At 39.8% G+C, this 72,089-nt stretch overlaps 3 protein-coding genes across 3 annotated transcripts in view; 2 read left to right on the forward strand and 1 right to left on the reverse strand.

Moving 5' to 3' along the window:
- Positions 1–5,158, reverse strand: part of vwa11 (von Willebrand factor A domain containing 11) — a 22,669-nt gene extending 17,511 nt beyond the window's left edge. The window contains exon 1 of the mRNA XM_028601819.1: positions 5,138–5,158. The gene's annotated coding sequence lies outside the window, so the exon portion shown is untranslated. The remainder of the gene's footprint in view (positions 1–5,137) is intronic.
- Positions 5,159–10,183: 5,025 nt separating this feature from the next.
- On the forward strand, positions 10,184–11,587 carry LOC114562935 (prostaglandin D2 receptor 2). The gene has a single exon (XM_028589648.1). The coding sequence runs from the start codon at positions 10,184–10,186 to the stop codon at positions 11,585–11,587; it is 1,404 nt and encodes a 467-aa protein (XP_028445449.1).
- An 18,676-nt stretch (positions 11,588–30,263) lies between these two features.
- Positions 30,264–58,604, forward strand: cabp2a (calcium binding protein 2a). The gene is made up of 8 exons (XM_028589660.1): positions 30,264–30,323; positions 30,692–30,874; positions 50,849–51,070; positions 55,169–55,199; positions 56,990–57,124; positions 57,369–57,478; positions 58,022–58,169; positions 58,416–58,604. The coding sequence occupies exons 1-8, from the start codon at positions 30,264–30,266 to the stop codon at positions 58,439–58,441; spliced, it is 915 nt and encodes a 304-aa protein (XP_028445461.1). The 3' UTR covers positions 58,442–58,604.
- The last annotated feature ends 13,485 nt before the right edge of the window (positions 58,605–72,089 follow it).

Raw genomic sequence — 72,089 nt, forward strand, 5'->3', positions numbered from 1 at the left:
GACGAGCGTCAATTTGGGAGCTTGCATGCTACCACTCCATCCTTCTCAAATGCCTTGAAAAGGCTGTCGTTTGCATAATTTCATAAATAATCACCGGGACTGAGAGTCGGGTACGGCTGCAACCTGGAGACCTCCTGTCTCATGCCATCCCGGCTTGGTGCTGTCCGCGAGCTTCGACTTTTCAAAATAAAAGCTTGGGTCTGGTCCGCTATGTTTTCGTATGGTGTTTTGGATGTTTTTGAACTAACAGTACGGCAATCGTGCTAATGAATAAAATATTTTTTTCAGCAGATGTCTTAGTTACTAACACGATGGAGCTAGTGATGGGAAAAACCGACTCTTTTAAGCGAGTCGGTTCAACCGGACGGTCGTTGGTTGGCCTACCGAGTTAATAGATTTGGTCACCGGTTTGCGTGCCCTCGGCGACAGCGGAGCGACACATGAGAGAGAGAGAAAGAAAAAGAGACGAGCGAGACATAGCGATTGCTTTGTTGTTGCAGGAAACATTCAGCTGTTACACAAACTCCCGTGCAGTTCAGTGCTTGTGTTTTGTTTTTTACCTTCATAGTGTATTAAAACTTTCTTGTGGCAGCGATAAAGGCAGTGCTGTTTACTGTTTCCTGTACTGGACTCTCACACCGCCTCAAACCAGAGCTCAAAACACAACGACAAGTCTGATCGCCAGTTACATGTTTGGCCACCGCAGCAGCGTGACGTAGGGTTGCCTTTCTCCAAAAGTTGAGTCGGGCGGCGCAGGCGTTCTGAATGCAGCCAAGGCAGGAACATAGTATGGGCCCAAACAGTCACATTGAAAGGTGTTTTGAGTCATGTTCACCACCAGATGACGACAAAGGCGTTTTTTAACCCCTGAGCAAAACACAGTTTTGTCCACTTCTCTCTTTCCTCTGATAGATACTGTGAGCTGCCACATAAGTCATGTTTGAATGTTGTTGTTCAAGTTGAAAGTAGATTAAGACTGTTGTGTTAACTGCACGGAGGATGTCAGGCTGAAGATGCGTTAGTAGGCTACCTATATAGATTTTAGATAGACTTGTTTGTTGACGCAACGTGTATCATGGTGGAAGCTGCAGACCAGTATGTGAAATGTGTGGGAAACTAGTTCACACATGTCCAGCTTTGGCAGGATGATCTGTCATTTAAGATCACACGTTCAGGGGAGGGGTGTGGGTGTGTGTGTGTGTGTGTGTGTGTGTGTGTGTGTGTGTGTGTGTGTGTGCGTGTGTTTGTGTTTGACAGCAGCGATTTAGTGGGTGTCTCCATAAAAGGAGAGCTGTAGAAAGTGACAGAACTGGAGGGATGAGTGTCAGTGACAGTAAGACAAAGAGGAACAGGAATTTTTAGTAAAAGACTAACGTACGTTGCAGACCTACTTTTTTTCCCATGCTGCCCTAATACTCCCAGAGTAGGTATGTTTTTTTCCTACTATATTTCATTCATCTTATGTCTTTTAAACATGGGGACATTGTAGCCAAATTTCAATGCTCATTTACTTCCAAAAGGTGCTAGCAGGGTTAGTGATTTATTTCATAATACTGTACTGTTACACTTCAACAGCTCTATGTTTTTTAAATGTACAAAGAATGGAAGATACTGTCTCTTATCACCAGCTTTCACCGGTCAGTGGTGGAAGAAGTATTCTGATCCTTTACTTAAGTAAAAGTACTAATACCACCCTGTAAAAGTAGTCTTAAGTATTAAAAGTAAAACCCTCACAATTTAGAAACCGGAAACGATCCAAACTGTTTTGTCAATCAGCTTAGTGTTTAATCGGCTAATCATTTCAGCTGGACTTGTTGGCCGTTATATAGTTGGGTAGTTTAATTTATAATTAAACATTGTATATTATAAACTACAAATGTTTTGTGAAAAAAAATGTATATGTAATTAGTAACTAAAGCCTTCAGGTTAATGTAGTAGAGTAAAAAGTCATGTAGTCACCTAAAGAGTCACATAAAGTTCAAGTACAGTACTTGAGTAAATGTACTTAGTTACATTCTACTGAATTCAAGACATGTTACCTAACCCACAATATCATAGTTGTTTGATGCGTATATACAATCTGTGGCCAGTTTATTATCAGGTATATCTGCCTGAACATATATGCAATCTAATAAAAAAAAAGCCCTACAATAAAAAGTGATTTTGTGATTTTGTTGAAACTGATTAAAAGAGATTCAACTTCATGGTCATTGTAGAAGCTGTTTTATGGTGCAGTTACATTGTATTGCTTAATACTAATTTATGTCAATAGGGATAGAGTGAATATGAGCAAGGTGCGCCAGCTGATTGTCTGTATAAAATGCTTAGCGGTTACAGTGTCAACGTAGAAATGTGGAGCCAGTTACATCAATTTTAATATCAACTCAAACATGAAAGTGCACTGTACATTGACAGTTTGCCAGGAAGTTATAGTTTGCCAGGCACACTGAGCTATAATACACAACTCTTTATTCATGGAAATTTAATCACAAAATGAAAGCCTGAATACACCGAACAGAGCGTGTCAGTCTGCTTCAGGGTTCAACTGTTTGTTTCTATGCTGCTGAGTGGCTTATTTTGACTTGTCTTCCTCTGTACTGTGTGTTCAGCGTTTCTAAGAAGCATCTGCTTCTCTTAACCTGGTTATTTAAGTGCTCAATTTATCAATAATGGCAGCAGTCAGACAAAGATATAATCTAAAAATAATCTTTGAGCAAAAACACCCTCTGATATATCCAATGTACAGTTGAGGGGAATACAGTCACGTCAACATTATGTCATGGATACATTTACTCACATGTCTGCATTCCTGTGCAGACATGGTGCCGTGTTTACCTAATCAAGGCACCGGTATGAGGTGAGGTGACTAAGTATGTAACCATGGCTGGATGTAAGAATACAATGGCAACACTCAATTTGAATAGTTTTAATCAAAGTGTTTTTTAGGCCAATGACCCCTTAGCTAAAAGAGAGAAGAAGCAGGGACCTCACAAATGACATTGTATAGCATTTAATTGCATATTAAACTGGGCCGGGTTGATATTCATACATTATTTATGTTTTATTGTCTTACCTTTAGTAAGCCTATCATCAATAGTGTGTAAATGAAATGTTCTTTTTAGCAAAAAAGGCTTTGCTAATAATGTGTTAGATTCATGTTAATGTCCTGTATGTTTTCAGACATATTTTAATTTTTGAAAAAAAAAACTTATCAAACAATAATCAGGCGGCCCCACTGCAGTAATTCTGAGGACCCCCTGTTGAAGATCTCTGATCTAAAGTATTTAGTCATAACTAGATGTTCCGCATGTCAGCTATTTCTTGTGTGTAACTCCAAAGTATAGCCCGTAACCATTACTTAACTAAGCTGCTGAAATATAAACTGTTTGAATACTACTGTAGCACCTGAGAATATGTTCTGCATTGGAGAAATATTTGATATTTTACAACTGAGAAGAACACTGGGAGAGGGTAGTGAAAATCAAACTAAGTCAGGTATCTGACAGCTCAGGCAATATAGCATAATGAGCAGAACAGTGGGGCTCAGTTCAGTTGTTCACAGAATGTTTTACTCTTTAAATATCTTCCTTCTTGGTTTAGATGTTCAGTTTGAGCTGATTAAAGTATTATGTGCTTATTAGTTATCCATTGCACATTTTTCAGGGGATTTCCATAGGCTGGTTTGCTGGCAAAACAATGTTTTTTTGTGCAGTTGGGTTAGGCCAGATGACACATCCATATTATCTCTGCTGTTAGATCACATTAGCACAGCTATCAAGCTACTGTAAGCAGATAGGTACACTTGCATCTTTTATCAACCTAGTGTTAATTTTGTCACCTATTTAGTCTTAGTCTTGTGCCAAATGTCCTTGTTAGTTTTAGTCTAGTTTTAGTCATTCACATATTGTTTTTTGTTAGTCAAGTTTTAGTCAAAAGAAAACTCAATATATCTTAGTCAAGTTTTAGTCAAAACATTTTCGTCTTTTGTAAAATAACAAATTATTTCTGAGATTATTTCTGATAACCATTTCAGTCAAATAGTGTTTCACAAATCTCAAATATAATTACTTGACAAAATACACTTGTTGAATGATTTTTGTTGAATGCAACTTTGTTAAACGCATCTGTTTTTCTGATGTAAGAGACACATTCACAAACTTGTTCTGAAGAGTATTTTATTTTGAACCAACACAATTCAAAAGCTGGGGCCCAACAGACTCCGACTGACAAGTTACAAAGGTTTTTGAAACTGTTTTTGGTTGCCTTGTTTCTAATTTTTCTGTTCAGAGCAGAAATAAAATAAGTTGACTTAAATGATCACTTGCCGTTACACTTGCCTTGCAAGTATGCAAAAGCATCAGTGTCAGCACTGATAAGGGTAAGCTAACATTAGCCTTTGAGATTATGTGTTTTACATGTAAATCCTGTTTCATTGCTACACTATCTACACAAATTCTGACATGAGCTACTTAACTAGCAGCCTTTATAGCATGTCTACTTTTTGATACGATAGCCTTCTAACTAGGGGTGTGATGAGACGCTTACTCCACGAGACGAGACACATCACGAGATTGGGTTCACGAGAACGAGACGAGACTTTACATTTTTTTTTAAAGAAATCCTCAATGATGAAATATATGAATGGAAAATAGTTTTTTTATTCAACTGAAAAATCACAAAATGCAAAACAATTTAGGTGCCTTTTGAAATCAACTATTAATGATGAATGTTATTTAACTTTTTTTTTACTATTTTAATGAATCATATGCAGTAAAGGACATGCAAACACTGCAAAATGTTTTGTATAAAATCTACCAACTGGCTTCTGCCCTGTGAAATCTAACTCCTTTCCACAAATCGAACATAAAAAAATAAACAGTATAAATAAAATAAATGTATAAACAACAGAAAATGTTTAAATGCAAACAGTAAGTGTATCAATAACCAAAGTACTGCTCTCTCAAAACTACAAGTGCAAACAGAAACAATTTTTTTCTATAAGATAAACTACACAGAACAGCCTAAGATATGGTCATGTTATTTTTCAAGAATATAAGCATGTCGACTATTTCTGGCAGCAGTTGAGACCTTTGGGCAGTAACTATGTCTCCTGCAGTAGAAAAAAAAACACACTCACTTGGAACTGAGGTAGCAGGGATGGAAAGGTATGCTTTGGCAAGTGGAGACAGCAAAGGATATTTAGGAGTTGCCGAAATCCGACATTTTCCACCACAGAAAATGGCCTCATATCAGCTGCAATGAAAACGCCTATGTCCCTCGTTATTGCCGTGGCTCTTGCACTTACCGGTGGCAGAGATGCAAAGGCCTTTAGAGTTGTTTGGCCTTTTAATGTTTTCGTCGCGGGTGCTGTAGTTAGTAGAGAGCTGTGGTGGTGCTGTAAGTGTTTTTGCATAGTGCTCGTGTTAGCCGCGGTATACGGCATTTTTTTCTTACAATATTTACATATTGTGTTCGTCTTGTCTGTCACTCTTTCGCCGTTTATTATTTCCGCAGGAAAACCAAAATGTTTGCACACAAATGATTTAAAAGTGGCAGGGGGATCTTCAATAGTAATTTCACGCTCCATCACGCTGACATCACATCGCCTCACGAGACAACTTTTCACCTCGACGAGAAGTCTCGTCACGTTTTAATCTCGCGAGATCTCGTAAAACGAGATCTCGTCACACCCTTACTTCTAACAGATAATGTTAAACTAAAAGTGTTACATGCATAGCTAGATGCTAGGAGCTCAATCTAACATCTAACTTCAAACCACAGTTAGTTTTGCCATTCGTCTTTATCCCCTTCACAACTTGATAGCCAACTAGCAAGTCTGGTATAATGGCTATAAAATATTACCTGCATTATGTATGTGCCACAACACCATAGCTAACTGGTTGATTTACAGTGTAGATGCCTAAAATCAGCATTAGCTTATGAGACGTTCATTTAAGTTAACTTACCTGAATGTGTTAGCCTTTAAATGTGGTTTAATGTTGATGGTGTTTTTCCCCGATATTTTTGGTCCGCAGTGCTTCCCGAAAGTTATAATGACCCATTCTGACTTTTTGTCAATATCATTGTAAGTAAAATGCGAGCAAATATCGAGCCACAGGCTGGCAGCAACAGCATGAACTCATTCGGGATATTTTGAAGGCGTAACAGCTGAATATTCTATCTCATGATGAAAAAGATTATTGTAGACAAAAATGAAGAGAGATTTTATCTTAGTTTTTATTTTATGCAAAACATTTTAGTCTCATATTTTTCCTTCAACAATAATGCATGTTAATTTAGTCTTAGTCAGCGTTTTTGGACATTGGTGCAGTCTCGTCATCCTCTCGTCTGAGTCATGGAAAAAAAAGTTGTTGAACACATTTAGTCTCGTCTGACGAAATTAACACTATATCAACCAAACTATTTCTGTTGTGCAAAGTCTACACTGCCACGTTACACTCCCTAGCACGAGTAGCAGAGTACGAGAAACCAACAAAAAGTGACTGGTTTTCTGCTTCCTGTCAGTGGGTAAACTAAGATAAGCTAAGCATTATTTTGCTAAGTACTGAGTAGTTTCATTCTTTAGAGCTGTGTGTAGGGTTGGGCATCGTTTTGATTTTTACAATTCTGATTTCAATTCCGATTCTTCCTTTCGATTCCCGTTCTTATCGATTCTCAATTCCGATTTTTTGAGGGGTGGGGTTGCAACAGGCCACATGTTAATTTCACGGATAAGAGTATAAGAGGAAAATTGCATTTTTATTCAATAGTGATTTACAGTTTTACTGGGCTTTTTCATCATAAAATAAAGCCACACTTCACGCGCCGCTTACTGTGCTCCATGGCTGCAACACAACAAGCACCTGGAAGTTCGGTGGCCGCTACGGAAACCAAACTTTAAGTTAGTTAATAGCTGTGTTCGAAACTGTTCCCTGTCATGGAAATAGGGCAATATACAGCGTGTTCGCCATTTTGTATTGGTGCTCGAATTCTCCGCAGTTCATTTCATTCACTCTATAGTCCACTATAAAATAACCACTAATTTGAGTGTACATACGATGTACCCTACATTTTTACTCCCGTATCCCACAATGCAATGTGGTCGTGTTTTCCGTGAATAAGCAGAAGTAAACTGCAGAAACTGAAAAGAAAAAATGGAGCGGGCTTTTGTTTTTTAAACAGTGGAATTGTAACATGCAACATATATACAATATTGTACTGTTCCCCGGGCACTCCATTTGTTTCAGGGACATAGTAGAAGTATTTCTGTTTCAGTTTGTTTACATGATGCTGGGCGCGCCCGCCTCCATCACACAAATAACCGGCGCATCTACTGACGCAAAGATATCTTCAGTGAGTGTCCGAAATCTCGTTTGGTCGTTCCCTAAATAGGTCACCATTTAATAAACACTATATAGGGAATAGTGAGGGAGTGAATGGGGAACGGTTTCGAACACAGCTAGAGATGTGTTAAATTATGTGTTAAATTTGGAACCGATAATCAGATTCTAAACCTGATTTTTTTTTTTCATGAATCAATTGGAACCAATTGACCACCAACCATGCAGCTCGGGAAGTGCTAGCCAGTGCTGCAAGCGCCCGGCTTACATCCTTTCCTCAGTGACAAGCAGACTGATATCCATTAAAAGGAGACTGTCCTCCCCCCGAAAAATGCTCACAGAGGTTGTTTATTCAGACAGCCTATATTTTCAGTTCACAACGTTAACGGCGTGCTTTGCGTATTATTTCCACCACCACTAGTAGCGGTATTTAATGAAATGCTTTGGCGCAACGCTGGTCGTATTGGAGGGCAGGGAACAAACGAGCCACATGGTCATATGGTTCGGAGGACTTGTTGTTTAAAGGTGTGGAATTGAGGTTGAAAACCAACATCTCAGCAAATATCAGTCACTCATCAACTTATGTGTCCTGGTAGTTTCATTGCTTATCTCAATGAGAAAGATATTATAGATAAACAGCAAGCTGGTATCTCCTTGGGTTCTAATGCATTCCCAGACTGTATTGCTTAACTAAGGAGCTGTAGTTGCTCAAGAGCTGGTATGTGCTTAGACAGGTTTTGACATGTTGTCCGCATAAGGGACAAAGTAGAGTATTATGTTGCTCTTTTAGGTTTCAAAAGAATGTGGGATAGGAAAAAAAAACATTATTGTGTGTTTTTTTTATTTTGTATTGTGTGAGATTAGAGTGCACACCTAACTGATGGTATGTCAAGTAGATTTCCCTCTCAACTGCATGTGGGTGGTTGACGTGACATTTTGCCTTTTTGTGGTTCCGGGCGTCAAACGCAAATAAATATTTGGTGTGACAAAAAAAGGCTTTGTTTGTGATAAATAATACAAATCTCAATGGAACATATGGAAAATAGCATCAGTAACAGTCACAAGCATTTTCTTAGATTTAAAACAGGGTTATTCAGAAATAATCTAAAATATATTGACAGATTGAGGACAATCTTACTTTACACGACGATTGAGAAAAATAATACAAAATGTAATAAATTTGCAATTTGAGGAAATGCTGGATCTCAATATAGTTATGATAATGAGTTATGATAAAATGAGTTACTTAAGAAAAGTACACTCTAATTTCATTTTATATACAATAACTTCTATGTCACACCATATGACAATTTTAGACACTAATACAACAAATTGGTGAATACATTCAGAATTCTATACAAAATCTAAAAGACCACATATATTTTTGGAAAGCTAAGAGTTGGTACAACACAACTACATACTTTTGATGGACAATATTTTAAGTTTATTAAAAAAAAGTTTATATATGTCAACAATAGTATGTCATCATTCAACTTGAAAGGCGGTAGCGCAGGACGTACATATTCGACGATACATGAAATGTCCTGGCACTAGGTCTTTCTTGCTCTTGTTATTAAAAATCCAAAAATTGAACCCTATGAAACTGTACCAAATATTGAGCCACAACAGAGTACTTCTACTGCCAAAAATAAAACTCTTCAAGAAGATTTGTAACCTGTAATCATCATGTCAGTCATGATGTTGAGTTACTTCCTACAATTTTCAACGTAATTGCCTTTGATAAGGTTTTGTTTCCCCAGCAGCAATATAGAGTTCTAATTGATCAATTAGGAATAAACTTTAGTGCGTAACTTTTTGATATTAATGAACGTCCGTTACATTTAAGCCGTTGCCAAATGAGTTGCCAAATCAGCTCCACACAACTCTCTCTGTGTTTCTCAGTATGGCTGAAGAGTCCATCATGTTTTTTTAATCCTCCGTGTCTACCTTGGCTACTAGCAACTGCGTGGAGGGGGTGGATGGTCATGGAAGGCCTGTGTCATGTGGATGCGCCATCAGTTTTGCTGTCATTACTTAGAATTCCCCATTGGGGAGACAGAAACTACGCATTATGGCTTTAACAAGCGAGTTGATGTTGGTGCTCGTTTGATTTAGTCACTGTATGACGAAACAGAGTGCTGATATGTCAGCTGTCTACAGACAGAGACACGTTTATTATTCATATCAACATTCGTCATCATCATCATCATTAGCAGAGACACTGTTTTTGTAAATCTTTTCTACTGTGGACCACCCTGAATGTGCACAGACAAGCATCAGCTACTGCAGAAGATAATAGGTATTTAGCTTTCAAACAAGAACAATCATGTGTGCAATAGGGCTGCCCAATATATCCTTTTATTTAATCATCATTGCGATATTAACTGGTGCAATATACACATTGCGAAAGGCTGCGACGTATCCTGAAAGACACTCAGAGATCTTTTGTGTTATTCGAAAGAGAGTATCTGTAGAAATCTGCACTTTAAAATGTAATTTGTATGCTGTCCACTAAAAGTGGTGCCTTTTATATTCAATTTGATGTTCAATTTGTTCCATAAAAGAATGTTGGAAATTATTTCCTTTCGTTTGTTTTAAATTCAACAATCATTTGTTGTATTTTAGCTAAATACTAAAAGCAGCAGAAATGCAGAACTGTGTACACTTTAATATATGTTTATTTATCACAAGTAATATCGTTATTGCGATATTCATTTTCCACATATTGTGCAGCCATAGTGTGCACCAATACCTCCTAACCCTAAACCTGACTCTGATTTTAATTTTAATCCACTTGCTTCTTCTTTCTGTTTTTTTTTTCTTTCAGAGCACTGATGTCAAACATGTCAAATGCCTCGGGGGAACAGCTGATCTGCCCCCTGCTTCAGCTGATGACGACGCACAGCCCCAACAACAACACCCAGGTCAATATGGTGGTGGTTTGCATCCACGGTCTGGTCTCCTGCCTGGGGATTTTGGAGAACGCGCTCATCCTCTGGGTGGTGGGCTTCCGCCTGCGGCGACGCACAGTCACCTCGGTCTGGGTGCTCAACCTAGCTGCGTCCGACTTTCTGGCAACTCTGACCCTGCCCCTTTTCACCTTCTACCTTTACTCGTCACATAGCTGGAAGCTCGGCAACGTACTTTGCAAAACCCAGGCTTCCATCTTCTTCTTGAACATGTTTGTGTCGGCCTTCCTGCTGGCAGCCATTTCAGTGGACCGCTGCCTTCTGGCGGCCAAGCCAGTGTGGAGCCAGAATCATCGCTCAGTGGCGGGAGCATGGAAGGTGTGTGCGTTGGGCTGGCTGTGGGCAGCGATTAATACATTACCTTACTTACTGTTCCGCTCTGTGACTGAGAAACAGGATGGCAGGAAACTGTGCTATCATAATTTTGCCTTGTATTCATCCTCCCAAGACACTCTGGGGACAGATTGCAAAGTGAGGCAGGCAGCGACGGCCATCTCCAAGTTGCTGCTGGCATTCCTCTTCCCCCTGGTGGTGATAGCAGGGAGCTACATCCAAATTGTCCTCAGCCTGAGGTACAGGAGCCGGAAGAGGAAGCAAAGTGCTGGCAGGCACAATGATGCTCTGATTGTGTCAAACAAAGATGGGGCATCAGGAACTACAAGTACCCCTACAAGCACGAAAATCATTAATATCTTTCTCAAGCCTCCGACCACCGGTCCATCTTTATCCTTCACACCTACTAACTTGTCCCCTTCTACCACTAATCCGACCAGTCAGCTGTCCCAGAGCTTCACCAAGATGGTGACGTTTGTGATCGCAGCATTTGTACTGTGCTGGGCTCCCTATCACATCGTCTGCATGATCGAAGTGTCAGCCGAGTACTGGAACAAGAATCTCCGCCTGGTGGAGGTAGGGCTGCCCCTGGCCACAACCTTGGCTTTCTTGAATGCCGTGTTGAACCCCATTCTGTATGCGTTCAGTTGCCCGAAGTTCAGCGTGAGAATACGACAGAGTCTGGGAGCAGTGTTTGACGGTCTGGTAGAGGAAGGAGGAGGGTTGCTGTTGGTGCCAGGGAAAAGTTTAAGAGATCACATTCGGCGGAAGAGCAGTCGAGATGTGAGCATTGCAACCCCAGGGTCACAAAAGGGTTCGCAGTCACCCTGTCAATCACCTGACATCCAGCACCTCTTCCCACTGCCTTCGCCCTCTGAAGGTCTCACAAGCAACACTCACATGGAGCATACCAGACAAGAATCAAAAGATGAGGAACAAAGCTGAGATGCTGTTGTTTTGGCTTTATGTGTGGTATAGTGTAATGATTTCAGATATGTCTTAATGTACATGTTGGCCTTATTCAATGGACTGTGGAAACGGAATAAGTATTACAGTTGGATACAGTATTTTTAGCCATGCTAGCTGCTGGTTTAAGGGACAGCAATGTCGATCTGTAGCTTTATTCATCCACTACGTTGTTCCCGACTGAAAATTGGAAATTTTATACAGACATATATGGTCCCCAGAGGGAAAATTTTATGGACTTTGGTGATCCCCTGACTTTCCCTTTAACGCCACTATGAGGTTGACATTTTTGTTTTTTATTGAAATACCTAAAAACTATTGGCTGGATTGCCATCACATTTGGTACAGACATTTATGTTCCCCAGAGGATGAATTGTAATCACTTTGGTGATCCCATGACTTTTCTTCTCTTAAAATTGTGTGTGTGTGTGTGTGTGTGTGTGTGTGTGTGTGTGTGTGTGAGAGAGAGAAAGAGAGAGAGAGACTCCACATTTAATATCCTAATAAACAAATACATGTGGCAGAATAAGCGCTCAGATCTTTTACTCAAGTAAAAGTAAGTCAGGTTTATTTCTAGAGTCATTTGAACACAGCTTAATCAGACCAAAGTGCTGTACAAAAAGCCCTAAGGTGCTGTATAAAAGAACATAAAAAATGTAGAAAGACAACACAAAAGAGAACCTACTAACACCAACAACAAGCAGCACTTCAAATACTGAATCATAGACACAAAAAAAACTGATTGAGGGATTAGTGGACTACAAAGGCCAATGAATACAAATGTGTCTTTAGCCTGGATTTAAAAACAGAAATGTGGGTGTAAACAGTCAGTCACATGCGGAGGAATGTATTGCATGCTGCATGTTAGCTGCTAGCATCTGACTTCCCTGCTTCTTGGGGGGGATGAAACCGTCAAAGCTGAATAAGGAGGAACGATCTCAAAACAGATACAAAATTGCCAATAAAACCTATATTTGTCAATTATGTACCTATAAAACAAGCAATACTACAGTAAATGTCCTGCATTCAGATTCCCATTTCAGAATAATATAGCCTATTTTATATTTGTATTATGATAATTGATGCATTTATGTGTTTATCACTTCAATGTTGCAGCTGGTAAAGGCGGAGCTCATTTTAATTACTATATATAATGCTGGGTAGTTTAACCTTTAACAGTACATCGTCATTTATGACATTGTTTTTGTGTGTGTAAATAACCTCAATCTGCAAAGTATTATAAAAGTAAAGCTGTCAAATAAATCTAATGGAGTAAAAAGTACAATAGTTCCCTCTGAGTATGAAGTAGCATAATTGTGAAATACTCAAGTACATCAAAATTGTATTTAAGTACAGTGCCTGAGTAAATGTATTCTATTCCACCACTGTTAACATGAATACATTTAACTGTGTTTCTAACTCTAGTCAACAAATGTTTAATGATAATGTTTCTATTCAAAGTGTCTATATACATACTTTTAAATGTTTCTGAAACTATGTAATTTTTCATCTGATGATCATAAATGACCTGTAACAGCGAACGAGACTAACGGTGAAAAGAACGGAAAAGATTAGCAGGAGATGTCTTTATACAGGCCTGATTGTATTTTAATTGTATATATGTTGTAGTTATGGCTGATACTGGGGCAGGACCATCACACAAAAGAAGGAGGAAATTAAACGAAGAACAACTAACGGTAAAAGCTAAAAGTGAAAGCAATATCGGTCGGGTTTTTAACAGATGGAGACAATTATGGGATTGTAAATGATTCAAAACCCACCCTGAATTGGCTCTCAGGTATGTAATATGTCTTTTTCATTCATAAAATAACTTGACAATGGGCGATGTGGTTGTACGTCAGTAGCCTACATTAAATTACATCCCCCTTTCATTTAGTGCCCGGTTTTTATTTATTTTCAGTCTGTTTCTGTTGGCCTATTCTTTTCATTTCCCTTGTCCCTCTGTACTTGTGTAAAGCGTCCTCTGGTTTCATTTACAAACTGAATGTTACAAATAGTCACTTTAATACTAATTACTTAGAACTACTAATATTATAACATCACAATTCTCTCTTAGTCACTTAGTCATTGCTGTAGGAACCTACTCCAATATTTGCATTTTGCACAACATTGAATGGCCTCAGTCAGTGCCATTTATACAAATTATTTTTGTTTGCCTTTATCACTTTGGTATTAAATTGAAATGCATTTTGTATGGACATAAATTATTAGTATGGTTTGGTTTTCTTTTCCTATACTTTTTATTGATTGGCAAAATTACAATTTACACTAGAAATACACACACACGCTCAGGACCTATTCATGCACAAATGGAGAGATATCAGAGTGAGGGCTGGTAAGTGCCCTGAGCGGTTGGGGGAGTACCATGCCTTGCTCAAGAGCACCTTGACAGTGCCCAGGAGTTGAACTGGCATCTTTGCAGCTCCAGCTACCATTCCACACTCCATACTTTAGTCCTACTTGAACCAGCAACCTTCTGGTTCCCAACCCAACTCCCTACAGACTGAGCTACTGCTACCCCTAAGTCAATTCAGGCAATTCAGTCAATTCAGTCCCTTTTCTCAGTAAAAGAGTTAACGTGAATACCTTAGTGAATTCTATTACCATTTTATCATTTGTACATATACTGTACATACTGTACATATAGACAGAGAAAGAAGTGACAAAATGTGAGGGGTCATGAGATGAATAAAGGCATGGTAAAGAAATTATAATAATTCTACGACACCAAATTATGTTTATTATTTCAAATTGTATTCATAGGAGACAAGAGAAAGGAGAATTGTAAGCAAACGCCAAAAGCCTTTTAAGGGCTCACAAGCCAAAAACTGCTGGAGATTGGATCTTCATGCTCTACAGATTTGGCCAGCAGATAGCAGTATAGCACTGAATACATAAACAGATGTTAAATGATAAAGTAGGATTATGCTTTTCAGGTCTTTAATCCAGGTGCACTTTAATGAATGAACTCTTGAACGTCTGACCACCTTTTCTAAGTGATTGGATTTTTATTATATCTGATATCCATCTTTGATTGACTCTCTCATCACCACCGTTGCAATTGTCTGGTTCCATCCAACTCAATCGGACACACCCACCCATGTACACACACACACACACACACACACACACACACACACATACACACACTGACAGGCTGAGGTGTAATGTAGGCCACAGCAGCGTGGGATTACCATGGAGGTAGTTGTAATTTTGTAGAGAATATTAGAGCGTGAAGATACAGAATATATAAAGACAGAGCAGGATTAAATCTAACATACCAAACAGGCATACAAAACTCCACTTTCCTTTTAGCAATTTCTGTTCCATCAGATTATCTCTCTCTCTCTCTCTCTCTCTCTCTCTCTCTCTCTCTCTCTCTCTCTCTCTCTCTCTCTCTCTTCCTTCGTTAGGAGCTATCTTTAACCCCCCGCCCTCATCTCATTCATCTATTTCATATGGCTGTGCAGCAATACCTTTTCTATTTGAAGTTATGGAGCAAACACTTACAGTGAACTCCAGTGAAAGTCAAAAAGAAGCAGAGATTAAAAAGATAAGAGGAAGGAAATGTGTCACAGCATTCATCCTGTGCAGTTAGAAATGTTTTTTTTTTTTTTTGGGCTGCTCATGATGGTCAAGCCGTTGGGGGTTCGGTGCCTTGCTAAAAAAAACACCTTGGGAGTGCAAGTGATTGAATATTATATCTTCTAATAGTCATTCCCCTTTTAACAATACAAGGACAAAAAGTGAAAACACAGCAGACAGCATGACACATTGGCCCAGTTCACTTATTCGGTTATTTAGTAGGTCTTATATAATATAATAATATGATTTAAATGTGGGAACATAGTCGTTTAGTCGTTTTCCGAGAAAACACGTTGTTAAACCCGGAAAACAAAGCAAAACGGTGCACACTGTTTTGGGACTGAACGTGCCCCAGGTGTGTTAGTTATTAGTTATTTATTAGTTATATAGTTTAGACTATTCTATTTACAAAAATTAATATCATAATACACAGTTGTGTGTGCACACATGCTTATATGTTTGATCTCTTTGGTTGCATTTGCACACACAGTACATACAGTATATATACTATATATATAGTATATATACATATACATATATACACATATATATACTGTATATATATATATATATATATATATATATATATATATATATATATATATATATATATATATATACACAGTATAGGCCAAAAGTTTGGACACACCTTCTCATTCAATGTGTTTCTTTATTTTCATGACTATTTACATTGTAGATTCTCACTGAAGGCATCAAAACTATGAATGAACACATATGGAATTGTGTACTTAACAAAAAAGTGTGAAATAACTGAAAACATGTCTTATATTTTAGATTCCTCAAAGTAGCCACCCTTTGCTTTTTTTGATAACTCTGCAAACCCTTGGTGTTCTCTCAATGAGCTTCATGAGGTAGTCACCTGAAATGGTTTTCACTTCACAGGTGTGCTTTGTCAGGGTTAATTAGTGGATTTTTTTCCCTTATTAATAAAAAAGCAAAGGGTGGCTACTTTGAAGAATCTAAATATATGACATGTTTTCAGTTATTTCACACTTTTTTGTTAAGTACATAATTCCACGTGTTCATTCATAGTTTTGATGCCTTCAGTGAGAATATACAATGTAAATAGTCATGAAAATAAAAAGGAAACGCATTTGAAGGAGAAGGTGTGTCCAAACTTTTGGCCTGTACTGTTTGTGTATATATATATATATATATATATATATATATATATATATATATATATATATATATATATATATATATATACTGTATATATAACTATACTAAAAACTGTATATATAAATATATATATACTGTAAGTACATTATATATATATATGTGTGTGTATATATGTATATATACTATATATATATATATATATATATATATATATAGTATATATACATAGACTGTATGTATGTACTGTGCGTGTTATATTTATATAGCATGCAAATGCAACCAAAGAGATCAAACATAGCAGCATGTATTACTGTGTATTATGATATTATTTTTTGTAAATAGAATAGTCTAAACTATATAACTAATAAATAAGTAATAACTAATACATTTAGTTAATGATCTGTTTTTGTCAGAGGTGGGTAGTAACGAGTTACATTTACTCCGTTGCATTTACTTGAGTAAGTTTTTGAAAAAAACGATACTTCTAGGAGTAGTTTTAAATCTCTATACTTTTTACTTTTACTTGAGTAGATTTGTGATGAAGAAACTGTACTCTTACTCCGCTACATTAGGCTACAATGAGCTCGTTAATTTTCTTTTTACCTCTTTGGTATTCTACGCGTCATTGTTTTTATCCCCCCGCGTACACCTCAGTTTAGTGTTTTATTTTGACAGAGAGAGAGAGAGACTTCCGCTAAATGCTCTACCACGTGACTATGTTTCACCAATCGTAGTTGTGCAGTCTCGTCACCGTACTCAATCTCAGCGGCGAGACCGGACCATGGATGTATTAAGAGAACGGACGGGTCAGCTTTAGAGTCGTAGCAAAACAAAAATGTCAGAATCAACCGCCGGCAGACACAGAGGAGGAGGAACACCCAGAGGTCTGTACTACAAATCCAGATCAACATGACCTGGATTTCTTTCAGTTACCCGGCTTCACCTAACCTAACAGCCGCGGTCCAGCATCAGCTGTGTCACGACGGTGGTTATCAACTAGTTCAACCAACCCAGGGTTTCCCAATCCAGCCACGCTTGTTCACATAAAAGAGGCAATGTTTGCACAACATGACCAATAGCCACATATTTTACATAAGAAGAGCAAACTATAATTCTACATAAATATGAAGAACACAGACAGGGTTTTACAGGCAAAACGCAATCCGGTCGCTGCTTCCTAAAACAGGAAGGAAAGCTGGCAAAAAAAAACACAATATCACTTCCCCATCAGTCAGGCACAAGATCTGACCATAATTACACTTGTGCTTTCCGTCGTTGCTTTAGCCTTTTATTTCAGTTGCAACCCTGCCAGTGGAAGCGATCGTGAGAGCAAATAAAACATATAAAAAACATAATTCAAACCTTCTTATTCGGCTCAAAAAGCCAAGAAATAGCCGATATGTAATTCCCTTCCATTAAAATATATATACTATTTCATAAATATGCCCATCAGGGAATGTTAACGGGGTTGTCGGACTCTAAATGTTTTTTATATCAGCGCACCCCTCTCTCCCCCTCTCGCTCTCTCCGCGCACCGAGCTCCGCCTGATCTTCTATAAGAACAGTGACGCTGTTATCAATCGAGTATTGATTGGTCAGTAGATGGTGCTTTACACCGGTTGATCTCTCATCTCCAACTTAACCTGCTCCCGACCAGGTTAGGCGTCCAGCATAAGTTACCATGGCGATTGAACCCGGTAACAAGTGATCCACCTTCGTGATAAAGAAAATCTTGGTGAACCTGAAGTTACCTCGTTAGCCCCAAATCTTGCTTCGTAGTACAGGCCTCTGGCCTCATAACGAAAGCATGTTTACCTTAGTAAAAGTGCCAAACAGCAGCTCCATTACCTTGTTCTAGTTCTGCCTTGCAGAGCCTGGTAAAAAAGTATAAAGGTTTGGAAATGTGTGTAACTTGTGCTTATTTATTTTTTATGTATTATTATTTTATTGATTTTATTTTTTAAGTACTTGAATTTACTTGGATTATTTTAATTTAAGCTATTTTGTAATTCATTCATTCATTTTAATTTATTTTATTGATTGGATGAACTATAATTTGCCTAAAGATGATTATTTTGTATTTTTGTCTGTCTGATTGAATGCTTGTGTTAACAAATAAATCAGATGTTACTCAACAGTTACTCAGTACTTGAATAGTTTTTTCACCAAGTACTTTTTTACTCTTACTCAAGTAATTATTTGGATGACTACTTGTTACTTTTACTTGAGTCATATTATTCTGAAGTAACAGTACTTTTACTTGAGTAAAATTTTTGGGTACTCTACCCACCTCTGATTTTTGTTGTGTTTATCTGTTACTTACAGTTACATAGATCACTGAATGTTAATCTTAAACCAACAGATTGATATTGTACACTTTCTGTGGAAAGTTGTTTGGAATTGACGTGGCATCACTAACATATGAATGATGAGTTTCATTCATCATTTTGGATTCTGTTAAACAGAGATAAGTGCATGTTAGCAAAAAAAAAAAAAACCCTCTATGAACATGTAAGCACTCAAGATCACTTAAGGAAAGTAATAAATCAACATTGGTGTAAATGTTAGTATTGTACTTACCCCTGTATTCCAAGGCAGGACCAGGATTTGTTTTGTATTCCAGTTTGTGAAGATAATTCCGATACTGAGGGTGTGCCTTACAGTCAGATTATATAAGTGGAGCAGCGTGTGAAATTGTTTGCTACTATGACTTGAAGTGGGAGTAAACTTTGTTTGTAAATTTCCTCTTTTTCTGTTTCATTTTTTTCTGGGCCATCGATGTTGTAAGTTGGTGGTAAGGATATTGGCAAATCTTGTACAACTGTTGTCCAACTTGTGTAATTCCACTATCATTGTGTTGATTCAAGAGTTTTATACAGTACAGGCCAAAATTTTGGACACACCTCATTCAAATGCGTTTCCTTTTATTTTCATGACTATTTACATTGTAGATTCTCACTGAAGGCATCAAAACTATGAATGAACACGTGGAATTATGTACTTAACAAAAAAGTGTGAAATAACTGAAAACATGTCTTATATTTAGATTCTTCAAAGTAGCCACCCTTTGCTTTTTTATTAATAAGGGAAAAAATTCCACTAATGAACCCTGACAAAACACACCTGTGAAGTGAAAACCATTTCAGGTGACTACCTCATGAAGCTCATTGAGAGAACACCAAGGGTTTGCAGTTATCAAAAAAAGCAAAGGGTGTCTGGGATAGCATGGATGTATTAAGAGAATGGTAGATAGTGAGCAGACGTGTATAAAGTACTAGAGACCCATACTTGAGTAAAAGTACAAGTGCTCTATCAAAAAAGTGACTTGAGTAGAAGTTGAAGTGCTCTTTAAGCATAACACTTAAGTGGAAGTATTAAAGTATTCAAAATTTTTTGTACTTAAGTATTGCAAGTAGTTTATTTTAAAATGTACTACTCAAGTACTGAAAGTAAAAGTACAAGTACTGTGTTATTTAGTTATTAAAGAAAGCAGTCAAAAGGTTGAATATCATATTGTTTATATTATGTCAAATGTTTAGCCAAGGCTGTAGCCAAAGGAATGAACAAATATTAAATATATTATATTAAAAATAAAAAATATTAACAAATACTGAAATACAATTTACAATTATCACACTGTGCAAGTAAAATGAACATCCTCTCCAGCACAGTAACGATTTTAAACGAGATTAAAAGCCCCAAAAAACGTATCACACACTAACTAGAAACGTGTGATGTACAGGAAAGTTAGCAAGCTAGCAACATCCAGATAAACTAGCAGAGGTGGGTAGAGTAGCCAAAAATTGTACTCAAGTAAAAGTACTGTTACTTCAGAATAATATGACTCAAGTAAAGGTGACAAGTAGTCCTCCAAATTATTACTTGAGTAAGAGTAAAAAAGTACTTGGTGAAAAAACTACTCAAGTACTGAGTAACTGTTGAGTAACGTCTTATTTATTTTTTAACACAAGCATTCAATCAGACGGACAAAAATACACAATAATCATCTTTAGACAAATTATAGTTCATCCAATCAATAAAATAAATTAAAATGAATTAATTAATTACAAAATAGCTTAAATTAAAATAATCCAGGTAAATTCAAGTACTTAAAAAATAAAATCAATAAAATAATAATACATAAAAAATAAATAAGCACAAGTTACACAAATTTCCAAACCTTTTGTAGGATTCTCGTAGGGTACAGATTTGATCATTGGCAAATTATCAAAGATGTTTTATCAATATTAATAAAGTTATGAATATGGTTATTAATAAATTTATCAAATCGACAAACAATCAAAACGGGGCACCACCCTGCAAGTCAGGGACCAATAATCAAACTGTGGAACAGTCTCATTTCTGTGGTAATCCTTTAAAAAGGAAATAAAGTAAGGGATGAATCCAAGCACGGACCTGATCGACCAGCAATTATTACAACAAGTACACAAATAATCACAAGCAACTGCTAATTAAGTATAATAAGATTTATTAACGTCACAATTATCAGTAGCTAATCAATAATGCTTCAATAATAAACTTATATATCTTTTACAATATCACAACCAAAACAAAGCAAAAACAAAACAGCATGGACACGTCTGTGTGAGTGTGTGTGTGAGAGAGAGTGAGTGAAAAAGGAGGGGCGGTGTCGAAATGTAGTTCTAACACAAAAACAACTCCAAAAATGGCTACTCCTGTGAGCTGCACAAAACTATTTAGCCTCAAGAGGGCGGTAGTGGTGCTGGGTGCACGGAGAGGGGCCGAAGAAGCCGGGGGGGGGTTGCTAGGCAACGCGCACGCTTAGCCGGTATGGTAGCTAGTTCCTGTGTTAGCTCTGTACGAACGTAAGCCGATTCCACGTGGCTAAACTACAGCGTTAGCTCGGGAGCTACGCGGCTAGCCTGTGTCGTGTGTGTGTGTGTGTCAGTAAAAGAAGAAATAGAAGAAGAGTAAAGAAAAGAGGCACTCTGATCTTAGTTATCGATAATGACCCGCCCCCCTCAGCTACTCAGGTCTGGGACGCTAAAATGTCCCGGTTTTAGGAGGAGCGGCGTCAGACAATTTTGCTGGGGCTTCAGCCCCGAATGTTTTGAGTGTAGTCCCAAATGTAACTTTTTCCAAATTATTTTTCCGAGGCGAATAGAACGGGCAGCTACGTGCGGGGTCCGACCATGTTGTGTTTGTTGCTATCACCTAGCAACCGTCTCTACGTGGAGGAAAAGCTGTGAAAGCCGGGTGAAGTTTTCGGAGGAATCCTAGCCAAATCAGTGTAATACATTGATGCCATCAACACAAAGTTAAGTAGCGCAATACTAATGATTTAGTTTGAAGTTCCTGTGACGTGATGTTTACAGTCTATTGTTCAGACTCAACCACACGGAGCTCTGAAGAAGACCTGTGCGTCTCTTAGTGTCCACTCTCTCTGTAAAATGCAGCGCAGCCTCAGGTTATAACGGATGCGCTCTGCTGTCGACATGCTGCGGTAGATGTGTTGTGTTTGTGCTCCGTGTATTTCTGCAGTAGATTCGGTTTTCCACCTCCGATGTAGAGCAGCGTACGGCCACTTCCCTAGCTAAACTCTTTGTCTCATTCAGACACCCAAACAGGGCTCTGTGTCTGTCAGAAGATCTGAGAGCTACAGCAATCACGTAAAACCAGACTATGGTGAAGGTAGATTTCTGAAATAGTGACTTTATTCTTGTAATAGCCTATTATATTATACTATTATATCAAAATCACGACTCCTCCAAATCACAGAGAACACAGATATACTGTATTTTGAATGTGCACAAAGTTTTGGACATTGCTCAAACACATCTGAAATATTACAGTCCAGGGGTTTATTAATAGGCCTACATTAACAACAAAAGAGCAAAACAGGAGGGAGGAGTACATGATGCCTAGGCTACATGTGTGCTGACTCAGCTATAATTAGAAAAGTCCATCCAAAGGAGAATACATATTTGAAAGCAATACATAATGCCTGTTAGCCTTACTTCAATATATTCCATTATGTTTTTATATTTGGATTGTAATCTATTTTTCTCTTTACATAACGATATTTGCAGCATACACTAATTCAGAAAAAGGTAGAAATCGGTGCATAAAAATTCACCAGAATGCAGGAAATGAAGTGTTTAATGCTCAAAATTTTCAATCATTTTAATTCTTTTGGTGTTATTGGAATAAATAACACTTCAAAAATCTTTTTTAGAAAAGTCTCAACATAAATCTCATTCTGAACTGAGAAAGGCTGTTGCTGCAATTTTGTTAATTTTACCGAAAAAAAACAAAAACATTTATTATTAGATGAGGAGCCTATGATCAAAATAATGAAGTTACTGTCTATGTCTGACCTCGGCTGGCACATGTTCACGTTAAAAAGCGTGTGTGCGTGTCGGGGTCACACGCAAAGTGTCCCGGTTTCTGCTCCCGGAAATCTGGTCACCCTACCTTAATGGCAACAAGTGGTAGCGAACCCTTTGCTCATTAATAAACACACTACTTATCTCTGCCCAGACGTAAGCCTTCTTACGGTGTGTTCAGTCCGTTTGTTTCTGTCCATAGATTTCCACAGAAATGAAACAGAACGAATCCCTTGGCGCTCGTCAGCAGCCACAGAGAAACTTCCTCCAAAAAGGCAGAAAGGGGGAAGTTTAGTCGACTTTGAGAAGAAAAACGTTGTTTCCTTCTCACTGCAGATATGAAAACTCTGGTGCGTTTTCAAGGATCCACCGAAATAAAATCCACTTTCTCCAGAAAATGGAAGTTCAGCACAAGCGCTTGTGCGCTCCCCTCAGCAACGGAGTTGCAATGGAAGACGAGGATTTTCCTAGAATCAGGCTTTTTATAGGTTAAGACCCCCTGCTGTGTTTATGGTCCCGCTGAACCAATAGGAAGACTCGAAACTCTTGAAAGGGTGAAGACTACAATCTTGTAGTTCTTTGACTTCCTGCCAGTTGTGAGGCGTTTCCCTTCTGGCTGGCACTTTCGCATAGAGGTGTGAATTACCCCGGCTTTGGGGTTTACATGCAGGCCAAGATTCCTTTGTCTTGGCCACATGTTCCTTTTTCTCTGAGCACATGTGTGTCCTGTATCCAGAGGTCAGTTTAATCTGAGGCCTTTTGGTTAAAATCAGGTTTAACCAGACTCTTGGTCCCCAACACTTTATACTTTTTTACCAGGATCTGCAAGGCAGAACTAGAACAAGGTAATGGAGCTGCTGTTTGGCACTTTTACTAAGGTAAACATGCTTTTGTTATGAGGCCAGAGGCCTGTACTACGAAGCAAGATTTGGGGCTAACGAGGTAACTTCAGGTTCACCAGGATTTTCTTTATCACGAAGGTGGATCACTTGTTACCGGGTTCAATCGCCATGGTAACTTATGCTGGACGCCTAACCTGGTCGGGAGCAGGTTAAGTTGGAGATGAGAGATCAACCGGTGTAAAGCACCATCTACTGACCAATCAATACTCAATTGATAACAGCGTCACTGTTCTTATAGAAGATCAGGCGGAGCTCGGTGCGCGGTGAGAGCGAGAGTGGGAGAGAGGGGTGCGCTCATATAAAAAACATTTAGAGTGATATTGTGTTTTTTTCGCCAGCTTTCCTTCCTGTTTTAAGAAGCAGCGACCGGATTGCGTTTTGCTTGTAAAACCCTGTCTGTGTTCTTCATATTTATGTAGAATTATAGTTTGCTCTTCTTATGTAAAATATGTGGCTATTGGTCATGTAGTGCAAACATCGCCTCTTTTATGTGAACAAGCGTGGCTGGATTGGGAAACCCTGGGTTGGTTGAACTAGTTGATAACCACCGTCGTGACACAGCTGATGCTGGACCGCGGCTGTTAGGTTAGGTGAAGCCGGGTAACTGAAAGAAATCCAGGTCATGTTGATCTGGATTTGTAGTACAGACCTCTGGGTGTTCCTCCTCCTCTGTGTCTGCCGGCGGTTGATTCTGACATTTTTGTTTTGCTACGACTCTAAAGCTGACCCGTCCGTTCTCTTAATACATCCATGGTCCGGTCCCGCCGCTGAGATTGAGTACGGTGACGAGACTGCACAACTACGATTGGTGAAACATAGTCACGTGGTAGAGCATTTAGCGGAAATCTCTCTCTCTGTCAAAATAAAACACTAAAATGAGGCGTACGCGGGGGGATAAAAACAATGACGCGTAGAATACCAAAGAGGTAAAAATAAAAGTAACGAGCTCATTGTAGCCTAATGTAGCGGAGTAAGAGTACAGTTTCTTCTTCACAAATCTACTCAAGTAAAAGTAAAAAGTATAGAGATTTAAAACTACTCCTAGAAGTATAATTTTTTCAAAAACTTACTCAAGTAAATGTAACGGATTAAATGTAACTCGTTACTACCCACCTCTGTAAACTAGCAGCTTCACATCACAGGGTAAAACGGTTAACATTCAGGACTCACTGCAGACTGGAACAACTTCATAACACACACACACACACACACACACACACACACACACACACACACACACACACACACACACACACACACAAACTAGCAGCTTCACATCACAGGGTCAAACGGTTAACATTCAGGACTCACTGCAGACTGGAACAACTTCATAACACACACACACACACACAAACTAGCAACTTCACATCACAGGGTCAAACGGTTAACTTTCAGGACTCACTGCAGCCTGAAACAACTCAGGAATAGCTTCATCTGCTGCAACAATGGCTAAATAGAAAGAGCACAAACTTACATCGTCTCTGACTTCTGAACAGGCAACCGTAATGAAAAGAAACACGACGCAATCTCTGGGATTTCTTACGTAAATTACATAATTGCCGTAGCCTACATAACTAACGTACACACACTGTAACCTACACAGTCTCCGTAGCGTAAGGAATTCACAACAGTAACGAGTAACGATGCAAAACATAAAAAATTTATCGGAGTAAAAGTATTTCATTTATCGAACATATGTACTCAAGTAAAAGTGGAAGTAGGAGAAAAAAATAATACTCCAGTAGAGTACAGATACAGCCTTTTAGTACTTAAGTAGAGTAGTGAAGTAGTTCTACTTCGTTACTATACAGCTCTGGTAGTGAGAGGTGCGATCTGAAAAGCTAGAACATTTAGAGACCGACAAAAGGGTCGCAACTGAATAAATAGGCTACAGCAACGAAAGTTTATGGAATGCACGCAAGTGTAATCATGGTCACATCTTGTTGTGCCTGATTGATGGAGCAGTGCTATTGATAAGCCTTGTAAATTACGCATTTACAGCGTCAGCTGTAGGATTATAGTTTGCTCTTTTTGTGTAAAATCCTCTGGTAGACTTGTCCATGTTTGCGATGGTCATATTTAGCAAACACCGCCCATTTTATGGGAACACACTCGTCGCAAGATTGGGAAACCCTGGATTGATTGAACAAGTTGATAATCACCGTCGTTTCACACCTTATGCAGGTTGGTGAAGCTGGTTAATGGAAGTAAATCCTGGGCATGTTGATCTTGCTTCGAAGTATAGGCCTCGGGTTTATGGCATTGTCTGTTTTATGGTTTATAACAATCACCTTTTTTTTGAGAGTATGATACCAATCCAGTCATTGAAGTGCTTCTCCCCCAAAATTCTTATGTACACAGGATAGTACCTACAAAGATCCAGATATTTTCTAACATAATTGTTCACCAAGGAGAGTTTGATGCCAGTCCAAGTCGTAGTGCTTCAACTGTGAGTCCGTGGGACTTTTACTTATAACTAATCTGCAGAATCTGAAACTCTGTGGCAGTGAGCCAGCATGCACAATACCAGGACCCTGAAACCAAAGCAGCTAATTCTCATTCATTTTATTATTTACACTTATACTATAGTCACCAGTCAAAATGTCTTCTGCGAAGAAGGATTATTGCTGAAACCAATTAAATACTAATGACAGTTATGTTTAAGTCCACCTTCAATATATCTGTTTTGTAAAGCACTTGGCTGCATCCATCGATCTGTCAGCTCTTGCTCTGCTGAGCCCTTCCCTCCTCTCTTTGGCAGACAGGTTATTATGTGAATTACAGCTTAAGAAACACTATACGAAAAGTCTGTTCCCATCGCAGCTTTTTTACTGTAATCCAAATTCACAACAAATCAAATCAAGCAAAACGTTCTCCGGCGGGCGTCATCTTACGAACGTTATCTTTCTTTAACAGATTTGCTTAATTTGGTAATTGGCAGTGGCGTCTATAAAGTCCTTTATTCAGGAAGCACTCAGCTATTGGATTTGTTTCTGATTTGTGCTTGTTAGCCGGACCACATTTAGTACAAGTATTTTGTGAGTAAAAATGGGTAAATCTACCACGAATTACAACAAAAAATGTGACAAATGTACATCACTCATAAAAGTCTCCTCTATAACATATAAAAAGTCGTAAGAGATCCAAGTGTTGGAAAACCATGAAAAATATTGAAATTGGTGATGCCAATTTCCCATTGGCACCCATGTTAAGGGAAGACAGTACAGGTGAATAGGACAGAACAGAACAGAAATCACCATGAATCTTCTCCAGTTGATTATTTACATCATGACAATATTTCTTTGTGTATTAAAAGTTTTCTGAATTTTTGTTTAATTATGCAAATGGTGCAATATCTAGAATAAATGTGTGCTAATTTAAATACAGTTGGTTTGGTATTTTTCAACTCAGACCCTATTTTCCTATGTATTGGTGTCTTTAGTGACTTATGTGAACCAAAATCTTTGAAATCTTGGGTCCAGTATTGAGTGAATACGCTGCCCCTAACCAGCAGTAAAGCCTTTGCTCTGGTCAAGCTTTACTAAATAGTGTTAATTAGTTTTCACTCTTTTTTCATCCATTCAACATTGGATTTTTTTCTCATGATTTTCAACCTCGGAGGGCTGCAAACATTACAAAGGATGCAAGGGATTTGACAAAGACCGACATTTGAACATTTCTTTTAATTATATCTTATATCTTCTACTGAACTTAGAAACACAGGATTCCTATAGGGTAATTCTGTGGCCAACAGTTTAAATCATTTCATCTTTGACTCTGAGAAATCATGTTTTGTCCGTCATTTCGGCATGGCAGACATGTCTACTACAATACCCATGGGCCTCGGCTGGCATTGCTACGGAGGTGCCAAAGATGCCAGTTGCAGATTTGTTTTAGGCACAGATTGTGTTATCAGTGTTCTCAACACTGTCATCTTTAGCCTTCACCCATGGTTAGTGACAAATTCTTGCATAAGCTGTGTAATTGAAATTTCATGCATGCACAACACCAGGACCCTGAAACCAAAGCAGCTAATTCTTATTCATTTTATTATTTACACTTTTACTATTGTCACCAGTCAAAATGTCTTCTTTAAAAAAGGCTTGTTGTTCAAACCAACTAAATAATGAGTTATGTTTGTTACCTTCACTTTCAATATATCTGTTACTGCATGAAGTTATATCAACCTGTCAACTCTTGCTCTGCTGAGCCCTTCCCTTCTCTCTTTGGCAGAAAAACTGTTCCCATACCACATATTAACAATATAACAAAGTTGTCAGACTGGCATTTTGTGTGTGTGTGTGTGTGTGTGTGTGTGTGAATGTGTGTGTGGTTTACTAAGGGGAGTGGTCAGCTGTCAACTCTCCTCAGGCTGATGTTTAAATCCAGCAACTTAGAAATTCTAACAACCACACCCCTACCAATTACTAAACAGGCAAGTTCAGGCCCAGAGGCCTAGGGGCAGGGGCGTAGCACCAGACCCTGGAAATAAAAAAATAAAAAAAAGAATTGGGCCTCTGTACACATGAATCTGTAGGCCTAGCTGTTTATATGGTAATAACTATTAACTGTAATGCTTAGAGTACCCTGATAAAACACATTTCAAACCTCCTTCCTCAACATTCTCTAGCCTACTTTACTGTGGTTACTAATACATTTTGTTTGTTTTCTTGTTACCTTTACTTGCCAGCCTGCGTACTATGGTGTCTCTCTGATCATCGGTTAATTTATCTGGCCATAGTCCTGGATCCTCTGGCAAAAACTGGTCTGCACTGCTCTGCCTACTTTCCAGTTCCTCATCTCTCATTTCCACACAGTGCTCAGAGCTCCCTGCTGTCTTCATTCCCATCATCCTCAATCAGATGTTCTCTATCAACTTTCTCTTTGAAGGATACATCTGATATTAACCTCTTATCCTAATTGTAACCTAATATAATAGAACACACAAAGATGTTAGTGTTACTTAACACCTTTCAGTCAAAATGGCTAAACATGGTTTGCTCACCTTGTCTCAAATCCAAAGAGGAGGATGAGGGGTCTGTTGCTCCCTGCTGTGACAGTTTCTGAAACTGAGGGCCATGTGTTTCACAATGTTAACATCTGCTTCTACTGAATCTGACATAACTATAATGTTGACATATGTATCTACCGATGAGCTACCAAGCTACCTATGACACGGATTAGCCTATTATTGCTAATTATAGACATTATAGCCTATTATTATACTCAGATTACATGTATAACCAAATTATCATTTGAAAGTGTATGTTCTGCTCTTTCTATGGGTTGTCTTAGTCCGTTTTTAGCACTAATGGTCGCGGAGATATTCAAGCAGTTTAGCACCATGGATTTAGTTTTCTAGTATGCGCTCACCTTTCTTTGAAAAGAAGTCAGTTACCAATTGTTTCCCCTCATTCTGTTTTCTCTCCTCCTCCTGTCTTTCCTTTCTTTTGGTAGCCTGATTTGACTTTCTTTGAGAAAGACATTTCTACAGCAGAAGTTTGCGCTCCACCAGACGCTCAACAAAATGCGTGCAGATGGACTAAACCATTTGGCGCATTAGCAAGGGGTGGGTGAGACCTTAGATAGTATTTTTTGTATACAAAATGTAGTCAGTCAATCAACCAAGTTATTCAGCCAATACACTAACTTTGCATTTCATCTGACATGCATTATGAAATTTAATTAGGAAATGAAAATATCCAGGTGAAATAAATATATTCCAGACTTTTCAAGGGCCCTCTCTCCCCTTGCGCCCTGGTAATCAGTATCGGTTTTACCCCCAGTCTGACGCCCCTGCCTAGGGGGCCTATGGGGTCAGGGTCCCTGACTCACAAAATGCTTCTGAAAAAAAAAAAAAAAAAATGACTACAGAAAAGCAGACGACCACAAAGGGACGCTAAATGACTTAAAAATACCAAACACAAAATGACCAAAAATACGTACCACTAGAAAGAACTCTGACTACAAAGACATAGAAAGCGACTAAAAATAGATGCAACAGGACCATTCAAAGAGACACAACACAACCTTCAAATGACACCCCCACACACACACACACACACACACACACACACACACACGCACACATACAGCCAGCAGCCCAGCAGAAACAGGAACAGGTGTGTGTGTGTGTGTGTGTGTGTGGGGGGGGGGGGGGGGGGGGGGGGGAGGTGTATCATTTGGTGAAAGCAATGGGAAGCACTGCAAAGTGCAGAGGATTAAAAACCCAAAAGTGTGCCATGTAAAAAGACAAGATAGGTGTTCAAGTGACAGACAATTTTTTGGTTTATTTATTTTATATCAATTAAAAAGACAGCTAAACATTTTTTCCTTGTGCGTAAACATGTGTGTCTGAATGAACTAGCATCAGTGTGCGATTGCAATATTTACAGGGGGAGAGGCCAAGAGAAGAGGGGGATAGAAGCCGACAGATGAAAAAGTGAGTGATGGATGCAAATACAGGAGGAGGGATGAGAGAAGGAGGGGCAACAACAGTAGGAGATATGCCTCAGATTATCAACCAGTGTCAGATGCTCTAGAGACAGATAAAGAGGAGTGGACCAAAGCGTGACAGCAGGAGAGACGGAGAGAAAGAAAGAGGTCGTCTCTGTGCATGCAAGCTGCGCTGAAAAGATGACAGACTCCAAAAACGTACTATCCGTGGAGGTGCCAGAGGGGAAGTTAATCAAGAAGGTCAGTGGATGGATGCCAAAATATGACTTTGTGTCCTAAATTCTGCCACTGGTGCTCTTACAAACTCAATGTGATGTACTGTGGGGACCGAGCATTTGTCTTCTCAGGCCTGGCTGGCACAGACATTAACTTTTCTATTAACAAAATAAATAAATGCTGTTTTTGTGGCTCCAACTGCACCTTCAGTAGGTGTGTGAGTGTATCTTTGCTGCTGTGGCTTCTTTTACCTCAACCTTTTTCTGATGCTGTCCTTTCCAGGAATTCATTCATAATCTCTTCTCATCTCTCACTCATTCCTCTTTCTCTTGCGTTTCTTGTGAGACAACGTTCCCATTTCATGTTCTCTTTGTTCATACACCGTTCTCCAGGGTTCCATCAAGAAGAAGATCGAATCATTAAGGCGATGGAGTTCATCTAGTATGAAGAGGCCTCCAAAGCCTAAGGCCAAGACCTTGAGTCTCTCCTCCCCCGTGGGAGACCCCGATGACGTCTGGCTGCCAGAGGGAGACAAAAGGAAGCTGCGACCCATCGTCGACTCAGTCTTCGGCCAGGTAGGACACAGAGCTGGGCGTAACGTGTACCCCCGGGTGTCTTTGTATGTGAGTGCATGTCTACGTTGTGGTGGCGTTCACACGTTTGGCTGACACACGTTACACTATGATTAAAATGTCCTTTTGAATACTGCTCGCTGCTAAAATACATTTAAATAGCTACGAGCACAGGGCCACATGTCAAGGTGTCCCTGACCAAAACACTGAACTACAGCTGGGTGAAATGGAGAAAATCAAATACCACAATATATATATATAATTTTTTTTTTTTTAAGATTATTTTTGGGCATTTAAGCCTTCATTTATGGGACAGCTGAAGACATGAAAGAGGAGAGAGAGAGAGGGGTAATAGTATGCAGCAAAGGGCCGCAGGTTGGACTCGAACCCACAGCTGCTGCATCGAGGAGTGAACCTCTGTATATGGGCGCGCCCTCTACCATGTGAGGTGCACCAATATCACAATATTTTTGACCAAATACTCAATGTCAATATTGCGGCGATATTGTAGGGTTGACTATTGGTGCTTTCACATAACATTGACATAATGAGATTTTTGTAAAATAATCATAAGTAATGTGGATATAATGACTAAGTGGTTAAAGGCATATAAAAGAGCAGCTGGAACAGTCTGGTAAGTTCAGAAATTACATCACTTTATGGTAATGCAGCCTTTAAAACCAGGAAAAGACAACACTTGTGTCATATTACGATATCCAAAATCTAAGAGGTTATCTAGCCTCATATCTATATAACATCGATATATTGCCCAGTCCTACACTGAATCCCAAGTTGGTCCCTGGATGCTGTATTTATAGCTATCCATTGTTCCTACCGCTTAGGAATGTTGTCTGTATGTCAGTTGTATGTGATGATTAAGAATAGTTTTTTTGTTTTTTATTAGAGGAAGTTCACACTGGACATTGGTTTATTTTTATCCCAGAAAAGGTGTGTGTGTGTGTGTGTGTGTTTTGATGAGTGGGTCCCCATTTTGTTTGTATCTCGTGAGCGCATACGCACACATGTGACACAACACATACTGTAGTCCAGCTACCAGGTTCATGCTCTTCCACTGTTAAGCCCCTTTAGACATGCACTTCTTTTATTTTAAGATTTGTTTGGGGGGCATTTTAGGCATTTATTATTTAGGACAGCTGAAGATGTGAAAGGGGTTAAAGAGGGGGAATGACATGCAGCAAAGGCCCGCAGGTCAGAGTTGAACCTGCGGCCGCTGCGACAAAAACTGAGCCTTTGTACATGGGGCGCACGCTCTACCAGTTGAGCTATCCAGGCGCCCCAGACATGCACTTCTTTATGTAAATGGAATGGCAAGTTTACATGTTTGTCTCATGTTTGAATAAGCACGTAATTCACTTCTACATATAAATCACAATGGCAGTCTCTCTAGGTTGGCCTAGTAACAGCACGCCCTATTCACTCATCCACTGTGCTGTAAATGAATATCCATTAAGACACTTTACCTACAGAAATTACGTGTAATGTTTGTGCACTGTCAGATGTAGAACAGGCAGCAGAATTTTCTCTCTAATAACTTTAAATAATGAAATGAATGTATCAGTGAATTCACTGTGAAAATGGGTGATGGTGGTCATTAATTAAGGCTTCAGTGGAAAAGTATGTATTCAAGTCCATCAGTGATGCACCCTGCGAGAACAGAAAATGGTCTTCTTCTTTGCTATGATAAGATCTTTAAGATCTCACCCCTGCTGTCTCTTGCACAACTGGGCACTTTAATAAATGTTCTAAATAAAGCCGTAAGGAACATTCATGTAAAAAACAACTGTATTTGAATGACAAATAGCCACAAAGAAATGTGACCTATTCCATGTCTGACAAGGGCTATTGACAATCATAGTGACGTGCCAAGAAATGCAAATGTTGTATGGGGAAGGAGACACACTTAACATGTGTGTTAGGCATCATAAATACACACAATCGCCTTTGTTTATGGCAAAACATTGCAGTTTTTTTTTATCTCAAAGAAAATAAGAGATGAGAAACTGAAGGATTTTCCCTTATTAAACTTTTTTCTCATGTCTTTGTAAGAAATGAGCTCATATGAGACCCTTAAATATGAGAATGTGAGAATATGATGCACCCAAATACAATAACGTAGCTTTCTTCAATTTTCCAAGATGATAATCCAGAATGATTTATGTAATAACAACAGAGTGCAGGGGTATGAACCGTAATGTCCTGACAACATTCCTGTGACCTGAGTGGGATCATGTAGAGGGAATAAAAACATACGAGCGCTAAGGATTATTTTTTCATTTCAAGTCAAGATCATGTTAAGAGCTGATGGGATGAACACGTAATTAGATTTCTCATAGGCTGATGCAACAAAGCCATTTCTGAGGATCAATCCTGCGGAATATGGTTAAAGACAGTGTACAGGTCAGAAAGAGGAACAGCAGAAAGGGGAAGTTCATTCTAAATGCGAGTCAAAGAACTGAGCGTCCACACACTCACATTTGCAATATGATTATTGCAATATTCAAGAACGTTATTGTATATGGCATATTTTCCTCATATTGTGCTGCCCTAATCCCTGCGCAAGATAATTTTAAAATGTTGAGAGTTGTTTTTTTTTAGTCACTTTATGTTGTATAGGACTAGTGAACAACATGCTGTTACCATTAACTCAGTATCTTAACATATATTTGCGATAATGTAGTCTGTCCCATGTTCCTTTCGTGTGTGTGTGTGTGTGTGTGTGTGTGTGTGTGTGTGTGTGTGTGTGTATGTATGTGTGTGTTGTTTTGTCATTTCAGTCTTACACACCTGGCCACTATAATCAATCAACTTTATTTATCACATGAAGTCTTAACAAATTTGAAGAAAGTTACTTGCTAGATTTAAAGAAAAAAAGATTAAAAGATATCTTGTAAATACCAAATTTACGAACATATATTCAAAACAGACACTATTATGGCACAGAAAAAGTCAAAGGTCTTTATTTTTTTTTATTTTTATTATAATAACAGGAATCTTTCCTCTGGCCCTTGAGTTTGGCAGATTCTGTGTTGTCTTCTGAATTGTCATTATGAGTTAAGAATGTCTTTATTGAGTGAAATGTCTGTTTAAAAAAAAAAACAATTGGTGCGCTGACGATGACAAAATGGAATGGTTGTTTAATTTGAATGCAGTTGGCTACCTTTCTTTTTTTTGTCACAGGAAATCGTGCTGGCAGAAGGTACCGTGGTTTAGGGCTGCACAATTAATCGCAATTTTATGGAAATTGCAATATGGACTAGCGCAATATCCAAATTGCAGGCGGGCGCAAACTTTAAGGGCAAAATATGTGTCAAACCATTCTGAATTAAGTATTGTGTTGCTGCACGTTCGGGCCTACAAATCCTATCCTACAGACTACAGGGACAATCTTTGTTTGGTACAGAATACATGGTTATTACTTGGTTTGTGCCCTTTGTTAACACGCAAACGGAGAAGTCGCCTCTGAAAACAATTATTTCTAAAAACTCCGGCCAGAGTGGAGATTTTGGAAAACTTTATTTGCACGTTTGCATGTAAACTGAGAAAAACGGAGGTTTCATCTTTGTTCAAAAGAGAAAGAGGAAGAGATTCGTTGCTGTTGTTGCTATTTTCGGGATTCTGATTGGCTAACGTGGGCTTGAGCTTCTCGTTACACTGCCACCTACAGGTTTGGCATGTTCTTGAAGGCATATACTGTGCATGTGTTATTTTTGAAAAAACGGAGAGGTTGAAATGTCCGTTTATATCCAAAAACCTGTTGATATCCAAGTCTTTGATAATGTTTATAAGTAGCTGTGTTTCTCCTTCTTATCAGGTGTGCAGCCTTGCAAACTGTTGGCTGGTTTGTTTGTGTACAACGACAGAGCTGACCATACGCCATAAACAGGCAAGAGGTCGTAAACTGGCCGTAAACTGTGGTTAAAAACCCAGATTAAGACGCATATTCCGAATGTGCTGTATACATGTCCAAAGAATGCCTCTAAAACCCGAATAATACCGGAATATCCCACATCTCTTAATTGGAAAATACTATATTTTTATTATAGATGTATTAATATATGAAAATGTCAATTATTTGAATAGCTTAGTGTTCTATAAATTAAAAAGGTATGTAGTCTTTAGGCTGGCCACACTTTATTGTAGGCCCAGTTTAATATGCAACTTAATTTGATACAATATACGTATGTTGTAGGGGCTCCTGATCTGCTTAAGGATTCACTGTGCTACATGTATGTTTAACATTAAACTATGATTTATTAATATATGAATATGCCAATTATTATTTTAATAGCTTAGTATTGTACGTACCATCAAATGGTATGTGTAAAGGCTTTAGGCTGCCCTACATGTTATTGTAGGCCTAGTTTAATATGTGAATCAATTTAATACAATGTTTGGTGGGGGTCCCTGCTCCATCTCTCTTTCAGCTAAGGGGTCCTTGGCCTAAAAAACGTTGAAGACCCATGGTCTAGAATGATGCATTTTCTGATCTTTTCCGGTGCTCCCTGCGTTGGCATCCCCGCTGTGTGTCTGGACAGGCCTCATTCTAACGAATAAGAAGGTTGTGTTGTAAAATCTCCAGGGCTGTACGTGGAGGACAGTCATTGTGTTAACTGCTTATGAAGCGTGCAATCTTCAATAAGATCGTTATATCAATTTTCTCCTCCCACATGTAAAATAGCGGGCACAAATTGAATTGAATTTATAGACAATGCCTACAAAGCAATGGGAACTAAATACAAAAGCAGCTTTAGTAAACAGATGTAAAAGTGGGTTAGTTGATGGACCATTAACACTGAGGCACTCTTAGCAGCAACAGTTGTGTCCTATACTCATGGAGGGAGATAAAAAACCATGCTGCGATTTTCTATCCCTTCATCCTATTTTTGCAGAGAATCTTTCTCTCTATCCATGGACCTCCAGGACCTCTCAGAAAACGTAACTTTTAGTTCACATGAAAATGCTTAAACAAACTTTGGACAGATGCAAAAGGCATTACCATCCTTTTAGGAATGTGGGACAATCCAAATCTGTCAAGTTGAATTGAAATCCTCCGCTGACTGTACCAGCACTTTTTATTTAGATAAACTATTCTGCCTGGGGTTTAGATCTGTAAGTTCAGGTCTGATAAAGGTTTCATGAAGTAATATGAAAAAATATGGATAACTATTTCATCTATGGTTCATCTTTCTTTAATCTTTATTTCCGTCTTTCCTCGTGGTCTCACTCTCAAAATGTTTCTGGGTCTTACACAGAAAGACCATTTGCTGAATTGATGTTAGATGGTCGGTCCACCTAAAATAGTACTTGTATCTGATTTTATTTTGAACTTAGAAATGATGAATCAGCTTCTATTTGTCAATGGTTGGCTTTGAATGCATTTTCCCCATGTTCCACTTGCAGTTGGACTTAAAGCTGCATTCATAGATTTGTCTCTGTCCACTCGGCGGCAGCAGAACAAGTTGTTAACACAACATTGACATATTAGCAAACAATTGCCTATTTACACAGACACAGAGCAGCAATAGCATTCATTTGGAGTTGTGTTTCTAATATTCTCTCTCCTTTGGTCTCCACTAAGTCCTGAGTAAATATTTGTCATTAACTTGCAAAATGCTCCTCTATGTTCACCAGCTAGTTGCTAACTGTGGATGGAAACAAGACTGATGACAACTAAAACCAAAACACATCGTAGAGCCAAAGGTTGTCTCGCTTTGGTCCACATAGCATTCCCGGATGGGAGAAAAACGTTCTCTGGTTTATTGGCATTTCTTTAAACCAATCACACTCATCATGGGTGGCGCTATGCTCCTCACGGAGCCGCTGTAAAATAGTCGTGCAAGCGAAAACTCAGATTGGACAGATAGTCTAGCTAGCTGTCTGGATTTACCCTGCAGAGATCTGAGGAGCAGTTAACCATAGTCCTGATAAATCCACCAGAGTTTAAAATTCCAACACAACACAACACGACATCGGCGAAAATACATGCGGCAGAATTATCGACAATGAAAATAATCCTTAGTTGCAGCCCTGTACCCTATACCTCAGATGGGATTAGTTCAATTCTCTTTGGGCTTGATCATCCTCCCTGCAACTCATCTCACAGATGTCTTAGCAGATATAGTGAATACATGCATTTGCTAGAGAGATCTGCACACGTTCCATGTCAAAAGGCATGGATGGTTTAGAGTATAAGGACAAAGACTAAATAAGGGGATGAGCGCTTTATGTTTCTGACGTCAAACAGGCTCAGTAGGATTTACTACACATAAGAGCGTATGTACCCGTCTTTAAAGCACTGGGATTATGGTAGTGGGAGATGCAAGTTGTGGCCATTTGATATCACTGTGATATATCTGTGCAAAGCTGTAACTTGTGCATCATCACAATATCACAATGTATGCAGGCTGTCCTTATTCTTTTAGATTGTGGTTGGTTGAAGACAGTATCTGCATAGGTTTGTTTGTTACCCCAGTTGTCCGCACATAAACTGATTTACAGCATTTGTGATACATTTGTGTTTGTGTGTCAACGCGCATATGTAAGCATGCAAATACACATGAATACACCCCAACTCAGCCAAATTGTTTCCCCTGGCCTACACCAAAGCTGTTAGCCTTGCATGGCATGCAAAATCCTGACTTTTGGAATGTATCCATGTTGTTTACTGGATTTTCTGTTGGCCTATCTTCTATCCTTGTCTTTCAGGCATCTGGTGTGCTTCCTGTTGTCGAGTAATAGAGCACAAATTCGCACCCAGCTGCCTTGTTTTGGGTTTTATGGCTGAAAAGCTTTGTGTTCACTCCGGGCTGTCGACTGCTGCCTGCAGTGGGTTGTTTTTTTCTTTTTCCACTGAGCAAGACAGAAACTATTTAGCTTTTTCTTTCTGTGTCCATGTGCTTTACTGCAAGTGCATATGTCTACTTTTTATGTTTCCCTTTGTATTTGTACAAGAAACAACACACTGCTCTACCACCCTAAGGCATTGTTGTAGTTACATGAAATATGATGAAATGAATGTAAAGAATTCTGGCGAAGTGTGGCGTGGACGGCGGCCTTGGTGTTGGGATCTCTAGTACTTTTTTGTTTATTAGTTCATTTTTTAGCTGTCCCTCTCTGATCACGTACACCAGGGAGGAACATCTAAACCTTCACCACCCACTAGTCAATATTTAGTTGTTGAAGGAGCAGCAGCTCTTTATAGGATTACCAGGAGACGCTGACTGGTGAAATGAGCTGGAGCTCTCTTTGAATTGGGACAGCAGGGATTTCAAACTGCACTCCCGTCAATTCATCTGGCGAGACCTGGATGGGTTTTACTGCGTGTTTAATAAGCCAACATTTACACCCTTCGACCATCTGCAGCCCCTGTCAATAAATCTTTCGAGATGGCTGGTGTTGACCTACTGAGATGAGAGCAGACATATTCCCACTGCTGATGCTATGACTCTTTGAAATGATCCTGATGCCAATATTTGTAATATAGCGAGGAGTTTAACAACTGCTGGAATGGAATGTGAACGCTGAGTCGAAGATTCAATGTCATCTTTGATTTCTTCCAGTACCGTATTTTTCGGACTATAAGTCGCTCCGGAGTATAAGTCGCATCAGTCAAAAAATGCGTCATGAAGAGGAAAAAAACATATATAAGTCGCACCGGACTATAAGTCGCATTTATTTAGAATTTTTTCATCTGTCAACTACACAACAGCACCCAGAACAACAGCCTGAATACGGTAGGTGTCCGGTATGTTAACGTAACACATTAACAGTTATTGAACTATACAATAGCACCCAGAACAACTAGCTAGCAGGGCGTGGAGCATGGATGTATTAAAAGGCGTGGAGACGTAACTGCACCGTTGACAAGCCCCTCCCGACTCCTTCCTCCAGCTCTGGCCATCTCGCCTTCAGCCCGCGATTAGCCGATTAGCTTTCTTTGTTTTCTTCACTGCAGTAAGAGTCACCTGTTCGCCAGTCCCTCACAAGTTTCTCCCTCATTTCAAACTTTCTTTCTGCTGCTCCATTACCGTTTTCGGCTGCATATTTTACTACCTGCAGTTTGTAATCTCTTTTCTTTCTCAGTTGTCTTTATGAGCAGCATATAGTTGTCCCTAGCCTAGAGCGCCCTCTCGCGGCTGTAGACGGTAATGTTTTCAGTATGAATTAACATTTAAAAACATGTTAAATTATATATATTTTGATATATAAGTCGCACCTGACTATAAGTCGCAGGACCAGCCAAAGTAGGAAAAAAAGTGCGACTTATAGTCTGGAAAATACGGTAACTGTAATATTGCAAAAATTGTCTCCTTGGCCTATGTCTTTGTCTTGCTCGGATTACTGCCGCCATTTCATCAGGACGCATATGCGAGGAAATCTGCTTGCGGCTGGTTTACACCTGCTTTTAAGAGGCGGATAATTTTCACCACAAAATAGAGGCGCGCTGTCATGGGCGGTTTTTGTACATACCGCGGAATACATAATTAGGCGCACTTTACGCTATCCCCTCCCATCTCTTTATGGGAAACTCCCACTTTCCCCTTGACCCTCCCGTGAATGCATATGCATGATACGGAAAAGCGCAATTTGCAATTTTCAGTTTCCACGACAGGCAGTCTGCGCCCTGTTTGTACATACTTTGCCATGCTTTTACGTGCGAAACAAATACACCTGAAGTGGGCGCAAAAGCGTTAGTACATCTGGCCCTCAGAGTCAGATACCGACGCAAAAATCACCCTTTAGCATTTGGGATGCACCGGGCAGAGCAGTAGCTCGACAGCTGCACTGTAAGATGACGTAGTATGAAGCGCAACAGCGGTAGAGAGTAGTATGAAAGACCTAAAACCTGCATAAGGAGGCAGGTTGGAGTGGTAGATGGGTCAAACAACACAGGACTTTCACTGGAATTAGTTGAAAGCCCCGTGCATCTGACTGAGACGCTAAGGAGACTTTTTGCATCAGTAACTAACGCCAGAGGCCCCTGACAGGCATCGTTTTTTGAGGGAGTGAGACTGTGTCTTTCAACCAAACAACCAGACAAAAGAACACTTTCTTCCCACAGGCTGTCTCTATAATGAACACCAGTCCACAGTGACAGGATCAATCCCTGTGCAATAACTCTGTAACACCAAGCATCCACCTTTCAAGTAAATTATATATTTTATAGTGTTAAACACATACTTTAAACATGTAAATATCTATTAAATATACACTTTATTTACTGTTATATCCACCTACCTCAGATATATAAGCAACCGGTTATATTAATAATTCTTTATTTATTCCATTTGCACTATTGCATTGTCCTATTGTCTTACTGATTTATAAACAAACGAATAGCTGTACATTGTAGTCGATTGTGTCCACCTTGTCCAGCTTTGGTGTCCTCGTTTGAAGCCGTATGTCTGTTTCTGTGTATGTTCTTTGAGAGCAACGAAAAGCTGGAGTCAAATTCCCTTACTCGGACATTAAAGCAGATTCTAAAGCTGATGCTGATTCTGTGCACGTCTGTGAAATATATAATGGGAAACAACATTACAGGACTAAGGCTTCCATTTGCTAATCTGGTGGGTGTCCAGCTGGATCACTGGGCTAAGGCACATACTATTATGTAATCGAGACACTGGATTCAAATCCTTTGTTGCAAGCGATCTCATCACTCTCTGTCCTCTTTACTTAATAGATTCTCAGTGGATTTTTTTTTTAATTCCCCCAAGTCTATAGATAGGTCAGACTGCAGGATCAGGTGGAGAATCATGTCTGTGGAGCTGCTAGATTTAGTGATCGTGCCATCAGCTCTTGAAATCAGTTTCCCCCACCGACTCCTCTTTCTTTCTCTTTTAGTGCTCTGTCCAAATTTCAGTTCCTGAAATGGGACAGTACTCACCAGTACTAGGTACCAGCATCTGTCCAGAGAGTACCCTTACTTCTAATTGTTTTAACAGTATTATTAATAGGCTGACATGTATATCAAAATGGGCTATATATCATGATTAATTGGGGAAAACCAAGCAATTCTATTCAAAATCAGACGTGAAATCAGCCCCCCCACATAGCCCAAATGGAATGATCATTTGTTTGTTAACCACATTTTCAGACACTGCGACGATTCGACTGTGAGAGTGGCAGTCAATACAGGCTGCTTAGATCGAATTGTTGAATAGTCGTCTGTTCAGGGTCACCCCTACTAGATATAAGTATGAATATAAATATATCACATGTCATGCAACCGCTGAATTAGGGTACTGGCACATTTTCTGTCCAATTCAGGCAGTGACACAAATGTTTCTGTAACTAAAATGGATGGACTTTTTTGACAGCAAGGCAATAGGCTGACATCTGGTGGTGGTGCATACGTATTACAGCTGAGCACAAGTTAAGCACCAAGCAAAGCTTTGCTGCACTCTTGTGGTGATACACTGACCGTGTAAGGCAGAGCTCTTCAACAGGGGGTCCGGGACCCCTAGGGGGTCTTTAGATTCACTGCAGGTGGGCCTCCAAATTATACATTTATGAAAGTTTTTTCAAATTAAAATGACTTAACATGGATCTAATATATTATTAGCAATTATAATAACAATTATTATTTTAGTATTCTATGCACTAAAGAGGTATGTAAAGGCTTTAAGCCACCCTACAAGTTATTTTAGGCCCAGGTTAATATGCAACTTCATTTTATACAATTTTAGTAGTAGGTAGTCCCTGCTCCGTCTCTCTTTCAGTTATGGGGTCCTTGGTTTAAATTTTTTTTGAAGATCCCTGGTGTAAAGTATCCAAAAGTTTCTCATGAATTAAAAGGTGTGTAAAGGTCTGCATTATGTGTGCTGGCTTGAACTGTGTGAGTAGATTCTGAAAGAAGTGGCGAGCTTGGAGGACAAAGTGACACAAAGCAGGGTTCAGTTCACAATGTTCTAAAGGTTTAATGAGACACACAAGGATATATGCATTTCATTGAAAATGAGGCTGCAGTGTTTTAAAGAAATGGAGGTATACTGTAGTAACAGAGCAAAATAGGAAGGGGTGAAACTCAGGAAACAGATGAGAGGTTCTGTAGAAAGATATGGAGAAATAGAGAGACACAGAAAATGTGTTGGCTCTTCTAAATTAACCACGGAGGATTTGGGCCTCTAGGCGCTCAGCGTTGGCCTTACACATGCTGTGCTAATCTCTGGCACACACAGCACTGCATGACCAGCATCACAGTGTGTGTTAGAGGGAAGTGTGAAGATACAGTTCATGAGATCCCATGTATTAAAGTCTGTTCCTTACTGCAATTTTGATTTATTTGAAAGTGTATAACATAATCCTAGCATTGATTGCAATGCAGCTGACCAGTAATAATAAAAAAACAGGTTTTACATGGAAAAAAGTCTAGCTTTAAAAAAGTAGTGATTGTGAAGTTTTGGTGAAGAGCTTAGTTTTGCTTCTGCAGTGTTAGGATGTGAAACCAAAGGTGAAAGAATAATGAAGAAGGTAGAATAGTTGAAAATGAATTAATAAACAACATTTTAATATATATTTACCAGACGAAAGACAGATTTATCTCATGTTAAAATCACTATGTAAATAACTTGAAATGTCCCTTCTGTGGTGCCATCTGGTGATTTTATGAATATTGACACTGTAGTAGACAGTGATTCACATCTCTACCTTCCTACTAATATTTTTTATAATGCGTTTTTTTTTTGCTTTTTGTTTTTTATACTTTTTTTAATACTTTTCTTATTTATACATATGTTTTTTCTATTTTCTTCAGTTGTTTCCTTTTATTCTGGTTTATTTTTTATACTTTTTTGCACTGTGACCTTCACTAGATTTACCATTAGTCGTCACACTCTTCCTCCCATAGAGGTTGATTATAGTGATTCTCACAATTCCCAACTTGACATGGTCCACAAGCAGGCATGCATGGTAGTCCATATGCCCTGCAACTGCACCATTGTTTTCGGCAGACAGTTGTGCAATTACAGTGGATCATCTGGAGGATGCTTTCTGGGGCAGCAGTCTTACTGGTCATAACTAGCAGGAACCGGTTGTCCACCAGTTTCCATCCCCAATCCACTGTGTTCATGTCACCTCCCTTTCCAATCCACACCATGATCTGGAAGTAAACTCTTTGGTAGTGGTATTTGGTTGAGGACTCAATTGGAGGCAGACATAATGGGGTAACAAATGATTTGGCGGTAATTATGTTCTTGCTAAAAAGGTTGTAGCGTAAAAAAGCAAGTGAATCGGTGCTCTTTCCGCCAAAAAACACTGCCATTGCCTTGGTCCCATGGTCCTCTATGACATTCCTTGCTTGATGTGGGAGCAAAAACCCATTTGCACAGGACTGGATGGTTGATTCACCATTCACAAGTTTCTGGAATGCTGTCTGTTTGCCAACACTAAAAGTGCGTTAAGTTGTATCACATCCTGTGAAGGCATGAATAAACAGCAACTGGGAAGACAAGTCACTACCCAGGACTTGTTTCATCTCACTGACGTACGCTTAAGTAGCTTTGGACTTTCCAAAATAGAGGCCTCTATTGTTTGTCCCAGGATAGTAGAGGAGAAGAATGAGTAAGTCTGTTTCCTCCCCTATCAAGGTTGTGGGCTGATGTTCTGAGGCCTTGACTGCAGCTTTGACAATGCTCATGTCTGCATCACCTGATGCATTGATAGCAGTGCAGCCCTTCTTCTCCAGCTCCTTGGTCACAAGATTGATAAGTCCTTGTTTGTCGCAGGATCTGGAAAGGAAATCATCCTTTCTTCCCAAAAATTCAGTCTCTGCATTGAAGTTAACGATGGGGTGACTGTTTTCACCACGTCTCTGATGCGCATTGTCTTTGATGGAAGGACCTTCGCTATAACCAGTGGTGGAGGAAGTACTGAATCTCAGTACTTACGTAAAAGTACAAATAACAGAGACATATTTACTTTAGTAAAAGTAGAAGTACCACAATGACAACCCTACTTAAGTAAAAACTACATGATTTTAAATGTACTTTAAGTATTAAAAGTAAAAGTACTTGCATAACGATTTATTCTCTTAATCTTATTTGCATATTACCATTTAAAATGGAAAAAAAAGTTGGTTAGTTCGTTAGTTTGCACCTTGGTCAGTGTCTAGCGACTCGTGATTTACAAAGGGCTGGTTCAGTTATTTTGATGCTGAACTTCGACAGTATCCATACTGTCCACTACCACAAACAAGGCCTGGCTTTTAAAAAAAGTTTGTATCCTAACCAGCATAAAACGGAAATATGTTGTTAGAATTGGAATGCGGTTGGTTTTATTCATGGATGTATTTTAAGACAGTTTTATTTTTTTTAACCATGGGAGCGTAAGCAAATAATGAAATGAATAAATGTGAAGCAGCAGAAAAGGGGCAGCGGATGTGAAGAGGTCCAGCCAAATAAATAAGATATGAACGCGTTTTACGCAGCCTGGCGGAGAAGTAAACGACGCTGTGGAGAGAAATAGATGGCAACTATGATTTAAACACGCGAATAATAAAAAACAAACATTTTCACTTTTACCGGAAGCTGTATTACCGAGGGTCAGCTTTGTGTACTTTGTTACATTCCACCACTGGCTATAACCATCAAAAACGACTGTTGCTTCACCATAATGGCGTATGGTAAAGTCTTCATATGACGCAATGACACCGTATCTGTCACCCTTTTTCCATGCCAAGCGGTGAACCAGGGAGCCACCATCAAGGACATAATGCTCAGTTGGTGGGATGGAATCCAGGACAGTTTTGTTAGATTTCTTGCTTGAGAACTCAGTGACTGCCTGCACTAGTTGGGGCTTGTTGGCTTTATGGAAGATGTCCTTGCCTTCGAACAGGGCTGCAGGAAATGACTAGAGCTCATAGCTCATTACATCTTCCAGTGAAAACTGTCCTGGATTCCGTTAGATTTCTTCCTTGAGAACTCAGTGACTGCCTGCGCTAGTTGAAGTTTGTTGGCTTTACGGAAGATTTCCTTGCCTTCGAACAGCTCATAGTTCATTACATCTTCCAGTGAAAACTGTCCAGTTTTCGACATGATCAGGAACTGTTGCAACAGCAAAGCAGGATCAATGGTTCAATCTTTGGCAACTTTGACGGTGGAGTCATATGCAAGGGTTTTTGCCCGGTCTTTCCGTTTGAAGAATATTCCAAAAACAGGTTTTCCAATCATCTTTTCAATGATCTCGTTGCCAACAGTCTCAAACTTATGCACATTCACCTCCTCTTACACCTCTAGTTACAATGTTTCTCAGAGATGGGTCTGGAGAGAATGGTGTGCAAATGCTAAGCTTTTCCTCGATCTTTTCTAGATCAGAGTGATCTCTTTCCATCCTTGCTTCTGAGGATTCTCGGTGCTGCTCGCTGGTCGTATAGGTAAGGTCGTTGAATTCCTGCATGGCGTTGTTGTATTCAGATGTGATGGGTGTAGACATGGTCCACAATGCTTGCATTTCTTCAGTCATTCCACTTCCATGGGTCAAGCCCCCACTGCTTTTCAAGGAGCGTATCAATGTCTGCTCGATGACAAGGTCAGAGCTAAGGCCTGCCCAGTACTGGTTAAATGACTTTTACATTGAATGTCATGTCTGTGTTTTAGCAAAAAAGGCTATGTGTCTAAAAACACATACTGAGTAGGAGTTACATGGCTAAACCGTTTACATCTCTGGTCACCCCAAACAAAGATAAAACCTTACAGTAATCTCACAAAATCATGTATTCCATAAGTATGTAATCATGTCAGTGCAAATTAGACAAGTCCAATGGATTCATAGACCCAGACAACAGGGGGTTAGACACCAATATTACTTGGCTAGGTCAAATATTGAAGGACTTAGGATATTTTAAGGGCGTCCTGCCCATCTTGGACGGCATCTTGAAAATTCCACCTTTCTAGTGGTCAAACGTTGGTGAACTTTTAGTATGTTATTAAGGAAACCTAATACTACAAAAAACAGCTGACAAACCTTTTGTTAGAATTTTTTTAGGGTTATGTGTTTTTTTTTCTTCATATATGCAGCCGCCTACTAACTCAAACTTCCACTATTAATGGAATTTGAAAGATGCAATAGTAACATAACATTTGACATATTGCGACTTTGAATGTCAAATCTACTCTGCAAAGCAACTAACTACAGCTGCGAGACTATGAGGTCGGAAAGCTCTCCTTTGGATTGTATGGGCGCTAATTTATGAAATGCTCCAATGTGTCGTTTTAGAGGGTAGGAAGAAACAACTTATGTAGTCGTATGGTTTGGAGGACTTGTTGGGAGTGAAACAAGTGGTCAGAAGTAGTGGTGGAATGTAACTAACTACATTTACTCAAGTACTGTACTCAAGAACAAATTTGTGGTACTTGTACTTTACTTGAGTCTTTTCTTTTCATGCCACTTTCTACTTCTATTCCGCTACATTTCAGAGAGAAATATTGTACTCTTTACTCCACTACATTCATCTGACAGTAGAGCCCTGCACGGGCCAAAAACTCCAGCCCTAACCCGGCCCTGGCCCGTGGTGTTCAAGCCCTACCCGACCCCAACCCGACAAAGCCTGCAATTTTTTCAGCCGAACCCGGCCTGACCCTAGACCAACATCAATCACTTTTAAGCTCTCTCACTTTTAAGCACACTCTTTGATGCGCTCTCTCTCTCTGATGCGCGCTCTCTGATTATGGCGAGTGGATAGTGCCACGGATAACCTACCGAAGGAGACTGTCGTGTGACTCTAACGTGTGGATTGACTACACCGTCGCCAGTGTACATCGTAGTTGATAAGTACGCCGACACACCTAGCGTCGTCACCAGACATGCCCCTCCCCAAAACCAAAAAAAAAATTTGATTGAGTGAATTCAAGTTCAATATACAGTATAGACTATAGCCTATAGGTTTAAATGTATTTCAATTCATTCAATATATGTTCCAGGCCCTTTAGCCATTATACAAGTTGCTCTAAAAGTAGCCTACTGACAGTATAAAAATAAGACAATGAATTAAATTGTAGTATCTCATCAGCTTATGTGACCTGTGCACTGTTGGAAGAATGCGTAACTCTAACATTGATTGAACATCGGCGCCATCTACTGGATCATTGGCACTAATTGCCTTACTGTTTATAAGCTTCATAGATCTATTTACATGTAACTTTATGTACGTATGTGTATGTATGCATGTATACACTTTATTATATACAACTTATATATGTAGCCTACATAGTAGTGAAACCTTCATGTTTAACGTTACCTTGTTTATCTTTGTTTTTAGCCATAACGTTATGTCTGTTTCTGTGTTGAAAGCAACACCTAGCCAGACTCAAATTCCCTTGTGTTTACACTTACATGGCCAATAAAGCAGTTTCTGATAAAAATCCGAAATATACTGTAAGTTCTTTATTTAGTATCTTTGCAGAGACCCCCAAAAAAAATCGATTTGAGTCACGGTCTCGCTGTGTGGGCTGGCTCTCTGTTCTTTATCTAGCTAGTTGGCCTAGCTAAGACCAGCCAAATCACTGACTTATTTATTATGTAATGGGTAAATGTCAATCAAGCACCTTCATATTTGTTTTAACGTTGAATACCCTTAATAGTTAATTTGTTTGTATTTTTTGAGTGAATTGACGTTCATTTTGGGTAACAAGTGGACGCAACTATCACTAAGGCTGCAAGCTCCCTGCAAGTTATTTTTATGATTTTGATCATATATCTTGTGACTATACCTTCGTTACGGTCCTAAGGAGGCATAAGACAGTTGATGATTGTTGTTGATTTTGGTTAAATATGCCAAATTGCTATTTTATTTATGATTGTTGTTCAAACGGCATCTGTCTCTTGTTGCCATGGAGACATTTCGAGTGTTCATTCAGCAGTTTAATACTTTTTTTTATAAGCATGATGATATTATTAGCCACACATTATGAGTAACACATAAGAACCAGAAAGTAAGCAAAAGAACACTAACAAAATGAATCTAAACAATGACAATATACTTTACTCTAGTTCAATATTAGGGGAAAAGTCCCCCTGACGACGTACATACAGTAGTTCAGACGTCTTTAGATAGTGAAGGCGTGTGTTTCACACGTTTTGTAAGGCAACGTACTTAGTTTAGACGTCTTTAGTAGGTGTAAATTTGATGGGAATTCTAAACATACGCCATCGCCACGTCGCCGCCGGAAAATGTTTGTACATGCACTTGCCGCCTAGTCGCCGCTGGTCTCTCGTCTGCAATCCCTATTAAATCAATTCCAAAATTCCACACGGTTTGGCGACGACGGGGAGGGTAACCTGCTCCTTCTCCTTCTCCTGGTTATCCTTTGAATGACACAATCCACTCGCCATACTCTGATGCGGCTGTCTCGAATGGGCTTTGCCTGTCGGGCCCCGTCGGGCCCCGACGGGCTTGCAGGGCTCTATCTGACAGGTCTACTTTACAAATTAAGATTTGTGCACACAAAACATATGCAGTTTATAAAATACCATGTTTAATTATAAATTAAACTACCCAACAATATAATGGTCTACAAGTCCAGCTGAAATGATTAGCCAATTAAACACTTAGTTGATTGACAGAACTGTTTGGATCGTTTCCATTTTCTAAAATGGGAGCATGTTTCTGCATTCAGTACTTTTACTTTTAATACATTAAGTACATTTTTCTGATGAAACATACATACTTTTACTAAAGTAATACTTTTTTTTTACAATTTTTTACAGTGTGGTATTAGTACTTTCACTTAAATAAAGGATCTGAATACATACAAATTATATTTCTGGAAATGTGGGGTAGTTATAACAACATGAAGAGGAGTTTAAGGTTCTACATTAACACACATAATCCACATGTTGGTTTGTTATGGAAACGTAATAGTTATTCAAACAAAAAACTGAACGTATTAAATTTGAAATTCAGGATTCTCTACCATAATTACATAGCTGACCAGACCATATGGATGATAATATTAACAGGACATATAACTAAACAGTTGAATGATTGAATACAATCTTTTTTTTAAACTTAGAAAATGAGTTTGGTTGGGAGTCAAAAATGTCTAAGTGACAGTAAATGGTTCAGATATTACAACTAAATGCAACAGCCTAATTAAAAATTAGCATAAATATAAAATGAATTACATAAAATGAAAGAAATTTAGTATTTTACACCAAAAAAGAATGGCACCAGGCCATAATGTAGGGACATGATTCATTCAGAAAATTTAATGAAAGGGTAACTACCGTTTTTTCAACCTGGACCCTATTTCCCTATGTTTTTGTGTCTAAGTGACAAATGGGAACAACTATCTTTGACATTGGTCCAGTATTAAGCAAGATCACTGCGGTTGGCAGAGGTGAAACAAGCCAGAATGTAAGTTAAAAGGGCAATTGTTCAGTTTGTATTGACCCTCACAAAAGTGCTCGTTTTGCCACTGACAGGCTCAGATTAATATATTGTAGCTTGTTTCGCCACTGCCGACTGCAGCGATCTTGCTTAATACTGGATCAATGTCAAAGACTGTTGTTGCCATCAGTCCTTTATACACAAAAACATAGGAAAATAGGGTTGAAAAAATGGTAGTTACCCTTTAAAAAGTAAGACTAATGACTCAAATGTGATTTTATTTTTTGAAATACCAATTCTATTCTTTTTTTTACATTCACTGTATTTACGCTCCCCCTCTCTAAGAACTTTCTTAAGGTCACATATTCCTTTCTTTCTACTTCCATCTGTGCCACTGTCCCCCCTGTTTTTGTACTTCAAAGTAATATTTAAATATTCTTCTATTTCTTCCACTTCAAGCCCGTACTCCAATATCCTGTCAACATAACTCTTTCCCTCTAATCTGAAATACCAGGGATTAAACAGGCAGTCAACTCTCCATCCATTAATCTACCCTCTCCTCCTCCTCTCTCTCTCTTCCCCCCCTCAAACACACACACACACACACACACACACACTAAAAACATTGAGTTCTGCCAGACTAGTCATTTTGAGACCATAAGCACGAAGTTTTGGGAGAGGCAGAGAGAGTAAGGTAGGCGGGATGGATTAGATTAAATTGGTCCAAATTCAAGGGATCACTGGTGGCGAGAGAGGGTGACAAATATATGGGGGCAAAAAAGTGTGCGTTCATGTGAGTGAGAGAGAGAGAGAGAGGCAGAGAGAGATATAAAGGGAGAGAGAAAACGGTCGAGTCATGCAATCAAAGCCCGAATCTGGCAGCAGCAGGATGTTTAGCCCAGATATGACCAGATATGACCCGGCTTTCCCACCCCACCCCACCAGCAGCCCACCCCACCCCATCGGTCTCCAGCACCCTGCTGCTATTCCATAATATTACACTACACGTCTCAAAGCTCATCATTAGAGCTTTCAACAACCTATGGGATTGATAGCGATTTCATATGCCTACCTTGCCTCTCACTTGACCAATAGGATTTTGGATTGCAGCACGTGCACTGCCAGGGATCCTCACTCGTTTTCAGTAGTAGTGGTGCTTTCGCCTCACTGGGTGTGAAAGACGGTGCCCCATGGAATGCACTGGATTGAGTATGGATTTTGGACTGTTATGTGACAATTGAGCAGAGAGGGAGAGGAAGAGGAGAAGAGGAAGAGAAACAAGGGAGAAGTGAGGGGACAGGAGGAGGGTAAGACAGGAAGAAACGGCCAGGGAGATGGGAAACATAAACAAAGCTTCTAAAAAGAACAGTAAAAGGAAGAAGGTAAGGATTCATTAAATTCCTTTCAGCTGAGAGAAATAGATTTATCAAAGTGAGTTTGAACTGATTAAGATATGTAAGATAAGGCTTTGTAGATTTGGTTTCTAATAAATAAATACTTTTTTTTGACTTGAATATTTTATATATTTTGACTTGAAGAATGTATGAGTGAATTAGCCAGTTTCATTGCAGTCAGTGGAATTGAAGTCGTAATTTTATCTGGGTCCTAATTTGGTTGGTTCACCTCCTAAGGGGGAGTCGCCCATTGGACAAAGCGGCGCCCCATTGGCTGCCGCCATGCTGGGGGGCCTGGGGGGTGCAGGTGAGGTAGACACGGATGACGAGGATGAAGGAGGGAGCGAGCGGGACTTTGATGAGCCCCTGTGCGCTCTGCTTAAGAACTGCAACATGCTGCACCACTTAGTTGGGCCTGCTTGTATCTTCCTCAGACAGAGCTTCGCACAGAGCCAGCTTGTATGTATGACACACACACACACACACACACACACACACACACACACACATACATACACAGTACAGAATTATAACATAGCTAAAATCCCTCATAAATCTCATCATCCATCCATTTTCACAGTGCCGTCAGTGTACAAGGGAAAGTTATCCATAAATCCTGTGTGACATCATCACAGCCCCCGCCCCCCTTCAATTCCTATACACACCACCATATCACCACATTTCATAAGAGTTTATATGATTGTGCTAAAAGTCCTTTGTTGCAGAATATCATTTATTTTGGGGAAAAAAACCTATATGAAATAATCCTGAAATGAAAAGTGGTTCAGTGTTATTGTTATTATAACTTTTTTCAACCAGAAATTATTTTTATAATACATTTGTCAAATGATGATGACATTGGCACAAAACAACTGTAAAGAAAGAAAGAAAGAATTGTTAGAAAAGATCTCTTTCACATACTGCACATCCTATTTGTATGAGTCGCAAGCTGTAAGAGAATGGGTAATATAACAGATTGTACTTTAATGTCAGAGTACTGATTATAATTTAGATCATAAATTCACTTTCTCACAGTGCTGGAAATATCGTGCTTGCCTCTTATTTCAGATGAATGCCTTATGGAGAGACGGGGATATGGCAGAGATCAATGACATGTCATTTCCTGACCGTGCAGCTAGAAACGCTAATTGAAAAGAGCCATTAGGATGGTGGTGTGTTCACTGATCACAGGTGCTTTATCCAACTATAGGCTTCTGAGCTATTGGAAGACCTTGGGCTGAGTCTAGAGGAGAAATGTAAATATAGGGGCTAGATATCATTTATCATGTATATAATGTCATTTACATATACTATATTCTTATACTGTATTTTGTAGTTAACCTCTGTGTGCCTCTTGGATAACGGATAAATGTAATTCCATTGGCCACTGACACTATTCCTGTCTACAGCCTAGGAGAGTTAATGTCCTACTGTAGAGATGAATGTACAACTCCATAGGTCCCCTCAACTCTATTGAGCATTTTAGCATCTTTTAACTCGTTGTTTTGGTTTTAAAGCCTGCAACTTGACTGTTTTGATTTGTTTCGGTTCAGTCCACCGCTTTGATAAACCTAAATGGCAGACAGACTAATGCTTACCATACACTAGAAGACTCTGAAAAGACTAAAGTCTGACACCATCTCACATCTAAAGACAACCATCTCACATGTAAAGACAATCAGTCATAATGCCACTAAGTTTTTAGAGTCAGGTCCCTATTTTAACAATCTAAGATTTTCATCTGCTTGTGCGTGAAGTGAAGGCACGCGAGCAGATCATGTATGGCACGAGCACTACGTATGCCACCAAAACTCCACGAGGTGAAGCAGGCGTTAAAATAACAATGAAATGCTGCGGTAGACCAGGTTTTTGTTGGTCAATGCCGCGATCACTTTTCGCTGCCTCAAGATAGCATTACACCAAGAATGCCCTTGAACACGCCTCCCTGTAAGACCAGCACGCCCATGGGCGCACAGATGGGTGCAGGTGCATTTGCTATTTAAACGAGCAAAAACTAGCAAAGACTCTTTGCGCCGTGCTGCACCGGGTGCAAGATAGGGCCCTTAGAGTTTTGATAAGATTTTGCAAAGACTGGGGATCTTGCAGGGTCACAATTTGCAAGACTGTAACTAGATTCTATTGGATGACACGCTTCAGAAGGGTTGGAAATCTGCTTTTTCCTCTTTAGCATTTAGCTTAGCACAGCGTCATTACAACCATAAACAGCACTGGCTCTACCCGGTTTGCTGCTGTCTGTTTGGTGCAACCCATTGGTTGTTGACAATTTTCACATGATTTAACTTCACTACCGAGAGTTAAAGTTACGATAATATCAAATCCATTTGATTTTGTTGGAACATCAAGAAGGGAAAAAGACTGACTCGGACTAAGTTTTATGACCACCAAACACCAAACAATTGAAGACGGGAGCGCACCCCAACTCTAGCAAAACTCTCAGGATTTCATTCCGATATTGGAAATTCTTCTCTGACAGTGGAATTGCTTGAAAAGTCGTTTGGTGTAAGGTCGGCATCTAGCTGGTGAACACAGTAAAACATTTAGCCGCTAGCCAGATGTTTAACTCAGGAGTTAGGGGACACCAAAAACTGAGCTAAAAAGAGAGTAAATACTTGTCCAATATATTTTAATTTATGATCAAATATCTAAATGAACAATGATCAGCATCAGCTGGACTTCGGGTTTAGTGCTAATTAGTAAATGATCATATAAAACATTAGGGCTTTCCAACAAGCAGGTATGTTTCCCACTTCAACTGAACAGCATGTTAACAACATTGTCCCTGTGAGCAATATTCAAGGCATTCTGATGAAGGGTTTCATATGATATCATACTAAAACGCATGCACAACAATTCATATGATATCCTACAAAATTATGGCGACCACCAGCCGGCCATTAGCATGCTGACCTTAGCCTTTGGTCAAAGCTGTATGGCTTTAGTCTCTAGTTGTTGTTGAATGATCAGTGTTAGAACGTTCTCACATCGATCCAGTGAGCCACCACCACAGTTCTGAACTTTCTTGTCTTACAGTCATGGTTCGAGGAAAGAGATGAAATTCCTCGACAGACTACACAGATTATGAGATTGATAGGGTGAGACTGATATCCTTTACTGGTTATTAATCCCATAATCCCCTTTGTTCTCTCAAATGGCAAACTGAAAATAAGACATATAGGAGCACAGTATGCAATATGTCTAGTTTGCATTTATATCCTTTTTCCTTTGGTGTTGGTGGCATCCAATTGTTGCTAAATAATAGAATTACTGGAATCCTTCCTAAAGGAAATTCCCACTGCGATGCATCAACGAATGTGTCCCCTGAGCAAGACACTTAACCCCTGGTTGCTCCAGAGGTGTGCAACCTCTGACATATATAGCAATTGTAAGTAGCTTTGGATAAAAGCGTCAGCTAAATGACATGTAATGTAATGTAATGTAATGTAATGTAATGAAATTGCGGTGCCAACATGTCTTTTCTTCAAAAACTTTAGTTGATGCTGGGCCGCTTTCATTTTCTAAAGCAACCAGTGGTACTATTAGTTTGGGAACGAAAACAGAAAAATAACAAAACGGGAACAATGAGGAACATATTTGCTTCCCTACCTCTGTGTTTGAACTTCCATGTAAAAAAAGACAAAATGGTACGTGGTGTGTTTGCTGCAGCCTTGAGGTGTGTAAATGTCCGTTAATCAAGACCTGGTGGTAACACAGATCCAGATCCAGATTAAACAAATCAGCGGCAGATAGAGAAATGAAAAAGCAATAAGCCTTCGTGATTTGTAATACAATTTACAGCTGTAATCTCCCTGCCACTGTTCTCTCTCCCCTGAATCCTCTAATCCAGACCTGTTTTATTCCTGCTGCTGATGTCACAGCATGTCGAGAACAAACTTCTCCTGGCATCACCTCATGCCACCACACACTGAAGCCAAACAAACTGTAAACAGTTGTTTGTTGTGTGCCTGTAGCTAAAAGTGTTATGGATTTACAGTTGAAACTCATTTTTAAGACATTTTAGGCTATAAATTATAAACTGGGGTGGGTTTCTTTGGGTTACTCAGAATTCTTTCAACATACAAACCATTTCATCAGCTTCGTTGCATGTGTGCATCCATATAGACTAGTGTGCCTTATTCCTGTGTTTGGAAAGGGAGAGAGTTTTTTTTTTTTAAATGCTTTTTTTGGAGCATATGCACAGCAGACTTTCAAAGCTCCTCTGCCAGTCCAATCAGATTGGACACAAGCGTGTGTAGCAGATCAACTAAAAAGGTTATTAGGGTCAGTCAGATCAAAACTCAAATAATCCAGCAATAGAATCTCTGCTCAGGCGATTAACATGGAACAAAAATGTCACAGGAGCAAAGGAACCAATAGAAGCCAAAGCACTAAAATGTTTCCTGCATGTCTTGTCACTGTGAATGTGTGAGTGGGAAACAGAACAAGACTCACAGAATGAGATTGAAAGTGTGTGTTTAACCTGACTGGCTGTCCATTTTCTCTGTATGTGTGTTCTGTCTTCTATCCGCACCGACGCAGGACAGAGATCTACGACCAGAGGAAATGGAAGGTACAGAGATGTCAAAAGCTTAATCCATATAATTGCTCCCTGAGTTGTTCCCCAGTCTTCTCCCTGAACTGCCTTCCTTTCAAACCTCAAAACCTTCAGTTTGACGGTAAAAAAAAAAAAAAAAAAAATGACACATTGAGAGTGGAATTTAAGAAGACTTTCCTGACTTTGCTGTCCAATTGAATGTCGGCAATTTGTAATTCTTTTTACGTGAACTGTGGAAGATCAAAGAGAAGGATTATTATTCAAAGGGAAATATTATTATTCACAATTTAATAATAATAATTATATAATTATAATAATAATTTAACAGGTCTGGTTCACACTCTCACACTCTACATTCCCAGGAACGTAATTTGTGATTTCACTGTGGAAGAAATGACTACCGAAATTTGTAATTTGTAGATATTTGTAAATGTAGAAGCTAAAAATAATAGATGAACTGAAGAAATTACATGGACTGCTTAAAAATACTTAACTTTGGAGAATTGACAGTGACCAAAACAAATTAGGATACCATATTCAAATAATAATTCCTTCAGTTTCAATAGGGCCTTCGCCGCTGTCGGCGCTCAGGCCCTAATAAGGCACATTTTTACTTAAGTAAGGTCTTATAGTGGCTTTAGTGAAGGTAATACATTGTTTAGCAACATTATAAGCCATTCATAAGAACAGATTTGGTACGCCAGGTTGTGTAAAACCATATTGGCATGTGTTTATTTTTCCTATTTGATAATGATGCAGTCCAGCGATTTTAGCATTGCGCTCCTATAATACTGTCAGTATACAATGTCTATGTCTTAATTCAGGGGCTGCAGCCTTCGGAGACTGCCTTCGGAGACTGCATTCGTAGACCGATTGCGTCACACCGGCGTGACGAAGGCTGTCCCATTTCATTTAGTTTCGAAGGCTCCTTCAAATGCGGTCCACAAATGCGGACTCCTTTTAAAAATTCGGAGGACCCAACTGTTGTATCCTTCGCAGCACCAGGATTCCCAGCATTCATTTCGGCATTCAATCAGAAGCACAGGCAAACACAAACACTAACAATCAATATTTCTTTTTCTTTTTGTACAATTTTCATCTGCAATTTCATTATTAAATTCACTTCTGAGGATGTTTTAGGTGAGAACTGTGTAGATGTCAAATATAGGCAGAGTTATGAAAATGTATGGCAAATTAAAAATTTGCTCCAAATTTGCTCCTGATTGAGAAGCTCCATAAACTGCCTGACGCCAGAGTAGCTAGATATGTGGCTGGCCAGTCATGCTGTGAGCTGACTGGAGCTCTGGGTCTCAGAGATAAGAGATGTTCATATGTAGGCTACATCAGGTTTTATTATTTTTTTCCTCTCTTTGAGACACTTGACCATATGGTAAAATACAAAGAACAACTTCTAGCTCTATTTCGGTGCTGTAGTTATCGTTTTGATCACTCATCAGCTACAGCTGTCAAGGTTGCTAGGCGAAAGGAGCGGCGCTTTGACGCAAACAGGAAATGCTTTGCAGACCAGACCGCCTCATTTCGGAGACCGCTCGGTTCAGCCTTCGTGTGCTTCGAAGGCTGTGGCCTCCGAAGGCTGCAGCCCCTGAATTGGGACAGAGCTAATACCATTATAACCAGGATTGTCTCATTTTCCTACAAAAACTTAACCATCAGCTTCATTTAAAAGATGCGACAATCAAGTCCAAATTCTAGAAGGCTTTAACATAAGACCAATAGAGTATACACGTGCAATACGTCTCTGTCTCTAACTCAGTCACTCTTCCTCACACGCGTGTTCCCTGCAGAGCTGCGTGAGGCATTCAGGGAGTTTGACAAAGACAAGGATGGCTTCATCAGCTGTAAGGACCTGGGCGAGTGCATGAGGACTATGGGATACATGCCGACAGAGATGGAACTGATAGAACTCAGCCAGCAGATCTGTGAGTCCTGCATGCAAACATCAGCACACAATACACATAGAGAGGGGATGCACAAATGCCCATAACGCAGGGCTCTTTAGACTTTATGTAGCATTAAAACTATTACTTCCTATGAACACTGTGCATTAGAAAAAAGTGTCACATATCACCTTGGACAATAACTGATCAACATGGTTATCAATTTGTTTGCTTTTTAAAGACACAAAACAATCACTTAACAATGTTATTTGTGCGTAACCTTTAGGTGGCGGCAAAGTGGACTTTGAGGACTTTGTGGAACTGATGGGTCCCAAAATGCTCGCTGAGACTGCAGACATGATTGGAGTCAAGGAGCTGAGGGACGCCTTCAAAGAGGTCTGCAATATAATTTGTTAACTTATAGCCATAGACTGTATAAAAGAAGTGGACGTCACACATTGGCCTGGACAGAGGTAAAGACTACAACTGATCGTTTTGTAACAAGTAGTTTGTAAAAATGGGCTAACTGCCTGACCAGCCTTTCCTCGCCTCTGGCTCAGCAGTTCTGTTGCTTGCAACTCTCACGTAGGAAAATATCTATTTGCATCGCAGTCTTAGCTTTTAGTTAATTTGATTTCAAAAAATGCATTCACAAGTTATATAGCCAGGCACAAAAGCATTGCCTTACCACATATATGACCATACATGTACCAAATGAACACAGACAGAATGCAGGTTTAAGGCACATTGAATTCACTTTTCAGACCCAAAACCTATGTCCACTTCTTTTATACAGTCCATGCTTATGTCCAAATTGACCACCATTTTGTCTCTGAGGTCCCCTGAATCACCCCTTTTACTCAACTTTCACTCCTAATGCATTTCTTTTTATATGCTTTCAAAAAAAATGATGTCTACCCCATCCAACATGTTTCCCAGTTTGACTCTGATGGCGATGGCCAGATCAGCCTTGGGGAGCTGAGGGAAGCCATGAAGAAACTAATGGGGGAGCAGCTAAACCACCGCGAGATAGACGAGATCTTGCGAGACATTGACCTCAACGGGGACGGACAGGTGGACTTTGAAGGTGAGGGATTAATACTTTAGCTAAGGGAACTGAGGGGGAAAGGAAAAGAAAAGAAACAAGGAAAAGTGTCTGCAAAGATCACCTGAAACTGCTTTCAGGTGGTAGTAGGGCTCAATAGAAAATTTAGTTCATAGGTGTTCAGTTTAAGGGGAGAAGGAAAAGAAGATGGTGGAAGGACAAATACAGTTAAAGGTGATACTTTACTTTTTCCTTAACCAACAATAACAACATCTTTTCTTTCTACAGAGTTTGTGCGAATGATGTCTCGCTGACTCTATTGCACTAAACAGAACATGGACCAGGCTGCACACTGTTAATGTTCTTGTAATTCTTCTAATCTTGATGTACACAGACTTATTGGTGTCTGTCGTTTTTTTTCAGTTTTCAGTTACTTCCATCATCTCTCAAGTATAAGAGAATCCCTTCAATGTGTTATTGTTGTATGAAATGTAATATGTATTTAACATAATGTAATGAGAGATTATAGAGTCATGACTCAGCAGGGAGATGGTTTAAACAAAGTTTTTCTTTGGAAATTATTTAAATTTGAATATATTTGAACTGAGAAATAGTAGCGGTATATATTTGGGATTGGAACATGCACTGATTTACATTGGTGCGCGGGCATAAAAGTGCACAATGCGAGAAAGTGCACAGATTTAAAAAAAAATTGGGATGGACTCGCAATGCATCGTTTCTAAAGTCTTTGCATCGGTTAAATCTGATTTATTTATATTATTATTAGTAGAAAGCCTGTGCCTTTTATTATTCTCTCTAAACTGTTTCACTGTCTCGGGTGAGCTGTTTCATCTCCGCTGCTGTGGCCAACTGCGCTGGGGCCGATGTGTGTCCGGCCGCGTCACATTAGAGATTAACAGGGAGCGGCAAGGGCTACATGTTCTAACAAATTCCTAAAAAGCACCGCCAGCTTCCCTTTACCTGTACACTCGGCCATTTCTCCTCTCCTCTTCCCTTGTGTCACTGAGCGCTGAGTGTCAGACCTCCCCCCCCACACACACACACACACACACACACACACACACACAAACAGATATGTTGTTTTGTTACTAAGACTATCGCACATCCACACATCACGTTTTTGTCGAACTTCACATAAGCTTACATTAAAAAAATGACCTGGCGACGCCGATTCCATATAACTATAGTAACTCACAGCTCAAGCGTAAGCGCAGTGCTGTGAGTGCTGCTCTGCTCACAGTGATATTTTGGATGTCATCGATGACATGACATGACATGAGGACAACTGTGAGAAGGTCCACTTTTGGCAATGCATGAGATTGAGACAAAGTGAGATAACCTGTATGCAGTGGTGGCTAAGTAGCCTACAAATACTCAAGTAGAAGTCAAAATTACCATTTGAGAAACAAACTCAAGTAACAGTAGAGAGGATTCTGATTAATTGATATTATTCTGTTTGTATATCATAATTTCAAAGTTATCAATTTTGTTCTTTATAGACCAAATATGCTTTTAATACGCCTTCAATGGAAGTGTATAATAGTATTTCTGCCAACTGGTCAAAGCGCTATGAAGGCTGCCGGCAGGAAGAAACAAAGAAATAAAAACAAACTCTCTGTATCATATTGAATTGCATAACATTATATTCTTTTGCATTGCATCATATTGCATCGTATCGCATTGAATCGCATTGTGTTGTATTGAATCCTATTGAATCCCACTGCATCGCAGTAGGGCTGGATCGTATTGCATTGGTATTTGCTGCATATGTATCTTTTAATGTATCGGATCGTTGGTAATGCATCGAGATGTATCACATCGGCCTCAGACCCGGAGATGAACATCAAGTTAAAATTAGGAGTTAGGTTTAGAATGAGACTGTATTTCAGGTGATCAATTGCCCTGTTAAGATTTCCGAGATTTTCTTTTCCCAAGTAATTTGTGCAAAGTGACCCTTTAAATATGCAGTTTACTACATTACCTGACTTGAATCTGAAGTTGCATGTAACATTAATATGAGGATTTATTATCACGATTTCAATAATGCGAAATCTAAAATCTTTAATTCAGACTTGAATTTTAATGCTATGACTGTGTGTTGTGTAATTGTAGTGTAGATAGCAAAAGTGAAAGGAGATTATACACCTTTATTGTGCAAACTACCATGTAAGGTCATAGCAATTACTTTTGCATTACATTTTGTTCAGCACATTTGATTTAATTCAACCAATGCAGTCAAATAAAATTCTTGCAGATACTAATAACTTTTCAGAATCAAACAGCTTTTTGATACAGATTTGATAACACTTAACAGGATGATGTTTGGTGTCTGCGACATATCTGTGCACATTATGTTCTGTTTCCCTGTTCAGGTGGACTTTTATCGACAGACTTTATTAAAGTGCATATTTATTTAATGCAAACATATGTACATGTTCAATGTTTTATTTGGACAGGGTTCAACGAGTCAGATCTTTTAAAAATTGTAAATATAAAAAAGTGACAATAAAGAGTGACAATAAAGTTTTCACTGACCAGATACCTCTCCCTTCTTTATTTATTTGTTTCAAAAATAATTTGATTGCATTGTGTTGATCAAATTGAAACCTGCTCTTATGAATTGATTCTCTGTCCACTTCTCTGTGTTTACATCAATTTCCTGCATCATCAGCGTTCCCGAATCAATCTACACTGCTGATAAAATACATCAGATCTCCTTTTTCCTGGCCCTTTTTGAGGTTCCCTATCTATTTTTCAAAGCATGCGCAGTCTCACTGTAGTTATTCTATGTTTCATTTCCGGCATTGTTCAGGTGTCGCCGGACGTTCTGCCGGATGCCATGTCACCTCCCGCTTTCTTTGTGTTGGAATTTTAAACTCCAGTGGATTTCGGAGGACTATGGTCAACAAGTTCCTTCCTGAGGCTATTTTGCAGAGGCACCGTTGCACCGTCCGGCGCTTAGCGTTTGGATGATTGTGATTGGTTTACAGAAATGCCAATAAACCAGAGCACGTTTTTCTCCCATCTGTGTGGACTAGCCAGACCCTCCTCCGCAGCACTGTGGAGGAAGCTCTGGCAATGCGAGACTACACTGTAGTCAACACTGAAAGGTGCCATCGGTGGAGTCGCGTGCCAAACTGGAGGAATGTAACAGCTGCAAGTGTCTGACTTAAACTCCATCACATTCAAGATCTTAGTGATGTTCCATCAAGTCTCTTCTTCCTCTCTACGCCAGGCATGTCAGACATTAATACGACATTGTGCATCACACAAGTTATTGATCACAGCATGATATAATACAAACTTTCCAATATGGGTAGTATATATGTGTAACATGAGGGGGAGGATATGCAGTAGGTTTTTCTGTATGTGTGTGTGGGGGGGGGCTTCGTCCTTATCATGTTCATGGCTGTGATCATCTTGAACCATCTCATGTGGTTTCAGACCCTCGGTGTCGATGATCACGATGCAGTTGCACCCCAGTACCTTTCTGAGGTCTTTGTTGACATTAATGAGCCCCTATTATACTTCTTTTCAGCGTCAAGTTTGTAGTCTCGGGGTCTACTATAATAGTTTTACATGTTTTGATGTTCAAAAATCATATCAAGTTTCAAAGTTTCTCATACTGCCCATTGCTGCAGTGCCTTCACCTGAAACACTCTGGGCCCTATTTTAACGAACTAAGTGCATGGTGTGAAGCACATGGCGCAGGTGCGTTTAGGGCGTGTCCAATTCTACTTTTGCTAGTTTGACGGTGGAAAAAAGGGTCTGTGCCCCGGGCGCATGGCTCAAAAGGGTTGTATATCATTAATCATAGGTGTGTTTTGGGCGTAACATGCAATAAACCAATCAGAGAGTCATCTCCCATTCCCTTTAAAAGCCAGGCGTGTTTGTACCTTGGCGCATTGCTATTATGCTGGCGGATTTTCACCGTAATATTTTTATTTGTATTCTTTTGCATGTTTGTGTGCTGCTCCCTGTTAGCTTGTGTGTGAAACAAGCCAACAGGTTCTCACTCCCATCTCGTAATGGGAGTGGTGCCTTTTTCGTTGTTATTGAAGCTAAAAGTCTCTTTTAGCGTCATATAACGTTCTTTATCTAAACGCACTTGGTCAAAAGTAACGCCAATAGTCTGTTAAGGAAAAGGTCGTGGGTGGGCTTACGTTTCTATGACACGCGGGAAGAACAGGGCGGTTGAGTTTAGGAAAAGGTTGTTTGTGGGCTTACGTTTACGCAGGAATAACGGGATGGTTGGGTTTAGGAAAAGAAGAAAGCGACTTTAGGAAACGTGACACTCAGGACATAAACCCCGGTCTCCTGGGTGAAAGTCTTGTGTTTGACCCATCCACCAACCCAACCAACCTCCCTTCGCGGAATTTCGGCCTTACATACTACTCGCTACCGTAGTCGCTCTTAGTGTTACGTCATCTTCAAACCCCCGTGTAGCTGCTGCTCTCCCCGGTACGTTATACAAACACGCTGAAGGGCACTTTTTTTGTCGCTTTAGATGCTGACAGCCACTGTCCAAACGTCCGTATTTTACGAGTTTGGAGTGAGAATGGGTTAAACAAGCATAGAGTTAAAATAACAATGACATTCTGCTCTATTGACTTTAGACCAGGTTTTTGTTGGTCAGTGGCATAATCACTTCCCGCTGCCTCAAGATAGCAATACGCCAAGAATGCACCTGAAAACTAGCCTCGTGAGACCGTCCTGATCAATCTGGCATCTTGAGGTAGAGAAAATTTGGAGCCGTTTGCCAAACGACCGACCAATCAGCGTTGGTTTTGAGGCGGGTTTAGGTGTGACGCAACGAGAAGCGACTGTTAGTCTAAACAACGTGGCAGCTTCCACGGATGAGATGAGCGTAGCTATCGTGCAAGTTTTATCCGAATTAGAAAGTATCTTCTCCCAACTGGTTTTGGCAAGAGATTGATCTGATTGATTGATTTGGCCCGTCTATCCCAAACATATGTGGTGATAGACAGATGGTTTATCCAATCAGCTAACCAGTATTTTCACCCCTTCCCAAAAGTTTTCCAACGGAAAGTTCCCAGATGGATATGCCGAGCAAATGCGAAGCAATCCATCTGGCGGAGTCAGGTTACCTGAACACACCTCCCTGTAAGACCATCACGCCCATTGGCGCAAAGATGGGCGCAGGTGCATTTGCTATTTAAATGACGTAGGCGCTGGATGGTCTTAAAATAGCAAAGACACTTGCGTCGTTGCGTTGTTGCCCAGTCTGCTCTGATTGGTCAACTGGCCCACTATGTTGTGATTGGTCAACTAAATTCAAACAATCCAATGGGTGGGCTGTGCTTGCTCAGGCAGCAGCTATGAAAAACTGGTCTGGCATTCTCAATGAATGACATCACTAACTGAGGAATTTCAAACAGGAATGTGGGCAGCCGTTTTTAGGCAGTTGGGAAAAAGTGCTGTCTCTGGGAGAGAGCTCCATTTGGAGTGAAATGTGTTTTCTATACTTTATACATCTACTGTATTACATACACAAACAACTATATAACACACTTAAACATGGGAAAAAATTAAAATTAAAGCATAATAGGGCCTCTTTAATGTGCTGGGTGAGCCTCTTTTTGATGTTGCCTTTCTTTAATTTCTTATACTGTACTGTGAATTTTATTCTTGTATTTTATCTATTTTTATTTTTTTTCATCTTTAATTGCTCTTTAATGTTTTATGTAAAGTATTTGAATTGCCCTGTTGCTGAAATGTGTTATATAAATAAAATTGCCTTGCCTTGCCTTGCTGACGGCAAACCTGACCCCAAACATGGTGCAGTCTCCAGCACTCCACTCTTTCCAGCCACGAATGCTCTTTCCAGATGTGTCCCTGGAGAGGGTTGTTTGTCTTTGAAATTTGGAGGTGTAATCAACGTGTTCGGTGATTTTACCGGCATTCTTCCACGCACTCTGGCATTCATCACCATCCTTATCAACTAGGATCCCACACCGGCAAGCTCTGTCAGCCAGATCTGCCACCGACACTTGGTCTGTGCAGTTTTTTTGAGCATTCTAGAGATTGATTTCTGGAGGGCTTTTATCAGCTCTGCATTGGTATTTTTCTGCTGGCTCACATTAGTTGTCTTTAAACTTGGTCTCATTATCATCATTTTAGGTGTTAAAGTTTTCCCCTGTATGATGCTTATCAAAATGACCCTTGCTTTCACACGTTTCCCTCCAGATTCTTAAAGTAATCAGCTTCTAAATTATGGCAGAAGATGTAAACCGCTGCAGATGTCTGGCATAGAAATGATAATTGCTTGTCAAAGGTTCTGATGTCTCCCTTTTGAGGTTGGCGACAACCAATGGCTCAGGGAATTTGTCTGTGTTCCTGTTCCCACACGGTAGGTACCAGGTGATTTCAACTAGCCTGAAATCCTCCTAGGGACATCACCACACACCATTTTACGATGATAAAATATGTCATGGTACTTGTAGTACTCATTTCCAGACATTTCCCCATATATCAGTACTCCTTAGTGTTACTGAGTAGTTTAGTCAGCGTCTGAGACTTGGATGAGATCATCCTCCCCAGCCTGACGAACAAAACCAGGGGAATATCAGAGAGCAGGATTCTTTCTTCAAAGCGTAGCTTTCTGAATGCCTGGGTAGAGGGTCTGAATGTTTGAACAATTTTGCTCATGGACTACAGCATCATTGTGGGCAGCAGGAGTGGACAGCACACTGGCATAGTGCCATTTTCACAATGTCCTGCTGAAGAAATCCATCCAAACAGCGTTGCGTTTTTCTGTGTACACATCGCTGCACACACATGTGACACTTAAAAAAGGCCTTAGGAAGTGATTGCAGTTTTAAGTTGGTTCTCTGGTGTATTTTGATTCATCTCCAGAACAGTGCTGAGTGTGAGCTTGTTGTCATACTGGTCTTCAAGTCCGCTCTTCAACAGCACCTCCCTGACACATCAATACGGATAGGCCAACGAATGTACAGGATGTTACATTTTGCTCTTTATCTATTAGTTAAATGGCCACTTCTTACAAAAGTAGGCAGGGAACATCTTGTAGCAGTACTCGGTAATTCCCTCCATGTTGTCCCCTTTGGTCCATTTCAAGGACACAGCTGTGGTCTCTGAATGTGCTTTTTCCAATTGTCAAGGGGCTGGCACCGCTGCAACAAAGCAGTCTTTGAAGTAAAAATATTAATAAAATGTTAATATAAACACACTACAGTGAGAGGATTATAAAATGTTTCTACATCTCTAATATTACCTGATAAATGGCTCGACCCTCCTCGTCTTCTGTGGCCGACTAAAGAAATGCTGTTGTCTAAGTTTAAGGTTGTTTATTTCCATTTTATTAAAATCTTTGATGACCAATGGAGGAGCTCTACCTCACTCTGAAACTCAAGGGACCCTCAGCCATCCCCAGCTCCGGACCATTGAGTTTGGCTTCACTGACAGGAACTTTATCTTTCCAGGAGGGGGCACCACTGGCAAACATAAGACAGCATAAGAAATCATTTGTGCCACTTGTACAGTCATTTTAGACCTTAAAACATTTTAGCAACAAGGTAATTGGATATGCTGTGAGGATGCAGATTATTGTATCTGGGACATGTAGCCTAAGCTTCAGTCTTTTATCATGAAATCATGTATGATGCTGTTAAGGGCGTATTTAAGACCCCTGCAACAAGATTGTCATTTCTAAATGAGAGCTGGATGCGGGTTTAACTAACCCCAATCATGTGTCTCCCTGGAGAGACAATTCTTTATTAGAGTTGTGATAATAAGGTCTTTTCTTTAACGTTGAGCGGAACAGCCAACAAAAAGTCAGGCTGTACAACAGAGACTTTCAATACTTTCTTCCAGTGCTGTTGGGCCAAATGAAGAAAGGATGAAGATTTTAACCAAGTGGGTCAACTAAAAATTAGTGTTTTTGGGTTGTTTTCCTTAATGTGCTCATATTATGCTCATTTTTATATTCATAATTCTATTTAGAAGTTGTACTAGAATAGGTTTACATGGTTTCATTTTCAAAAAACACTATACTTTTGCACATGGCTGCTGCTCCCCTTTTCACCCTGTGTGTTGAGCTCCCTGTTTTAGCTACCAAGTGAGCCATCTCACTTCTGTTCCATCTTTGTTGGGAGTCACACATGCGCAGTACCTAGGTAAGGACTACTAGCCATTAAAGTGATGGTTCTGAGTAATTTCACCCTAGGGTCCTTTGCACCATGATCTCGAGCCAAACACCCCCCCAGAAGCTTTTTTCACCTGGGTCGAACATTGGAAGAGTTAGCGTAGAGCTGCGTTAGCCGCTGAATAGCTTATCGCAGGGGCTAATGGATCCGAAGTGTCTCTTAACATTACCCCACTAATAATGCCCGAAATGATACCAAACGTCTACAGTAGTACAAATAGGTTATGTACTCATAAAACGATGGATTGGAAAGTTTGTAAGTACACCAGAAGTTTATAAAACTTGCCTGCTGGCTTCTGCTCTCTGCTGCTGCTGCCGGCAGTAAGACGAGTGCTTAGGGCCGTCTACAAATTACTACACCAAAAAGAGATGCAACAAAAATATTTCTTTATTTAAACTTATTTTTTAAAGTAAGTGCTGTAGAATAACTAGCAGGAGACAAGTTATAATTGAGGTAAGTTTGGAGACATTACCTTATTTAATCATTAAATTAATAAATATTTTCGGTCACCGGTTTGCGTGTCCTCGGCGGGGGGGGGGGGAGGGTGATCACGTTTAACTTTACATATCTATCAAGATAACGTTACGTGTATTTGTATGTGATATAGGCCTAATACTTTCCCCTTGGTAATGTAGCATATGACTTTCCATGAACACAATTCTAAAATGCACAAGACATAAAGGCTTCTGCTATCGGTTGATAACTCAAACTTGAACCTAGATACCCGTTTGATTACATGACTCATGCATTAGGCATGGTTACGGTCTCGTTCAGTAGTCTGGTGCACAGTCTACTGGTGACAGCCTACCTATCACGTAACAAACATTTAACTTAACATAACTACTAAGATAACATGACGTGCATTTGTATGTGATATCCATCAATAATGTAATCTATTAATTTGTATGTACACAATCATCTAAGATGCACGAGAAATAAAGGCTTCTGCTATCGGTTGATAGACACCCGTTTGAATATAGACTCATGCAGTACCCTCGGTTACGGTCCTTACGGTCTCGTTCAGTAGCCTGGTGCGCGGTCTCCTTGTGACAGCCTAGCCTAGCTACCACGTAGCCACATTCACTTCTCTAACATTTAACTTAACATAACTACCAAGATAACATGACGTGTATTTGTATGTGATGTACTGTACTTCCCCATCAATAATGTGTGAATTGCCGTGAACACAATCCTCTAAGATGCACCAGAAACAAGGCTTGGTTAATAACTCAAACTTGCCGAGAACCAAGACACCGCTTGATTACATTAGAGTCGAGCGGCCGGCAGGTTGCACGGTTTCAGTTGCACGGTTACATTAGAGTCGAGCGGGCCGGCAGGTTGCACGGTTACATTAGAGTCGAGCGGGCCGGCCGGTTGCACGGTTACATTAGAGTCGAGCGGGCCGGCAGGTTGCACGGTTACATTAGAGTCGAGCGGGCCGGCAGGTTGCACGGTTACATTAGAGTCGAGCGGCCGGCCGGGTTGCACGGTTACATTAGAGTCGAGCGGGCCGGCAGGTTGCACGGTTACATTAGAGTCGAGCTGCCGGCCGGTTGCACGGTTACATTAGAGTCGAGCTGCCGGCCGGTTGCACGGTTACATTAGAGTCGAGCTGCCGGCCGGTTGCACGGTTACATTAGAGTCGAGCTGCCGGCCGGTTGCACGGTTACATTAGAGTCGAGCGGCCGGCCGGTTGCACGGTTACATTAGAGTCGAGCGGCCGGCTGGTTGCACGGTTATATTCGGTCAAATTCGGCATAGGGTCTAGGCATTAGTAGCTCATTTCCTGATTGTTTCTACCACCACCACTCCTGCGCTAATGAGCTAGATTACAACACACACAGTAGCAGAAGAATACCAGCTACACAACAGCCAACCATTGACATATGTATAATGCCAACGGCACGAATGAAGTAAAAGAAAAAAACAGGAGTGAGTCGGTTCATTGACGTATGGCACTCGATTCTCCCGGCTCAGTGACACGAGTCGGGTTAATTAACCGGCTCTTCGGTCAGTTCGTCAACACTAGCCCTAAGCACTCTTACTGCCCGGTAGTAACAGCAGCAGCAGCAACAACAGCAGAGAGCAGAAGCCAGCAGGCAAGTGTTATAAACTTCTGGTGTACTTACAAACTTTCCAATCCATCGTATGAGTGTATAACCTATTTGTACTAGTGTAGAAGTTTGGTATCATTTCGGGCATTATTAGTGGGGTAATGTTAAGAGACACTTCGGATCCATTAGCCCCTGCGCTAAGCTATTCAGCTGATAACGCTACTCTACGCTAACTCTCTCAATGTTCGACCCAGCTGAAAAAAGCTTCTGGGGGGTGTTTGGCTCAAGGTCATGGTGCAAAGGACCTTAGGGTGAAATTACTCCGAACCATCACTTTAAGAAGCAGAGTATGAGGGCGTGCCACGGTAGCAGCTGGGCAACGTGTGTTACAAAGTGACGCACATTCGCCACGGAAGTAAAGGCTGGACTACAATAGAGCTGTTTGGAGCAGTTTGTGAACAGTGTTTTCTGTTGGAGATGGTAAGTCCCTTTGGGGCGGACTTTGGGCTTTTTCACTTTGTAAACCTATAACATGCACAAAAAAAGATTTATAACACAATATAGGAAAGGGAAAAAGCCAAAAAGCATAATATGAGCTTCAAATAATGATTGAAATATTAAAGATGCACCATACTGTTTTAGACAAATTGAAGAATACACCTGAAGAGCAGATGAAGTTGTATTCTTGTGAAATACCTTCACTATAAATCACAGCCATTACATTTTTTACACATTGACAACAGCCTCACCTCTCTCAGCATGCCAGTTGAAGCAGTGTGCTTTTTCAGTGACATAAACATACAAAGGGACATGCAAATACAGTAAGATGAATGCATTAATGTTATTATAAATATCGTATGTACAATTAAGGATTCTCCACTTGACAATTCTAATTCTGTCTTTTGTGATGCTGACACGTTTTTAATGTATAAGTGCGTGACCCATTCTCTTTCTTCTGTTACGTGTCCACTGGCAATCCTCATATCCACACTTCCCATTCATTGTCAACGTGAGCAGCCGTGCAATGCATAGCGTCGCAAATCAGGGGCGGCCAGCTCCACTAGCCGCCTCTAGAATTTCTCTGTTGTCAATCTAAAATGAAGACAGATTCAGCAACTGCATAGCTTATTTTTCACATCGAATGTTTTTTGAAACGCATTTTGGTGAACTATTTTGGTAAAATAAGAGAGTTTCCAAACGAGCGGCCATGTTGGTCTGTTTTGAAATCCGGGAGGAGACCCACGAGTGAAGCGTATATCCAATCAGGTGCAGCCATCGTGGTTGTAGGAGGGTGTAGCCTGTTTTCTTTGCTTGTCAGTGGTCATTGAAGAGAAATTAATAAGTGAATGAAACATGTTTCTCAGTTGATGCCAGTAAGAGGGGATCAGATCTTAAACCTACATTGTGTAATTTTTTTAGATGATTCTTAGCAAAAACCACTTTGTTCTTTCACAAATATGTGCTCATTCATGTGTAATTACTTCCACCAACTAATCAAAGTATTCTCTGACATTCAGAATCATTCAGAATACATCTATGTAGCGCCTCCATCTTTAAAATACATTAGCCAAAGAGGCACATACCTCTGCATTTCGCGCTTTTACACTCAGTGGCACCGTGACGAATGCCAGGGAGGGGGAGAAGATTACTCGCGACTGTGGGCAGATTTGAAAGCCTGTTGAAGATGGAGGATAATGCCTATTCTCGAGAATATGTAACGGAGTCGCCAAGGAAGTTAAAAAAGAATTAAAACAACAACGCGACCACACAACAAGACCAAAGTTAATATCGGAGTGGCTTTTCCAAGATGGAAAGAGCTCATAACGAGTAAGGATTTTAAACATAGACTGTTAATGTTAACAGTCTAGGATTTTAAAAGGGACGCCAAAGTTGCCTGTTTTCTTCTCAAAAGGTAATTCTGCCTATTTGTGTAAATTCAAAGTTTTATAGTTGCTTGGCTAACTATAGCATGGTTGTGCATAACGCTATAACGACGTCTAGGATACTTTTCCTTGCGTCGATGATGAAAAAAGATTGTCTATCTTGTAACATAAACGTAATCATGTGTTGTGATTTCCCTGGCAGACAACTTACGTAATGGAGTTGTAACACAGACTAGCTACAGCTAGAACAGCTGCGTGTAAACGATGGAGATACTAAGAGCTCATTTTGGTTTCATTGACATTGTTCATACTGCTCAGAGAAATGGAGCTCAGCGTAAGTTCTTACAGGAAGACTTCATATTCCTTTTTTCATCACTCCTAATGATCAGCTGTTTCATGGCATGTCACTCGCCAGTAGTAAAACAGATTCAGCTGTGTCGTTGTTAGTTGAACCAATCAGAGTTGGCCATTTGTCACAAGCCTATCACAGCATGACATCCTGTTTTAAATCTGCTCTCTCCCCTGCGGTTGTCAGTTGTCATTTCAGGTATAGAGTGCGTCCCGCCTCCTCCCCTTCTACCACCGGTGGTCTCGCCCACCGCCTTGGGTATCGTTAGCGCTTGGCTGTCAATGGTTCCTGTGCACCTTCATCACCACCACCAGTGTCTGGACTCCATCAGAGGATATGTTTGGGTTTCACTAACCCTTTATGACTTTTGGTTTCGATGGAGTCCAATCTCCAGAGACTCGTTACATTTTCATGTTTGTCTGTACAATAAATATGTTCATATTTGCAAGGAAGTCTCTCCTGATTGAAATATATTAAAAACACAAACCTCCGTTGCTTCTCTCCTACGCTGTAAACATTGCCTTACAATGCCTTACATTGCCTTATCTCGTACAATTTACATAATAACAATAGCATTTATACTTTACTAACATTAGCTTGCATATGTTTGGGAACCTGATAGCTGATGTTAGCAATGAAATGGTACCAAAATAACGTAAAACTATTATTACACTGGAAGGAACACACACGGATGAAGTCGTACTTTGTGAAATAATACAGCCACCATAGGAGTTAAAACACGCTCGGGATGGGAGGAGCTAGAAAGTAATATTCAGTTCATTGTCATATACATTTTCACCGCTAGATGGAAGAAATTCTTACACAATGTAGCTTTAATTATCCAAACAATATTGTGTTTCTGATAACTGACAGTAAAACGTTGGAAAGAGAATGATTGAGCACAAGTCGTCAAAGTGTTTTAGAAGTAAGTTAGACGGAGACATTTTCTACCTTTCTGAGGAGTGGTGTCAGTGTACATGGAGCTGCACCCACACAGCAGTACTGTATGGCCAAAACCGAGAACTCACCACCTACCTGTTTGAGTGGGTGGGGGAGTACAGATTCTAGATAGACAGACAGATGAATACACACCAAATAGAGGGAAAGTGTGAGTGTGTGTGTGTGTGTGTGTGTGTGTGTGTGTGTGTGTGTGTGTGTGTGTGTGTGTGTGTGTGTGTGTGTGTGTGTGTGTGTGTGTAGGCTGAAGATTACATTTTCTACACCGTAAACTGACCTCTGAGTGTCTATTTGAGTCCACACACATAATACCAAATCTTGGAAAGAGTATCTCCTTACTTTTTGAGAATAAAAGTTTTTGTTTTCCATTGCGGTAACGGGCCAGCGCTTGGTTAGGGAAGTTTGGAAAGTCTTGTAAGCTACAATGTAAGCCACACATCTGACGCGTGGCTCCCTTGTTTTATTTGTGTGTACCACGCTCAAAATCCCTTCTTTCCAGGAAACAACAACAA

Source organism: Perca flavescens, chromosome 2 (assembly GCF_004354835.1).
Source record: "Perca flavescens isolate YP-PL-M2 chromosome 2, PFLA_1.0, whole genome shotgun sequence".
Lineage (NCBI taxonomy): Eukaryota > Metazoa > Chordata > Actinopteri > Perciformes > Percidae > Perca > Perca flavescens.

What these genes read in the sequence shown, in the direction of transcription:
- LOC114562935 (XM_028589648.1), top strand. Translation starts at nt 10,184, where the DNA reads ATGTCAAATGCCTCGGGGGAACAGCTGATCTGCCCCCTGCTTCAGCTG.
- cabp2a (XM_028589660.1), top strand. Translation starts at nt 30,264, where the DNA reads ATGACAGACTCCAAAAACGTACTATCCGTGGAGGTGCCAGAGGGGAAG. An exon ending in AGGGGAAGTTAATCAAGAAG is followed by an intron (nt 30,324 to 30,691) that starts GTCAGTGGATGG and finishes ACCGTTCTCCAG; the next exon opens with GGTTCCATCAAGAAGAAGAT. An exon ending in CGGACAGGTGGACTTTGAAG is followed by an intron (nt 58,170 to 58,415) that starts GTGAGGGATTAA and finishes TTCTTTCTACAG; the next exon opens with AGTTTGTGCGAATGATGTCT.